A 72,089-nucleotide genomic window follows, 5' to 3' on the forward strand; every position below is an offset into this window, starting at 1 on the left:
ACAAACCATCATTCCATGGCCGCCATCTTAGATTATGGTCCGTCATCTTGGATTTCAAATTGACGTCAAATATCTATTTTTAACATCTTCTCGTCAAGCCTGATCAATAGATACACATTAGGGCAGTTCAGACTTTATACATGTCAAAAATTCAAAGCTCCCATATGTTCATTACAATCCTTGGTGCTAAACTAGAGTCCTGTCAAATTTTTAGCCATTTCGGTGGTGATTTAATGGTGGCCCAAAAGCAAAGTAGGTTTATATGGGAATTACTATGAAGAATTTCCGAAAAAATTTCTCCTCGCTCTGTAGAGCATTACCACACGGATGAAGTCATAGGGTCAAAGTTAAATTGAATTCTTCATACCTGAACGATGAATGTTGCCGAAGACCGCAACTCGTTTCGACTCACGAAACAAAAGTTATTAATCAATATTCATCCATGCATGCTTGAACAGCAGACCACAGCTCGATCGACACGCTTGACACGCAATCATAGTATGCGTGTTACCTTCTTGCACGCCGTGTACAAAGATGCGCATGCGAGTGAGAATTTTTAAAATAACTTTTTACCCGATTGTTGAAATAAGTTTCGGTCTTCGGCCACATTCATCATTGAGATCTGAAGAATTCAATTCGGCGTTGACCCTATCACTATGGGCCAGAAATCAAAATTTCGCGACAAAATTCAAAAAAGTTGTTTTTCTAAGATCAATCAATTTTCATATTTGTATGGTTGTTTGGGCTATGTTTGATTGTATACCGACTGATTTTTTCGATTTGTAACAAAATTGTATCGTTTTTTGTATGGAGAAACTTCTTATAAGCGAAAATTCTCGATTTTAACCAATATTAATAAAAATGTTATTTGTGGTGAAAAATGTGCCCAACAAATATAACGCATACGTTTCCTAAAAGTAAATTTAGTATATTTTGCATATTTGGTGCACAAATTGCGATGCTTTTAAGATTAAAAATAAATTTTACAATATTTACTCAAATATTACGGTTTATTTGACAATGTGTTCAAAAAGTAGGAATATTCGACCGTATTCGACATGCAACCGGTCTAGGATGCTAGTTTAGACTCTGCTTTTTCGAATGCTTCCGGACTTTTTTGCGGGAATTTGCGGGAAACTAAGTTAGAGTGATTTTAGTGCTTGCTTTAATTTACCAATATTTCACGCTGTGCTCCAATAATTATCCACTCTTGCCATTACGACGCAATGACTTTATGGCTTGCGAACCAATGTACATAGCAACAAACAACTATCATTCTCGAAGATTTTGTTTCACATATAAATGCGATTATAAGCTTTTAAATCAAGACCACACACATACTCAAAGTGCAAAGTTTCGAAATATCAATCCGTGTGATCAATTAGAATTTTAAATAAACTTAACGTACATACATATGTACAGATGGATACATTTTATTAATGAAATTAGGAACAAATCCACAGCTCAAGTGAGATCTCAACTCACGACTCTTATATGCTACACAAGTGCTTTACCGACTTAGCTACCGAGCTAATCAATGACACGGCATTTTAAATATTACAAGGAAAATCAAATATTTCCATTTATCGCAAATATATCCATCGCACTCCTACATATGTACGAAGAGCGAGCGTAATTTATTTATTGTTCAAATACCGGCTCCGAGTCATTTGGCCATTTGGTCATTTGGGTGATTGCCGCTTGGCCGAACGCCATTTGGCCGAAAGGGTCATTTGGCCGAACGCCATTTGGCTGAATGCCTTTTGGCTGAAGAAGAAACGTTCGTGCCACTGTTTCCACGTCAAAGTAACTTAAAATAATCGCCTATGATTAAAAGGAGGAAAATTCTCTGATAAAATATTGACAGTTTCAACGCCAACTTACCTCTGAATTGTAAAACTAGAAAGAATAGTCAATGATTGGAGGAAGGAAAAAGGAACAATTAATGATGATCAAATTGGCAGCTAGAATGTGAAAAAAGGTCTCTGAATTATTTTAAACATAATTCGGCCAAACGACATTCGGCCAAATGCCGGACTCTGAAACACCTGAGCAGCGGTTTTTTTTTTTATCAAAAACTTATCCCTGTATACATAAATTGAGCTTGTTAAAAATCATAAATTCGTGTGGTCAATTGAAGTACCGAAACTTTACACTTTGAGTAAGTGTGTGGTATTGATTTAAACGCCTACAATCACAGTCTTACCTGAAACGAAACCTATGTTGCGTATTGTTTCGCAAGCCATAAAGAGATTGCATCGTAATGGCAAAAGTGGATCTTAGTGTGGATGGTTATTGAGGCACAGCGTAAAACATAGTTTTGTAAAATTAACGCATGCACTAAAATCACTCTATCTTGGTTCCCGCAAAAAAAAAAGTCCAGTAGCATCCAAAAAAGAAGAGTGTCAACTAGCTTCCTAGACCAGTTGCATAACTAGCTTCTTAGACATGGCAAATAAACCGAAAAATTTGAGTAAATATTGAAAAAAAAAATAATTTAAACTTAAAGATATCGCAATTTGTGCATCAAATATGCAAAATATACTAAATTTATTGGAAATCTTTTTCTTTTTCTATATGGCTCGACGTCCCCATTGGGACTTGGCCTGCCTCGCTTCAACTTAGTGTTCTTTGAGCACTTCCACAGTTATTAATTGAAGGGCTTTCTTTGTCTGCCATTGCATGAATTTGTATATTGTGAGGCAAGGACAATGATACACTATGCCTAGGGGTTCGAGAAAATATTCCCGATCGGAACCGGATATCAAACCCGCCGACTTCAGATTGGCGATTCATAGCCCTAGCCACTAGGCTTACTGGAGACCCGCTGTTAGGAAATGTAGGCGTTATATTTGTTGGGCACATTGTTCACCACAAATTACATTTTTCTTAATATTGGTTAAAATTGAGAATTTTCGCTTACAAGAAGTTTCTCCATACAAAAAACGATACAACTTTGTTACAAATCAGAAAAATCAGTCGGCATACAATCAAATATAGCCCAAACAATCATACATATATAAAAATAGATTTATCTAAAAAAAACAACTTTTTTGAATTTTGTCGCGAAATTTTGATTTCTGGCCCATAGTGCCATGTGGTAATGCTCTACAGTGAGGAGAACCTTTTTCGAATATTCTCCATAGTAATTCCCATATAAACCTATTTTGCTTTTGGGCCACCATCAAATCACCACCGAAATGACTGAAAATTTGACAGGACTCTAGTTTTGCTCCAAGGATTGTATTGAACATATGGGAGCTTTGAATTTTTGACATGTTTAAAGACTGAACTGCCCTAATACACATATTGCATGGTATCATAGTTCAAACCACCATTCCATGGCCGTAATCTTGGATTATGGTTCGCCATCTTAGATTTCAAAATGGCGTCAAATGACGATTTTTTACTTCTACGCATCCAGCCCAATCGATTGATATCCATATTGCATGATATCATAGCTCATGGCTGCCATCTTGGATTATGGTCCACCATCTTGAATTTATAGTTCGCCATCTTGAATTTTAAAATGGCGTCATATATCGATTTTTGATTTCTACCATCAAGCCCGATCGATGGATACCCATACTGTATGGTATAATAGCTCAAACCACCATTCCATGGCCGCCATATTGGATTATGGTCCGCCATCTTCGATTTATAGTCCGCCATATTGGATTTCAAAATGGCGTCGGATATTCATTTTTCACTTCTACTCATCAAGCCTGATCGATGGATACCCATATTGCATGATATCATAGCTCAAACCACCATTCCATGGCTGCCATCTTGGATTATAGTCCGACATCTTGGATTTCAAAACAGCGTCAAATATCTATTTCTGACTTCTACTCATCAAGACCGATCGATAGATACCCATATTGCATGGTATCATAGCTTAAAACCACCATTCCATGGCCGCCATCTTGGATTATGGTCCGCCATCTTGGATTCCAAAATGGCGTCAAGTATCTATTTTTGACTTCTACTCGTCAAGCCCGATTGATAGATACCCATATTGCATGGTATCATAGCTCAAACCACCATTCCATGGCCGCCATCTTGGATTATGGTCCGCCATCTTGGATTCCAAAATGGCGTCAAATATCTATTTTTGACTTCTACTCGTCAAGCCCGATTGATAGATACCCATTACCCATATTGCATGGTATCATAGCTCAAACCACCATTCCATGGCCGCCATCTTGGATTATTGTCCGCCATCTTGGACTCCAAAATGGCGAAAGATACCCACATTGCATGGTATTATAGCTCAAACCACCATTCCATGGCCGCCATCTTGCATGGTATCGTAGTTCAAACTACCATTCCATGGCCGCCATCGTGGATTATGGTCCGCCATGTTGGATTTATAGTCCGCCATATTGGATTTCAAAATTGGGTCGGATATTGTTTGGCCCATATAGCCGAGGCGGTAAACGCACGGGTATTCAGCATGACCATGCTGAGGGTGACGGGTTCGATTCCCGGTCGGTCCAGGATCTTTTCGTAAAGGAAATTTCCTTGACTTCCTTGGGCACAGAGTATCTTCGTGCCTGCCACACGATATACACATGCAAAATGGTCATTGGCAGAGGAAGCTCTCAGTTAAAAACTGTGGAAGTGCTCATTGAACACTAAGCTGAGAAGCAGGCTTTGTCCCAGTGAGGACGTTACGCCAAGAAGAGGAGAGGATTGTTTTTTGACTTCTACTCATCAAGCCCGATCGATAGATACCCATATTGCATGGTATCATAGATCAAACCACCATTCCATGGCCGCCATCTTGGATTATAGTCCGCCATATTGGATTCCGAAATAGTGTCAAATACTAGGGGCGGGACAGCTTCTAATACCGACTCTAATACTGTATAATAAATATTAATGCCCTAATCTTCACCATCCACCGACACATTTTTCGGGCAGTATGTCATGACTTTTCACGCAACAACCAACTGTCACGAAGACGCGAAGTGGAAGTACGGTTTGTCCGTAATTTTTATACAATTTGTTCGACTGAATACTCAAATTACTATTGATTATTTTAGATGTGAAAATATGCTGTTATGGTGTGACCTCGGTAGCGATGTATCAGTTCAGCAAATCAGACGGTCAGGACACGTAGATCGCAGATAAACTTTGGCGTACCTACTAGACATGCAGACGGGTACTACCACTGATTGGGTTGGTGATCGTGCAGGCCCCTGACACGGCCTATATCAATGCATTGGAATCATGGTAGACAGGATATCCTGGGCGCTAGTAAATAGCGCCCACTGTCAAATGTGAAAACATCAACATTTTTTTGTTTAACGTTTATTTTGGTTTGTTGATCAGTTTTTGGAATAATTTTTTCCACCGCTTATGATCACAAAACATTTAAAACTCGCTTTAATATTAATGTACGGTAAAAGGAGCATGCGATAAGTTGAATAAAGCAAACCAACAAACACGCATTGTGAATGTGATTTCGTGAGTGGCTCACAACATCAAACAAAAGCTGCGTTTGTTGATTACACGCTCGTTTAAATTTGCACGAATATGAGTATAAGGCAGTTAGATGTTGGCTACGATAAATTTCATTGATGCCAGGTGCCGTGATCGTGCATGCCGGAGTTGATTCTATTGATACGAGAAGCACGATATAGGAACGAGCGTTATTTGCTAAAACCCTACCCTAATTGTACCTAATGCCACATACAGCTGATCAATAAATAGGATCTGCTCTACCTCTGACATGGCAAGATGGCAAACAAAATCTTTTTGCCTTTCTCGTACACTACGTGTACTGGAAAGGCTATATGTTCACTCCAAAAACGACTTTTTGATAGAAAGCTCGGAGGGTCGAATCACATATACCAATCGACTCAGCTCGACAAATTGAGGTGATGTCTGTGTCACGGCGTGTGTATGGGAAAAGTTTATAACAAAAAAATAGGCATCGTCAAATTTTTCCATATTCAAAAATAGAGGCTTTCAGCTTTCATTTGCAGGGTCCCTCAAAAAAATCCACCGAGGGATCCCGAACAACTTTTTCAGAATACTGTTTTTCCCCATACAAAATGCACAATTCCAAATTAATCCCTATTTCTACTTAACAAACATACCCAATTTTTGTATGAAAAAGTTCCCCCGATGGAATATTTCGATGTTGGGCTTGAATGAAAGCTGGTAGCGTCAACTTTCACGTAGCGTAAAAATTAGCGATGCCCATTTTTTTGTAATAAATTTGTTCTACCAGACACACCGTGTGTGTGTGTATGTGTGTATGTGTGTGCGTATGTGTGTGTGTGGACAAAAAAACTCACATCACTTTTTGGCAGTAAACCTCAACCGATTTTAATGATCGACGGTTCATTCGACGCGGAATCTGGTCCCATTGTTTCCTATTGAAAATGGTTCGGATCGGTCCAGCCGTTCCGGAGATATGGCCATTTAGGTGTTCCGGAACGGTACCCCAGGAAGGGCCCAGATATGAAAACGCTACAAACCCATCCATGTGACACATCAAACTACGGCATTTTCGATAACTTGATGAACAGTAAGCAGAAAAATAGTCTAGGCCATATCTGAACCGGTAGTGTCCCGGAACCGGTTCCGGGTGTCTAGCCGGAAGTGGCCAAACATAAAAGTGGACTAAACCCATGCATGCGACATATCAAACTGCGGCTTTTTCGATAACCTGATGAACAGTAAACAGGAAAACATTCTCAGACCATATTGGAACCGGTAGTGTTCCGGAACCGGTTGCAGATGTCCCGCCGGAGGTGGCCAAGAATAAAAGTTAACCAAACCCATGCATGCGACATATCAAATAGTGACTTTTTTGATATCCTGATGAACAGTAAGAAGGAAAATATTCTCATACCATATCTGAACTGGTTGTGTTTCGGAACCGGTTCCAGGTGTCCGCCGGAAGCGGCCAAATATAAAATTAAATCAAAATAATGCATGCGACATATCAAACTGCGGCTTTTCAGATAATCTGTTGAACAGTGAACAGGAAAGCATTTTTAAACCATATCGGAACCGGTAGTGCTCCGGAACCGGTTCCAGATGTCCCTTCGGAAGTGGCCAAGTATAAAAATTAACCAAACCCATGCATGCGACATATCAAATAGTGGCATTTTTGTTATTTTGATGAACAGAAGCAGGAAAATATTCTCAAAACATATCTGAACCGGTAGTGTCCGGAACCGGTTCTGGATGCCCCGCTTGACATGGAACTCTGGGAGATGGCTCAGCAGTCTTGGAGGAAATTGAAAACTAGTTGTTTAAATCTTTCCCGAACCCTTGAAAAAGATCCCAAACGGATCGAAACGTCGGGAAAGATTTAAACAACTAGTTTTCAATTTCCTCCAAGACTGCTAAGCCATCTCTCAAAGTTCTATATCAAAACAGTCGAAACCCGATAAGCAGAAAACCGCTTGACATGGCCAAATATAAAAGTGAACCAAACCCATGCATGCAACATATCAAATCGCGGATTTTTAGGAATCTCGATTTGTCAAAAATAAAAAATTTCCGGCCATATTTGGGACAACCGATAGTGCTCCGCTACCGATTGCCGGAATCCGGAACCAGTTTCGAGTGTCTCGCGAAATGCACAAATGAACCACACCCATGCATGCAGTATATCAATTCACGACTTTTTAGGAAAACTGACTAACCATTTGCATGAAACTAGTCTTTGACCACATCACGGACAATCGGTAAGTGGTAAAATGTGAACCGAAAGCGGTAAAATGTGAAATTGAACCAAACCCATGCGTGTGGTACCATAAAACCGCGCTAATTCGACAATGATTGCTGTCAAATCACCTAGGTAAAATTTTAAGTCGATAAACTAACTATATTTTAGCTTTTGGTTAGATTGTAGGATTTGTTGATTGACCGGCCGCAGTTGCTACTCCAGCATCGCCAGATCAGCTACACTCATACAAGGAACCTTGGGAGATAGCTGCTTGGGACTAACAGGTATCTTCAGTGTGTGAGCGTTGGTGGTCTTGTATTTTTAGGCCACAATGGCGCCTGCTGCGTCAGGTTGCAGGTCAATGGGGAAGGTGAGGAAGTGATTATTGCAATCGCTTGCCCACATCAGGCCGTTGAATCCTCTGCGCCTGCACAAGGTCATGCGGATGTTGGTGTGTTGGTGGGAAATGTTTATTTTTGGCCCATGGATCATGCATTTGTGCAAGGATGCCAGGCGTAAAGCGATAGCTGAAGATTACTGTGAAGCGGCACAGTCCGCTTGGTTGCATAACTTGTAGGCGTTATATGATAGATTGACACTGTGCTGTGATGAAAGTTGGAAGGAAGGGAAACGGCTTTTTTTTAATCCGTTTCTGGTTCTAGCGATCGCTACGAACATAAGAATATACATGAGATGTATATGTAGGAGAGAGAGAGTGAGAGAGACAGTAGATAGAGAGATACGAAGTAGGAGGAAAGGGACGAGCCAGAGATTGAACCCAGGAACTTCTGCATATGAATCAGAAGCGGTAGCCACAAGACCACCAAGCTCGTCAATTTGACGTAATTCTAACATTATGCTGGAATAACGTCAAATAAACTTCTATACAATTAAAACTTGCGCTGTCGTAACTTTTATATAACATATGTGTTGCTTGAGTTACTACCTATCATTCTTGTTTTCAACGGTCAATATAATATAGCCTAAAATGTGCAGAATAAACTTTGTCGAAGACCGCAAAGTGATCTGTGATTGTGTAAAAAGTTATATCTTAGCTTGTTAGTATCGTCTTGATATTGATCAGCCTCCAGTGTTGGTAAAGGTGCTCAAGCAGTCAACTGAGAAGTCTGATATTACTCAGCTCGCTTATACGTTAAACATAACGCCGGACTATGTGCCATCAATAAGTTTTAAGTCAATTCAATGAAGGCTTTGGTAAAATGCTAGCTTTTCTTAAAAAAATATCAGGATTCAGGAACACTTTGACTTACGTCGACGGAAAGATCGCGAGAACATATTCGACGAGAAAGGCACTATCACCACTAGGTGGATTAATTTGGGTTTTTTTATTCCGTCTAGTTCACAATCACACAACGTAGGCAATAGTATCTTTGCCGGTGGGTCAACGGGCATTCCGGTTTCCTAGGCCTGATTTATACATTTATAACAATAAATATCAAATCGATGAAAGCATAAGGATCATTTCTGGATTTTGACATTCCAAATCAATTCAGTTCAATCGGCATGGCTTACTATGTTCGATTTCGGTATTGCTCAGGTATTAATATTTTCTAATATTGCTAATCAATATTAGAGCTGTCCCGCCCCTAGGTCAAATATCTATTTTTGACTTCTACTCATCAAGCCCGATCGATAGATACCCATATTGCATGGTATCATAGCTCAAACCACCATTCCATGGCCGCCATCTTGGATTAGGGGCCGCCATCTTGGATTCCAAAATGGCGTCAGATATTAATTTTTGACTTCTACTCATTAAGCCCGATCGATAGATACCCATACTGCATGGTATCATAGCTCAAACCACCATTCCATGGCCGCCATCTTGGATTTTTGTCTGCCATCTTGGATTCCAAAAATGGCGTCGGATATTTATTTTTGACTTCTATCCATCAAGCCCGATCGATAGATACCCATATTGCATGGTATCATAGCTCAAACCACCATTCCATGGCCGCCATCTTGGATTTTTGTCCGCCATCTTGGATTTGGGTCCGCCATCTTAGATTCCAAAATGGCTTCGAATATCTATTTTTGACTTCTACTTATCAAGCCCGATCGATAGATACCCATATTGCATAGTATTCGTAACAGATTTACCGTTAAATAGCATGCCTTCTGACGTTTTGGCCGCCATCTTGGAACCCAAGCCGCCATCTTGAATTCTAAAACCCTTATAACCACCCCCCTTTTTTTTTCCTTCTAAACCATAGGGGGATAAATCTGCTCATCAGACACCCTAACAGGAAGGTTAGGGTAGTGTGGGGTTGAGGCCGTCTTCTACAATGCCGGTAGAAGCCAGGACTACTCTCTCCTCGACCCACTAAAACACATTCCTATGGCCGCCAAACCCTACGTCTCTCCGGAACCACCAAGAAGGTATTGCTTCAGAGAGGGGCTAGTGCATATCGCACCCTCAAGGTTAGCTGCCGGGCTCAGATCCAACCCAGTAGACTGACGCCACGACAGCACCGCTACCGGGACTTCCTCTCCGCGGCCACTTAATCGCTGTAAGGGTCGATCTCGACCGCACCGGGCACCGGTATGACCTACGAAGCCGACTTCGAACCCCTGGACCACCTCTTGTATTGCATCTGGACTAGCCATTCTCCGAGTCCACGCGCCACCTCCTTTGTAGCTCCCAGACGATATGGGTGACAGCCGTTGAAACGGCATTCCAGCTAATCTCATCCCTACACATTCTCTGGACCAAGTTGTCCGGAGTTGTGTCCTCCCGGCATGTGGCAAGCATGCGGTCACGCATTGTGCGAAAACGCGGGCACACGAATAAAACGTGTTCCGCCGTTTCCTCTAAACCATTGCACACTGGGCATTCGGGAGAATCCGCAAACGGTGTAGATACTGTCGGAAGCAACCATGACCTGTAAGGACCTGTGTCAGGTGGAATGAAACTTCCCCATGGCGCCTATTAATCCAACTATCTACCCTCGGTATCAACCTATGGGTCCACCTTCCTTTGGTGGAACTGTCCCAAGCGCGCTGCCATTTGACCATAGAGGCCATCCTGACAGTCTTGCGTATGCCTCTTGTGCCGCGCATTTCGAAGCACTCCATATCCTCACTGATAAGAATGCTGATGGGCACCATACCCGATCAGAAAGGCGTAACAAAATTATAACCGATTGAGTTATTTATTTCAAAAAATTTTCATATCAGAATGAGTTATAAAATTCGCCGGTTAGGTGTTAAAATAACAAAAATTATAACAAAAATTGCTCTAGCCATAACATAATTATAACAGGTCTTGATACAATTTTAACAAATTTATAACAACGTGAGATATAATAAATCTTGGAATGATCGAAAAATTATAACACATGTTGTTATAAATTAGATATAAATATATTGGGTAAAAATTGAGTTGGGTAAATTTTAACTCATTTTTTGGATAATTTTTATTAAGAGTGTTATTTATTTTTAGCGAAAAGTTTTTTGTATAAAAAATTTGCCCCACTTAGTATGTAAAAAACCCACACCCAGACGGGAATCGAACCAAGGACGCCAGCCTTCAACTACAATCCGGCGCCTTTATCCATGAGGCCATTGCAGCACTTGAAGTGAGGGGAGGTTTAAGATCAAGTGGTTCTTCGTTTTGGTGGCTGGTCTATAAATAGACTTGTTTGTCCAACGCACAGGCGAGGGAAACTATGACGTCACATAAAAGTATTCTTGATACAATTGATCGCAATTACGTCATCTTAGGATATAATAACAAAAGTGGATATAATTTAGTTACAATTGTAACTCAAGAATGTGCTCTGCATTTTAGCATGTTTTGTCTCGTGATTCAGACCAGAAATAAATGTCGTATCTTCTTTAAAGTGGTAAAGATAGTCAATGGCTCTCAAGACATTGAAAAGAGTGGTACAGTAATGTTCCGATTTTATCACCCCCTTTCCATAAATGTTTTCAAACACTGTAAAAATCTATATGCGTTTTCAATATTTTGAACGTTGGAAAGCACGCATACAAACTTCATCCTGAAGAAGAGGGAGGAGATTTTCCCTAAAATGTAACAGGGCATTAATAAAAAATGAAGGTCTGACGCGTGGAGGGGGTGATAAAGTCGGAACATAACTGTATACAATTTCACCTTTTCTTGGCGCTAGCGAGATAATTATCTAATGTTTCTCACCATAAAGGAAGTTCCTGCCTAGCAAAGATATGCAGTAGTCTTGTGATTGGAAATTACATCACTTCGTGGCGTTAGTATGCATTCCTGGAGATTGTCAGATTTAGGTGGCTTGTGAAATAAAAAAATAAGTGTTTAAAGCCCAATTTAAACATTATATGGTACAAGAATTGACATACTAAAGCAACTTTGTGAGTTTTGCTTTGCCTCGTGATCTCATATAATGTTTTTATTTTCAGCAAAAATACTCACAACAAGCAATTTCCTCAAGTATTCCAAGCTACTAGGTACTTCACTAAATACTAAGTATTCCAACTTCGAACTTCGGTATTTGCCTTGGCATTTGCTCAATATGCATGACGATGTCCATCAACATATCGATAATATTCTGCTATTGATTGGTTTTTCAAAAGCTTTTAACAGGGTTTCTCATTTTGAACTGCTGCAGAGATTATCACATCTATTTGATTTCCGTTGAGATTCTGTGTCACTGAGTAAATCCTATTTGAATAACCGCTTTCAAATAGAGGAAGTTAAAGCAAATCATTCTAGCCCGATCGGTATTCCATCGGGAGTGCTACAAGGATCGGTTTCAGAACCATTGCTGTTAGCCTTATGTGCCAACGGCCTTCCATCATCTTTGAAAGTATGTAATATCTATATTAGCTCAAAAAATCGTTTTTGCTCCACACCTAGTGATGTCGCAAATTAATCGATTATCCCAACTAATCGATTAATCGTTCAACTAATCGATTAAATTTTAATCGAGTAGCGCCTTACTCGATTATTCTGATAATCGATTATTTGTTTCGATTATTTCATCGATTATTAAAAAAAAAACGTGATACAGAGAAACAGTCATCATACTCTGCTCGCTTCCCATCGATCAACTTTTCAAACTAGTTTGTGTTATGGGTTAAAAAAAGAACAGGGGTTTGGGACCCTAGAAGTGCCATAGTGAAGGAATTTTTGAAAAATATTGGAACGGGGCTTCACAGTTTATGACCAACGTTTGCTTGGGAAACTTGGGGTGTTAAATTGTTATGTTGATTAGAACGTGCATATATTTAGGCGCTTTCGAATGCTCACAGCTTTTTAAAATAACATTTGTAGGGTTTTCTTACAAATCTAAATGTTGTCTGCATCAAGCAGAGCCAAAGTTTTGATTATGTCTTTTCCAATGCATTGCCACTTGTTCTTGGTAAATCAATCATAATAGAATCTAAATCTGGTTTTGAACCTCTTAACAAAGCGTAGTTTGACGAAATGGAATCAATTCTGTAAATTGGAACAGGATTACACCAATAAACGCCTAAACGTATGTAATTCCATTGCAGAAACATGCCCCGTAAACAATCTGCTCTACATCAACGTTCTGACTATTTTTTCAATAAATGACCACTTATTTTCGGTAAATCGATCATAGTCGATTCCAAATCTGGCCTTGAATCTCTTAATGAAGCGTGTTTTTATGAATTGGAATCATTTTTGTAAATCTCCATACACCGATAAACGCCTTAAAGTAAGCAATGCGCATGTAATTTCAAATAGATAGAAAGATAGAACTGTTGTGTTCAAAATTTGTATAAAAAACTTCTAAAACAACTTAAATAAAGGAAACTTATTAGGCGTAGTATATAATCATATGTTAATGTACCGTAAAAATATATATTATTTTTTCATAAATACCGTAATCCGGGATAACATTGATCAAAATTTACGATCTTTCTTTAGAAGTTCTCTTGTAGAAGCAAACGTTACATGTTTTATACTTTTAAAAGCAGTACTGGCAATCTTGGTTTGTGTTAGACTACTTTTAAAAGTATGTTCAAACTTTAAAACATTTTTAAACAAGCTTTTTAATCAAATTTTTGATTTTGTTGATATGGGGTAACATTGATCATGTCAGTAAACAATGTTCGTTTGTGTTGAAAACACCCTTATTAACTAAATTCGGGGTCCCTGATTTAGAATATGTCGTCCAAATTCTTACAGATTACCTACTTTTTAAGTTATTTTAGGATTAAAATCCTATAAACCAAGAATAACGCCTAAAGGTAGGCAATTACTTAGAAAGACTAATCTTATAAGGACAAACGTCTTGACATCCCGCTTCAACAGTGCATCAAAACTTCAAACGCACTAATTTCAAGAAGCAAACTTTACACAACAAAGCATTTTATTATTCTGTTCTTGCTCACTTGTAATAAGCTTGAAATAAGAAGATCAGGTGCGCTGGTTTTGTTTACGAAGAGATTTGTGCCCTCAAAATCGTGAGTAGGTGCCAAAGTCGGCTATTGTGGCGGAAATTTTGGGATTCTAACAAGTCTATCCTTAATAAATCGTCAATTAAATTGAAAAGGAGCACTTTCATAAAAGTTTTGTTGATGAAATTTAACTCTGACATGTCATGTTTAGTTAATACAATGATTTCGAACCTCAAATGTATCTAGATTTCATGACAGAACATGAATGCTTCAGAATGTATCTCAATGCGTTGCGAAACACAACTCTTCCGATTCTATACAAAACGAGATTCAGGTAAATTTCATGAATTCTAGACGAACATTTGAAAAGGGCCTATCTGCTTTGTGTAAACAAACATGTTTTTGTCTCTGTAGGGCCCATCTGCATCCACCCACGCACAACAACACCCTCATGAGAAAGAGTGGTCTTCAAGCTATCTGATAAGGGTGTTGATGTGCGTGGGTGGATGCAGATGGGCCCTGCAGAAACAGAAACATGTTTGTTTACAAAAAGCAGATAGGCCCTTTTCAAATGTTCGTCTAGAATTATAGAAAACGAAGGTGGGTTTTGGGTTGTGTTGGGGTAAGAAGGACCGCCTAGAGCGTGGGTAGGACGGACAGTGTTGGATTTAGTTAGCGCCATGAGAACCCCACTAAACCCACACATTATTCACAAATTGAAATCTAAGGAGTACAAAAATGATTGGATAAGCCGTGTTAAGCACATCATATTGATTTTTTGTATAGTTTATTGCATTGCTAACTGGACTGCGACAGAGTGCGGAATCTTAAATAAAAGTGCGATATTGCATCGAATCGTTCCGGTGTCTTCACCGCACTTTTTCATCATGAGCTAATGAATAAGTGCGGTGAAGACACCGAAACGATCTGACACCAAATCGCACTTTTATTAGTGATTCCGCACTTCCTCGTCGCACTTTTAACTGCGCAATGCGCAATATAATAGTTCATTATATTGAAATTTTCACAAAATTGTAACAGCTTGAAATTAAATACCAGAGCATTGCATACTGTTAGGCGTTTATCAGGGTACGGAGGTTCCTGTTCTGTTCCAATTTGCAAAACTGAATTCAATTTGTAAAAAAAATGTTTCGTTAAGAGATTCAAAACCAAATTTGGATTCTATTATGATTGATCTACCGAAAACAAACGGTAATAATCATCGTTTAACACAATTAATGGCTTATTAGCTAATTTTCCAAACGTGTCCGTCTTACCCACTCTACCGGTCCGTTTCAACCGCACATAACGTTTCAAAACATAACTTTGGAGATCACTTTTTAATTACCCTAAAAGTCACGGAAAATCAAATTTAATTGTAAAATCGGTTTGCACACTGTAAAGTAGGGAATCGCGCCACTTGGGCGGTGACTTCTATTTTCGTCTGTTTCCTGCTATAACTCAGTCAAATTTGAACCAATTGACACAATTTTTGTAATGCAGTGAGATAGGTATAGTATCTACCCGTGTACAACATTTCAAGTCAATTGGTTCAAAATTGACTGAGTTATAGTGGAAAACAGACGAATATAGAAGCCATCGCCCAAGTGGCGCGATACCCTACCTTAGTTTAAGTAAATTTTATGGGAATAAAATTTAAATTACCGCATTGTTAAACTGTCAAAATTGAGTGTTTCCTAAGCATAAAAAATAAGCTATAAAATACAAACAGAACAGCAGATTATTGCAGTCACCACGTTGCGAAACAATATCATTCACAAATGTTATCATAGCATATTCACGTTGTTCCTTAAAGTTTGTTGATTATCATACAACGCGATTCATAAGAAGGCAGTGGAAAAGTTGTCCATCTCAGTTTTCGTAGAGCAAATAGCAAGAATTTCTTTTGCACCGATTCTATGCGTTCTTCATCAGTTTTCATAAATGGGGACCAAACAATACTACAATATTCAAGAACCGATCTCACATAAGAAATGTATAATGTTTTGATAGTGTATGGATCGTGAAAGTTTATACCTACTGCTAAATCGCTTTATAAACCCCACACGGAGAAACTGACAAACTCAAAATTAGGTACTTTTAAACTCAATTTTGAGTTCTTTTTCATCTCCCTTTTCATGCGCTCTTTCTGTTGTTGTCAGAGAGTGAAGAGAGAAACAGCCCAACTTTTGCAGTTCCGTGCGTCAAGCCAAAACTGAGTTTCTAGCACAGTACTCAAATTTGAGTGAATACAACCTAGTCAAAATTTCGGTTGAGTGGAAAAAACTTAAAATTAGGTATGTTTTTCACATGGAAGCAAGCGGGAACAACCCAACAAAAACATCGATTCCATCAACTCAAAATTGGCTTGACGCACGCAACCCCGAAGTTGGGTGGAAAGAACTCACTTTTGGGTAGTTTCGTCTCTCCGTGCAGCATGTTGGTTGCTTTAATGCAGCCAAAACATAGCGGATCGCTGTACAAGCGATAAACCGTGCAAATGTTTAAGAAAATACTATAATAAAAATAATCGATTACCAGGAATAATCGATTAATTATAGTCGTTTAATCGAATCGGTAATCGCCATGGCAAAACATAATCGATTACCTACTAATCGATTATTTGACATTTTGCGACATCACTATCCACACCGCTTACTGGGGGAACAGGGTCGTTGAAATATGATGAAATTGGAGTCACGTAAAAATCACCAGTTGCGACGCCCTGATTGAACTATTTGATGGGCATCACTGCAATTAGCAGTGAAACATAGTAGCCATGATTTCTGTGTTCTATCTTTGGACCCATATACAGCAGCAATGTTGCCTGCTGGGAAGCTGGAGGATCACTGTTAAAGTTTCTCCAGTTCGATGAAAATCGATAACTAATTAATTAGCCGTCCGATTTCAAAGCGGTCTTCGGCAAAGTTGTAGCTAATAAAGTTGCCTATGAGTATCAGGTTTCAATTAATCATCTTAGACAGTTGGGAAAATGTTACGGTCGATTGAATGAAAAACGTCGTTTTCCCGTAGTAATTCCCATATAAACTTTGAAGGGCTTGTGCAGTCTAAATTTTCAACCAAATTAGCTCAAATTTTGGGAGGAGACATAGATTCTGGTTACAAATCGAATAAGCGGTGTGGAGCAAAAACGATTTTTTGAACCACGCTAATCTACATGTTTGCAGATGATCAGCAGCTGTATTTCTACTGAATTATTATGAACGTTAATTGTATGGCATATATTTAAGTCATGTTATTTTACAACGAACATTCACGATAAAATAATAGCATGAAACCAGCTCACCTATTTATGCGAATATGGCTTTGCTGCTGCCGAACCACCGCACACTACTCTATCAAAGTTTCTAATGGTAAACGATTGCAAAAATTATTACATCAGCTTGATTTCAGTAGAGATTTTGTATCATTGCTTTAATCCTATTTGAATACCGCTCTCAAATTGTAAGTGGATGTTAAACGAAATCATTCAAACATGATCAGTGGAGGATTGTGACACTTAAAACTTATTACAGGAATGTTGACAGTTTCGATGAAAATCATCCTTTTCAAATCCCTTTTGATGCCTCACTTATCATATAGATTGGAATTAATATTAAACGCTTCTGTAGCTGCATATAATTGTTTGAGATGTGTCTAGATACTCTAGTACTACTAGTAGCACTCGTGTCCTGAATAAAGGTAGCCAATATCAGTGGAGCACACTTAATTTTTTTAGCACTAATATATGTGTAACCCTAATAGACCAAATCCGTGGCGCTCAACGAGTGACTAAGACTTACATAGATCGAAAATCAGCTCGAGCAACCACTTACGCGAATATTTTGCAATAATTTCGGCATGGGAACCACGTTTGGTTTACAAATCACCTTGGAATACCAAAACATGTTGGTATTTGACAAAAATTGACGACAAACATGCCTAAAGGTCCAATCTGCAAAAGAGAGGCTCTCTTTGTTCTGATTCTCATTAAATTATCACGATGTCACATTTTTACAATTTGTTATGTGTAGATCAAAAAAGGGTTGCTTTACCTTCTGACATGAGAAAAATCCAAATTCATAAATACAAGTACGTTGTAATCAAAATAGAGGAGACTTGAAGAGAGTCTCTCATCTGCAGATAACCCCTATAGGCATGTTTGTCGTCAAATGGGAGCGTACGAGTAATTTTGAAATTTGTATAAATGTTAATCGTTCAATGAATGCCATGCAAAAGTGTAAACATTGGTTCTCCGTGAGGAGTAGTGGCTGGCCCATATAGCCACAGCTGTAAGGGCGTGGGTAGGGTATCCAGCAAGACCACGCTGGGTGTGAAGAGTTCGATTTCCGGTGGGTCCAGGAACTTTGCATAAAGGAAATTTTCTTGCCTTCCTTGGGCATAGAGTATCTTCGTGCCTGCTGCACGATGCACACATGCAAAATGGTCATTGGCAGCGGCAGCTCTCAGTTAATAACTTAAGCTGAGAAGCTGGATTTGACCCAGTGGGGACGTTACGTCAAGACGAAGAATTAGTATGGGAGTGAAGAGTAATTGCGCACCAAACACCACCTGTAACATATTCATTTGACATACACTTCATTTTCAATACTATAACTGAGTTTGTTATAATGTTGATATAAAGATGATCAACATGAATTTATTTTGATTATAACTGATCTTGTTATAATTCTGATATAATTATATCAGGTTTTCAGATCAATTCTGTCAAATATATCTAAATATAACAAACGTTGATATATATATCAACCGTTGATATAATTTTGTTACATTTTAGTTATGCCTTTCTGATCGGGTACCAGTAATGACACAGAGAGCGTCGTGTGACACGGTACGGTACGCGCTTGCAACCCTCAGACACATAAGCCTGTAAGTACTTTCCAGCTTCCGTCGGTAGCATTCAGTACTTAGCGCGGTACCCCACGCCGGGCCGCCATACCTGAGTATGGACGTTGCAACACTAGCCAGAAGCTTGCGCTTGCTGGCGTACACCGCTGAGCTATTGGACATCATTCGTGACAGTGCCGCAATAGCTGTGGAGGCTCTTTTACAGGCATAATCGACGTGGCTACCGAAGGTAAGCTTGTCGTCGATCATCACGCCCAAGTGCTTGACAGAGCGCTTCGACAGGATAGTGCACTCTCCTACACTGATCTCCGTCTGCTGCGCCGACTGCATGTTGTTAACAACCGTCACCTCTGTCTTGTGGTGAGCCAGCTCCAGTTTTCTGGACCGCATCCACGCCTCCACAACCTTGATCGAGTGGTCGGTAGTCAACTTCACCTCCTCGATCGTTTCACCGTAGACTTCGAGCGTAATATAGTCGGCAAATCCAACGATCACCACTCCCACTGGGTACTCTAACCTCAACACCTCGTCGTACATGACATTCTATAACACCGGACCCAGGATGGAACCTTGCGGGACTCCTGAGGTTATGTGAAAGCACTTCCGACCCACCTCCGTGTCGTAAACTAGTACGCGATTCTGGAAGTAGCTTCCGAGAATCTTGTACAAGTACTCCGGTATCCCCAGACGCAGGAGCGCATTGGCAATAGCGACTCCGTCCGGACCTGGGGCCTTACCTACGCTAAGGGACTTAGCTATCCCCGCAAGTTCCACATCGGTGACCCTTCCCTCATCGCCAGCCCCAGTCCCCGGCTGTCCTACGAAAGGAGGCCAAGGACTAGGATCATGACGCGGAAAAAGTCCTCCAATGATCCCCTCCAACATCTCTGGAGATTGCTCTGTAGGAGCCATCACACCTCTCGTCTTGGCCATAACGATCCTGTAGGCATCACCCCACGGGTTCGTATTGGCACTCTGACAGAGACCCTCAAAGCAGGCCTTTTTGCTTGCTCTTATCTCGGTCTTGAGCGCGGCTTTTGCAGCGGCGAACACCACCCGCCGTTCGTTTCGCTCTTCCTCTGATCGTGCTCGCTGCATCCGCCGCCTAGCCCGAAGGCAGGCGCGGCGCAGGTCCGCAATCGCGTCGGTCCACCAGTAAGCCGGTGGCCTCCCATTTCTAGGGTGGACTCTCCTAGGCATGGTCGCATCACACGCACGTGAGAGCACCGCTACCAGCTCGTCGCCGTCTAAACCGAGTAAGTTTCGCTCACGGCGGAGCGCTTCCCTAAATACCCCTTCGTCGAAGTATGATGTCTTCCACCTACGAGGGCTTGGCCTTGGCCTAGCCGCCTCTTTTTCTATCCGCTGTCTGCTGTTGTTGTAGTCGATACTGTAGCGAACCGCCAGGTGGTCGCTGTGAGTGTAGCCATCATCTACTCTCCAGTTCGAACTACTTGTTGGGCCAGGACTACAAAAGGTCACGTCAATAATTGACTCCGCTCCGTTTCGACTATAGGTACTCTTGGTACCGACGTTAGCCAAGTCGACATCTAAGATGGCCAGTGTTTCTAGCAGGATCTGACCCCGCTGGTTCGTGAAACGGCTTCCCCATTCCACAGCCCAGGCATTAAAGTCACCCGCTATTACCACCGGCCTTCGCCCTGTTAGCACGGTCGTTAAGCGGTCCAGCATTTGCGTGAACCGCTCGATCGGCCACCGCGGAGGCGCATAACAGCTACAGAAGAAGACCCTGTTTGCTTTGGCGACCACGAAGCCCTCATAGGTAGTAGACACCAACTCCTGCACGGGGTATTTACCCGTCGTCCATATCGCCGCCATTTACCTGGTCTCATCCGAGGCCCAGTTGCCGTTGCCGGCGGGTACTCGGTATGGGTCCGAAATGATGGCGATATCCGTCTCCCACTCAGAAACCGCCTGACAAAGCAGTTGCTGAGCCGCATCACAGTGGTTCAGGTTCAGCTGCGTTACCTGCACTGTGATTTGTTGTTCACTGCGGCTTTCTTAAAGGCCGGGCACCCTGGACCACCCATCGCATGTCTGTTTTTCGAGGTTTTCCCGGTACAGATCATGCAGATGGGCGGACTCGTGCAGCTTTGGGCCTTATGACCTTCAGCGCCGCATCGCCTACACAGTTTGCGCCTGTCGGGGCCTTTGCAGTCCCACGACTTGTGTCCTGGTTCCAGACACCTGAAGCAAACCTCTGGTGGCTCGTGGAATGTCAGGTGACATACACACCAGCCCACCTTTATCCGCCCTACTTTAACGGATTTTTTAACGTCCGCCACAGGTAGCTGAACCAGAGCTATCTGTGTCCGTGCTGGCCCCTTCCGCAGCCTGACGGCTGTGGCGGCCACCTGAACATCGCACTGTTGCCGCAGTGCCGTGACGAGCTCTTCCGCTTCGGTGATCTCGTCTAGGTCTTTGACCTTCAGAGTCGCCTCATGCGTAAGAGCCCTCACCTCCACTCCATCACCAAGGACCTCTTCTGCCAGCCTCTTGTAGGCGGTGCCCTTGTGATCCTTCTCGCGCTTAAGCTCCAGGATCATTTCGCCCGTACGAGTACGTCTAATACTGCGTACGTCGGCTCCAAGACCCTCAAGCTTGGCGTCGCACCTCATCGCCTTCAAGACGTCCGAGTATTTCGACTGTTCGGTCTTGATGACGATGGCGTCACCTTTTTCGCGCCTGGCACCTGCCTTCCTACGCCTTGGCTTGGCGATCTGCACTTCTGCCTGCGGATTCACCTTCTTCTTCCTCTTCCGCTCTACCTTTGTCCAAGGAGGGTCCTCTCCTTGGATCGCCCTGCTCTGTGGCTGCTGAGGGCCCACCATTGGTCGCAACCCCTTGATCCCATCATTCCGGGACGGGCCGGCCTTTTCAGGCCCACCCTTCCCAGCTTTCCGGGAACCCTGGCTAGGGTCCGACTTTCCGGCATAACCACCGGCTTTCGGGGTTATTATACGCCTGGCCTTGCGGGCACCGCCAGACAGCTCCTCACCTGACGGCTGCCTCGCCCGCTTCTGCGAATGCTTGTCACGTTTGTCACGAGCATTCGCTTCCACACTCTTCGGACTACCCGCGAAAGAGAAGGCCTCCGTTTGCGTAAGCTTAGACGCTTTCTCCTTTGCGGGTTCCGCCGCTGCCGCAGCCAGCAACGCGACCGCGTGCTCCTGCTTGGCCTCATCGACTGACGCTCTAAGCCGAAGCAAGGCCGTTTTCAGGTCCTTACTTATATTCGACTTAGTTGTCGCGAAGTCAATAATTTTGCCAAGCTGCTGCTCAGCTACCTCCAATGCGGGCCGTCCTTTTCCTGCTACTTGGCTGATGGCCCTCAGCAACCATGCTCCGTCCATAACCTCCGCCGGCTGGCTTGCCGTGGAGTGGACAGGAGCTCCCACGCTTGAGCTGCGTAAGCAGCTTCCAGCACCTGACTCCTCGCTTCTCCTTGTTGGAGACCGCATCAACCCGCTTCTTGCGAAGGGGTTGATCGCACCACTACTACCTGTTACACTTGATTTCGAAATTTGTTTACTCATATTTGATTCCCACGAGTCGCACGAGAAAGAATGTCCACCACGCCAGAGCTCTGCATTAACGCGGTAAGGGACAGCTTACTGTGGGGGGTGCCCAGGTGCCCCACAGGCTCCGTTAAAGATCGAGCATCTTTTTCACCCCCTCGATCACTCATTCCTCGGCACGGGTCGCTTGACACCTTGAATTGGGGTTAGTAGTCCTATTCTTAGCCGGCAACTACGCGGCTGACTCGCAAGCGGGGGGGTGCGTCAGGCCCCAGGACATCCGTCCCTGCTGCCCCACCCCCTTAATTTAACAAATGTGTATACCAAATTTGGTTGAAATTGATTGAGGCATTCCGGAGTTATGCTGGAACATACATACATACATACAAACAAATATACAAACATACAAACATACAAACTTACATACATTGACTTTTATATATATAGATAGAAGATAGATTATTAATTTATTTACTGAATTATTCAACGGACAAGATCTTAGTCTTATTGAATATCTTATATCTAATGGCAACACCCTTGGCAACAACATTTGTAACTGCCAGCGACGTCCATACGCCTGGGAAGTGGACGTCTTTACGTTCTGGGCCAGCTCGCCGTTGTTTTCTCAGGGTCCACAATGTTCCTGCTCGAGTTGACTCCATGGGCGAAACTACGGATTTTTGCCAGGGGGTGCACTACAAACAAATATTCATTAGTTCATCCATTCATTATTCATCGCCCCATATTTCACAGCAATGTTTTACAATTCTAGGGGGTGCCTGGTACCCCCAGTAGTTTCGCACTCACAATCTGTGAATTTTCAATAGAAATGTCTTTCAAAACTAGGGGTCTCTAGTTAGGCTAGTGGTTAAGGCTATGGATCGCCAATCCGGAAACGGCGGGTTCGATTCCCGTTCCAGTAGGGGAAATTTTCTCGGCTCCCTGGGCATAGTGTATCATTGTACTTGCCTCACAATATACAAATTCATGCAATGGCAGGCAAAGAAAGCCCTTCAATTAAAAACTGTGGAAATGCTCAAGGAACGCTAAGTTGAAGTGAGGCAGGCCTAGTCCCAGTGGGGACGTAGAGTCATAAAGAAGAAGAAGTCTTACAAAACTGTACTTTTCTTTTTGGTTTTCTACAGGTAAATCGTGGTTTACACACTTAGAAAATTTGACGGATTACGGTAAAATTTTACCGTAATCTCAACAGCTGAACGTACGGTAAAAAGTTCGGTGAATTTATAAATCACCGTACGTCCCGCGAATATCAGGAAAGCACATCTGTCAAAACTACCGAAGCGTTCGGTAATTTTTTCACAGATGAGCCGTAAACATCACCGAACGTTCGGTGATTTTTTACAAATGAATCATAGATATCACCGTACATACGGTAACTTTTCGCCAACGTACCGGTAATTTTTCACGGACATACGGCAACTTTTATTTATTTTACCGTAAGTACGGTATTTTTTACATTATTTCGGTAATTTTGGGAGGTTTCGATTTCTTTTTTTTTTTTGGTGTCAATAAATGTAAACAAATACGTCCATCTTCAAGAACAAAAAAGTTTATTTTAGAATTTCATCGATTTTACAGCGAAACGTAAAGCGCAATCTCTTGCAAAAACTAAATTATCCAGTGCACTGTGCCTTTTTAGTCAGCGGTTCAGCGGTAACTCACTCAAATTAGGCGATGGCATCAAATTTACGTCACCGCACGCAAGAAGCTCGATCCTGTCGTAGTCATTCTTTCGACGCCCATGACTGCACCACAAATGAACAAAAAAAAATGCTTGTCGCACGGTGCTGCTGAGACACCAAAAACGTAGAACGCCTTGACCAGAACTCCGAAGCTTGATTTGACGTCCACTGACAGAGGTATTACTATGGAGCCCATCCTAGTGGAGCCCCAAACAATCGCGCATTCGTTCGAATCTTCAAACAACGGACCTCTCACGTACAAAACCGGGCCACATCGTTGATCTCCATTAAGCGCTGTTTGCAGATCAGAAGGAATTTCTCAGCCTATCTTGATGCATGAGAAATTCCTTGCCTGAATCGCTCAAGAAACCGGTTTTTCTTCGATCGCAGTACGCAGTAGCGAAGAAATGACAGTTCAAACGGCAGTCACCGAAGAAAGTTTCTGTCAGGAATCACTCAAGAAGTTTCTTGAGCGATTCCTTTCGAACTTGAAACTGCGCTTTAGAAGGAAAATCGTCTTCAGCCTGAAAAAAGAACGCAAATGAATTCATAATGCTGTAGAACAAACGTAAAGGATTACTCACATTGATCCACTGCACAATTCCGTTCAAGGGATTCTGGCGACTGGCTTCCTCTTCTCGAGCTCTTTTAGATCCACGTGTTGGATGCTTCAATCGAATAATTGCGAGAGATTATACGAAATCTAGTAGCCATGGGATAAATATAGCGATGCGTCGTTGTGTATTTTAAATGCGCAGTTTTGAGTTCAAAGGAATTGCTCAAGAAACTTCTTGAGCGATTCCTGGCAGAAACTTTCTACGGTGACTGCCATTTGAATTGTCATTTCTTCGCAACTGCGTACTGCGATGGAAGAAAAACCGGTTTCTTGGGCAATTCAGGCAAGGAATTTCCCATGCATCAAGATAGGCTGAGAAATTCCTTCTGATCTGCAAACAGCGCTAAATAATAGATTCTGTGACATAACAACTTGCTTACCATTTTTCAGATCCTTGTAGATTTCGCGATGATTTGCAATGACCTTTTCCGCCATGGAGTTCCAGTTTTCCAAGAACGGTTTTGCTGAGGGTTTCATTTGATCGAAGTCGGTTGTGATCTGGAAAGTTGTAATATTTGTCTAGCCGAAATATTGTTTTTAAAATAGTACTATTGACTACCAATTCTCTATCGTAGGCGGATATGACTGGGCAGCCTTGTGCAAACTCATAGAATGTTCTCTCGGCACGATACTTCTGCCGCAGCTCAAAAGTGGCTTTCCACACTTCAACCACACGTGATTTCGTTTGTGGTGTTGGTACTATGAATCGCAGCTCGTTTTCCTAAACATATATTTGAACAATAAACTGGTTTTGTATTGATTTAATTATAATATATTCTAGGATACTCACCGTCTCATCAAGATTAACCGGAGAATGGTTCAGTTCGATGACGTTTACTGGTTGGGGATCCGGAATATCACGGCGTGGTGTTCTTACTCGTTGGTCGCTTTGCCTAGCCAAGTACTCCATCCTGTAATGGATCCGACCTGCGTGGCGGTTAATACCGTGGGCATGAGGATGATACCAAAGAGCCTGTTTGCAAGAGATATATAGAAATGGACATCAAAAACCTCTAAATAGCATTCAATCTTGATTGCAACTAACCTGCGGCATCTCAGATGAGTCAGCTGCCAAAGCATGATATGACCGTACCAGTGATAATGCAATCTGATTCTTATGGAAATTACTCGGGCGACTGAAAGGAAAAACGTGTTCTTTAATTTTGGATGATTGAAGGCAAATTGGGAATTGTAACGGTAAATTCAAAATACCACTATAGGCAGGATTGGTTCCTCGTAAAATTTCCAACAGAAATCATTCATCGATTTATTTTTAGGGGTTAAGGGGCAACTTGTGGCGATTTTTCTTTGAAAAAGTGATTTTCCCCATACTAAATCGTATGAAAACTTAAAACGGCTGGCGCTAAAATATAGTTTCTCCGATCGATCTGAAATTTTGCACAGTTGATATGGGACCAAAATGGAACTCAAAAAGTGTACAGGAGTAAAATGTCCTTTTGTGTCCCACGCTAATACTTAGTCTGACAGTCATAAAGTGACCAACAGGAGAACACGGCATGAGTGAAGCATAACTCAGAGCTTACTAATTCGTTGATATCTAACTTTTCTACTTCGTAAGCTTCGTAGAAATCGTTGTACGAAACCGTATTCATCAACGCCAACAGGAAATGCATTTTCTCATCAATAACAAGAATTTCTTTAATAACTCCATACGACGGAAACAAATTGTCAGTGCCTTGCTTAATGCCTATTACAGCATTGACTCTGAACTCAATATCATTTAATATTGCAGTTTTTGGTATGAATACTTGTTGAATCGTTGGATCCAGAAGCTCGGAGCTGAGACAGTCATTTCGCTCGACAAGTGTTCCGGATGAAAAACTTAATTTATCGCAGAAAGGGTTGTCCAATATGTTCAATATCATTCTTGTGCATTGCTTTTTAGCCAAGCTATGACAAATATTTTTGGAATTCCTGCATGTATTGGCTTGATTTTTGGCAACCTTGTTCGTTTGCTTGATCTGCAGGCAATTGAACTGCTTCATTGAACCACTTTTTTGTATGCAGATGGCGTAGTGCTTGAGGTGATGTAGCTTGTTAATTCGGCGACTGAATGATGAATATAATGCTTGCTCAAAATAGTACAAGTGCTCTTGTAATTGGAAAATCAGGTGTTGCGAAATGACTGGGGACATTATTCTCACGATATTGATCAAATTACCGATCATAGCCATCAGTTTGCAGTTCGGTGGCACTTTGTGTCCAAATAGAAATGGAAAAACTCTCAATAATAGCAATGCTTGCGTTGATGTTTGCTTCAATTTGTGTTTGCTTGGATTCATTAGCATTTCTCGTGTCAAATTAGCAGAAGGCTTATTGTGACGATCACAATAGCCATAGTTGAAAGTGTTGATGCGATTGTTAATGAACTGCACATCCATTTTTAAATCCTTTTGCTTGATAAAATGACAACACCAGTTGCACAGTTAGGGAAACAATACCTTCTGCTAGGTCGTGCATGCCGTCTAGATTGAAGTTGTTAGTAATGTGGTAGTTTTGGAGTTCATTCAAAATACACCCTGTAGGTTTCAACCCACAATCTTTGGGGCTGATCGAGCCACCTTGTACATGCTCAAATTTCTCTTCATACCATTCTCTAGTACGCAGGTCGTAATCACTGGAAGGGTCACTATGGAATTCATCCCTAGATATTTTGCAGATTCGACAGAAATATTTGGCACTCGGTCCTAGAAGGCCAAATACGTCATGCACCGCCAGAGTGTCTCCACAAAACATTGTGACGACGGCTTTCAGGATAAATTTCTCATTTCCATAGTAGACGGCTATGCCTTCTTCAAGTTTTTTGAGATCTTCTACTAAAGGTCGAAGGATTTTTTGAAAACCTTGTTTTTTAACATCTATGGCATTACGAAAAAGGAGTGGGAACACCGTTTTCGGTGAACTGTTCCATTTTTCCGGAAAATTCTGCATTTTGAAGTTGAAGTTGCAAACTTTGTTGATGCCTGCTCGTGAACTAAAGGCATTGCCTAGTTCGACATCGTCCTGGTACAAGCTCAGCCGAACGCAATGAGGATTCTCCCGAAAGAATTCACTTTTCTTGAACAGCTCGCCTGACTTGTACGAGCTAAATTCGGTAACACATGGGGTATCCGCTGCACCTGATTCATCCAGAAGTTTCCTATTGCAAGGGTCTCGGAACAAAAACTTGAGCGTATCTATGCTGCTTATGTTAGCAGCCGTCTCATTAACCAGTACTTTTTTAGGGACTGAATTAAAATGTCGAACATCTTGCCGGCGATTCATCAATATATCGCGTGGAGTTGGAGCTGATACACTCAAATTTTTCAGGAACGTAGTTTGTTCCTGGAAAGTGTTGATATCGGAGAACAAGTCGAGCTGGAAATGGTTCCTTAGTTCGACTAAATCTTTGTCCGGAACACGGACACTTTGCATTTTCAAAAAGTCGAGTACTTCTCCCTCTAAATATTTAGCTACGTTGTGAACACCTGTTTCGCAAAATTGTATTACTTCTGAAATTTTGGACTGGGGTAAACCAACGTCGCTAGACAATCGGCAAATTCTCATGCCAATTAGCTTTCGGATTCCTTCCAAATCTATTTTGTGAGATGGTTTGGAAGAATTGTCTGGCTGCGTCTCCAAATTGTCTTGGTGATTTTGCTCAGAATCGCAAGTATCTGCTGTATCCTGCCAAGTTTTTGAAGGATGCTTTTGTAATATATGCCTTTTGAGGGTGTAAAATTTCGTATATCGAGCAGTACATTTAGTAAACGTGCAATCGTAGAATATTTCCCCGGATCGGAAATGGTTTTGCCTTATATGGTCGTTTATGTGACGATGCAACTCTGTTACATAGCCCGGTACTATAGCCCGACAGAAAAAACAGGAAATCGACTATAAAAACAAAAAGAAACGGGCTCAATAAATATATTTGTGATATTTACAGAAAACACCGACCAGCCTGTTGTCCTGCTTTTCAAGTTGCTCCTACTTTGTTTACGAGTGCACTTCACAACTATTTGTTTTGACAGGCGCCTGCTCGGTTTCCAATATGGCGTAAAGCTGTGTTTACAGTGTAACGTTTTGACGTTTTTATTCTGTTTAAGTAATATAAAACTTGAATTGAGTTCGATGAACTTGGATAAATATGTTTTTTGACGTTGAATAACGTCCTTCGGCAACATATAGGGGTGTAACTTCAGAAAAACCAAAAATCGGCCGCGTCACGAAAAGTGGTCAGCTTTTGAACGCTAATATCTCAGTCATTTATGAACGAATTTTAAAAATTTTAGCACCGATCAGACGCAAATATTTCCAGCAATTATGTCAATTAATAACAACTATTGATTTTCAACCAGGGATAGGGTGCGACTCAAAACTCTTTGCGTGCCGCACACTCTGCTACGAGACAGCACAACAAACTAGAAGGAGACGAGTACGTGCAATCGGTTGTGTGTTGCTCGCTTACTTTGCCGCGCGCTGGAGCTCTCCTGTCTCTCACGCTCTGTCGTATGCACTCTCTCGGTGCTTGTCTCCGTGCTTGGCGCTTGGCTTGATACTACGCACGATTGGAAAAATTTCGAATCAAACGACCCATCACTTGTCAACCCTTGACAAGCTTAACAACTTTGCCGAAAACACAAACTCTTCAATTAATTTATTAATTGATTTTTTCTGTTTGGAGACAAGCGCAGTCCCAAGCACCGTGCATTACTCCCTACGCCGTAGAGCTAGTGCTGCGATTGTCTCTCGCACAATTATGAAAGCTCTCACTCATACGTCTCTTGTCTCTCGGCAAAACGGGAGACGAGCACTTGCGATTGTGTGAAGCACACGCTTTTTTCGCACCGCACGGTGCATGCCGCCAATCCCTGTTTTCAACAGCGAACTATTGAAAATTTAGGAAAAGTGAACCCATGTTTTATCCAGCCAATCACGTTCGAGCGCCAGTTTGTGGTTTCCCTCCGAGCACCGAGCAGTATAAAAGCTATTTCTTCTTCCCCTCTTCCTTCATTCGTTCCCGACCCATCGAAGGGAACGCATCGAAGGAGAGCTAGTCAGTTTGCTCCGTTTGCGTTTTCCTTCAGTATTCGTTAGCCAGCCGTGTGCGATGGTTGTCGGCGGTTCGCGCCGTCGTGCGTGGCGCCGTCGGAGCCGCTAAAGGCTGGCTCGCTCGGGCCTGTTCATCGCAACGCCACCAACACCACCCTTGCAAGTTCCCGGCTCCTACAAACGGACCTTTTCAGGGCCACCGAAATCGTTCCACGGAAGAGTTAACACGAATATTTTAGATTTAGATTGTCGGACAGAATTTGCCTCATGTAAACGGCGGTAAATGTAGACGACGGAACAGTCAGCTTTATTACGTCAATGTCAATGTCGGCGTGGAAGTGTGTTTAGATTATGCTAAATTATTACCAATCGAATCCGACCACATCGCGGCCTATCTTGATGCATGCCTGAATCGCCCGAGAAATTCGTTTTCTTTTGATCGCAGTACGCAGTTGCGAGAAATGACAGTTCAAGTGGCACTGTTAGGAAGTTTCTGGCAGGAATCGGTCAAGAAATTTCTTAAGCGATGGGAATGCACTTCAAACGGCTCGGAATCGCTCAAGTAATTTTCGTGCAGTGCAGAAATTTAACACAGCAAGCCCCATTTGATTTGACGTTTCGTTTCAGCTCCGTACCAGGATCCGGAATAAAGCGACGCTTTATTATTTCTTGCCTGAATTTTCCACGCATCGAGATAGGCCAAGAAATTTCTCTCGATCGCCGTACTACCACCCATAATCACGAAACTGGGCTTTAGCAGCCAAACGATACTCAGCAAAACTATCCGACAGAATGTTGTCACGAACTCCTCTATCGAACAATGTGTGGGCTAACTACCCAACCCACACGAACGAACGAACAAAACATGTCTCGAAACAACTCTCCAGCGGGGCGAATGGGATGTGGTCGTCCTGAAAAGGACGGTTTTGTTTTGGTCGACACGCGAGGACGCGAGCGGAATGCTGCCAGCCTATGCCGTCGTCTTCTTCTCGGTCTTCTTGGGCAGCAGAACGGCCTGAATGTTCGGCAGGACACCGCCCTGGGCGATGGTCACGCCGGACAGCAGTTTGTTCAGCTCTTCGTCGTTGCGGATGGCCAACTGCAGATGACGAGGGATGATTCTGGTTTTCTTGTTGTCACGGGCAGCGTTTCCCGCCAACTCGAGCACCTCCGCAGCCAGGTACTCCATGACGGCTGCCATGTAGACTGGGGCCCCGGCACCGACCCGCTCGGAATAGTTGCCCTTCCGGAGCAGACGGTGGATGCGACCGACCGGGAACTGCAATCCGGCACGACTGGAGCGGGACTTTGCCTTCACTTTCGCTTTGCCTCCTTTGCCGCGGCCAGACATTGTGTGCGTGCGTGTATCGTCCGTCGGGTACTAGTTCTGCCTCTATACTGATGGCAGGGCCACGGTGGCAAGCGCTTTTGTACTGGCGTAGCGCTGCGCTGCACCAATACTGGGACGGCACGAACGAGACGGACTGGTACGACGTGCGAGCCAAAGGGGCGGAGCTTCGCTTGCTACTCGATCGGCACAAAAGCGGAGCCCCTGCCGGCTGGTGGGTATCACTTTGCCCGCGCATCCCAGCCGAAGCAGTCGAAGCTCGAAACATGGCACCACCGAAAGCAAGCGGAAAGGCCACCAAGAAGTCGCCCGCCGCCGGCAAGGCCCAGAAGAACATCGTCAAGGGCGAAAAGAAGAAGAAGAAGCCACGCCGAAAGGAAAGCTACGCTATCTACATCTACAAGGTGCTGAAACAAGTCCACCCGGACACCGGTGTCTCGTCGAAGGCTATGAGCATCATGAACAGCTTCGTCAACGACATCTTCGAGCGGATCGCCGCCGAAGCCTCCCGGTTGGCGCACTACAACAAGCGATCGACGATCACTTCCCGGGAGATTCAAACCGCCGTCCGGGTGCTGCTCCCCGGCGAGTTGGCCAAGCATACCGTTTCCGAGGGGACCAAGGCCGTCACCAAGTACACAAGCTCGAAGTAGACGAGGCATCGATCCCCGCACCCCGAAAAAGGCCCTTTTCAGGGCCACTGCAACCCTCCCGCGTAAGAGTTGATTCCGAAATATAAATCATCCAATAAGTGGGGGCAAACTTTCCCATCGTTTTGGCTGTTGTGTGCCTTTGCGGCCACGAACGCGGTGGCAAACGGTTTCATCCCTTCATCTCTGGTACGCAACCGGATACTTTAGGCTAGGCAAGTTTGATCACGCGTTCAGAGGACTGGCACTATCGACCAATGGATTGCTGCACGAATTTATACTGGCCTGCTTAATCTCACACGAAATTTGACGTTTGAGCGGTGTCGGCACAGCTCAAACGTGAACATTACTGTGAGAGTAAGCCGGCTAGCAAAATTGAATGCAATGTAATGAAATTTTGCATGACTCGTAACACAGCGCTAGACCCCCTCCCACCCCTTTAGCGATACTTAAAATTTGAACGAACCCTCACACCAGCCACATGTGCCGTCAGAAGCAGTGCGCGAAAATTTAACCGCGTCTTCTCGAAACGAAGTTCAAGCTCCTCAAGTGCTGCGATTCTGACGGCTGCTCTTCTACATTGCGCCCTGCTGCCCTCATACACTCCGGTGCGGTAAAATTTCAAAAATTTACTGCAATCGCCTTGTTTCTTAGAAAATCACCAGTAAACAAAACGGTAAAGATTTGTAAATAGTCTTGGCCACTTGTTCGATTTGATAAATAACATACACGCCATTTACCATTTATCACAAATTGCTTTAGGTGCACTAATATGCGGTTGGGTTTTACGCACTACCCTCTAGAGTTGATTTTTGTATGAAAACCCCCAAAATGTTTGATATGGGTCGTAACGCTAACTCTCCTCCTTCCTCAATAGCGTTACGCAATGTCTGTACAATGCCTTGTGAAAGAGGCCTTCATTGACTAATTTATTTATTTACGATGACTGAGTATGAAGAAAGTGTTGAATGAAATGATGCTTTCCCTATCACGGACATCAACCAGCAAGTGGACGGCATATAAATTTACCCCAAATTCCATTCAGTGCAAGTAGTGTTTGATTACGTTTGGTAGAATCCCTACTACATTATAGTGGAATATTTTTATTGAGAAAGTGAAAGTGAATTTTCAGTGCCATGTCACAGCATTTGGTTGCGCAGTACAAGCGAAATTCTCGCAAGCGTATCAAGGAGCAGTGTACAGAAGAGCAACCAGCGAAAACACCGAAGACCGATGCAGAGCGAGCACGGTGCTACCGAGCCAACAAGAAAGCGGCCAGAGTTGAGGCGTCACCGACCGTCGGTTGGGACGCCGGAGAAGGTCCTTCTACAAGAGGTAGGAAATTTCCAACAATATGTTTACATGATACGTTTCATATTATGAATTTGATAATCATAATAGATTTATGTTATTGAAATATTTTTAAAAATTGATATTTAATTAGTTTCATAAATAATTGAATGATTGATCGCTTGTGATAATTTCTACATGACATTCGATCTGGTCTCAAAATTATTACAGCAAACGAAATTTCAATGGTTCTGTCATATTTTGGCTGACCATATACCAGTGCACAATGACAAGAATATGAACGGCACGAATATTCCAAAGAAAGCGAAAGTAACGAACCAGCCAATTCCCTTCTCCTTGTATATTAAGTGTGACTTTATATTATTAAGTGTGGCGGAGAGGTTGGAACAGGAAGAAAATAGCCGATTTTGGGTGACATAATTTATGAATCAAAATTTTGGGTTTCAACAGAGAATCAATGTATCGATGTGAACATCTCCACGCACGCGATGCATGATCTCCGAGATCCTCAAGGATAGGCATCAAAACGACAATCAAATAAATACTATTGAGCATGTTTTGTGTATGCGATCGACAAGCCTTTTGATGCCCATCACATAAAATATTCGATTTTTGTATGGAGCGAATCAATGTGGGTGACCCGGCTTGGACTCGGTGAAAATCTTGATGAATATTATTGATAGTACACATATTATTATCAATGCTATCATAGTCTGGGGACTGCTTTGCGCGTTATGAAACTTGCTGATGAATTCCAAATGCAGATTGCAATATTCTAATGTTGTAGCACAAACATCAAGATTTTCTTCTTCATATAAGGGGGATATCATACCTGTCAATAGTGTCTGTGTGTCGTAATTGTGTTCCAAAACCGTTGGCTAATCACGATTTCTTTGAGAAGTGTTCAATACCACCCGTACTGCACCGGTATCAATCCCATTGTCGAATGATCGAGGCGAATCAGTCGTCGATGATGCATCTCGAGGTGTTATCGTCCCGTCACCGTACCCACAAGACGAAGAAAGCGATGAAGCCGTATCGGATGGGGCGGCTTCCGATGACGATGCCGACATTCGCATGTCCCCCGCTACTCAAGAACCCAACTTTGATCGTGCCGACCGGGAGTTCAGGAAACGGTTCTTGGAAAACGAGTTTGGCCATTCCTGTGATGTATGCGCGCGAATTTGGTTCACGAATGATTTGAAACCGATAAGTGGTGCCGATGCTGACCTTCTATTGGCGACAAATTATTTCGAATCTGTGGAAGGATTCTCAGCGTGTCTGACTTGTCGAAGCAACCTCAAGCGTGGAAGGAATCATCCTTCGTTGTCGCAATCGAATGGATTTACATATCCTCGCTTCCCGGCAAATTTACCCCCGCTGGATCCCTTGACAGTTAGGTTGGTTTCGCCAAGAATCAACTTCATGCAACTGCGTCGTTTGCGCTATGCAGCAGGTTTGTAGTTCAACATATAGTTGGTTTTGTGTTTATTATCCTATTTATTGTTGTTAAACAGGAAGCTTGTCAATTATCGGGCAAGTTATCAATGTTCCGGTGGATGTGGCCCAGATGGTCAGCGAACTTCCTCGCCAACTGGATGACGACCATGCCTTCAATGTGTGCATCAAGAGGCACATGATCCACAAGTCCAGTTACTTGTCCGGATACGTGAAGAAGGGTACGGTCAAGGCCTGGTTGAACTACCTCGTAACCACACCGCTGTACAGACGATACGGCATAGTCTTCAACGAAGATAACCTGGCAGCCATCGTACCACCCCAGCAACCCGGAACAAGTGCGAGCCCATCGATTGATCTCGAGGTCATTGACGCGTCGAACGATACAGAGCTGCTTATTGACCAGCAGCACACGCTCCTATGGGATGAGGACAAGTGCCTCGAAATCGCTCCGGGTCAAAATCGGACACCGCTATCCATCATTTATGATGAATTTGCGGAAGAGCTGTCGTTCCCGGATATATATCTCGGCCATCCACGCACCTTCAAACCCGAAGTTCGGGTTACGCCTTTCATGATGGCAACTAGCGAGATAAGGCGCCGAGACCGCCGTGGCGCAAGACCGGAACATATTTTGTTCATGGCGATGAAGATCATGCGGCTACGCGTTTCTGAAGGGTTGAAGAATACGTTCAAATGTATGGGAACGGCTAATATAACACGAGCCCAACTACAAGACCGTAACTTCCTCGAGAGCTGCATCGACCGCAATCTGTCCTTCCTAAAATCCATTCCGAACTCGGTTCAATACTGGCAGCAGAGGAAACGAGACGTGTTTGCGATGATCCGTCAGTTGGGAAAGCCGACTATGTTCTTGACGGTGAGTGCCAATGAAATCAGGTGGCCACATTTGTTAGAAATTCTGCAGAAGCTGGCGAATGGATGCAACGAACCCGCAGCGGCCAACATCAGAGCACAGTTGACTGCACTGCAACGGGCCACGCTTGTTTCCGAAGATCCAGTAACGTGTTGCGCGTATTTCAACAAATTGGTTAACGTGCTGATGCAGCTGCTGTCGTCGTCAAGATATAGCCCGTTCGGGAAATTCTATGTCGTGGATTACTTCAAACGGATTGAATTCCAACACCGTGGAAGTCCACATGCACATATTCTGCTATGGTTGGCCAACGATCCTCGCGAAGCTGTGTCGGAAAACATGCCTGCTACCGTTGAGCTGATCGATGCTCTCTGCTCCGTTAGTGTCGATGACCTGCCTGAAACGTATGGAAATCAGGTACATTCAAATTTCTTTGTTATACAAACGCTAAGATGCTAATGAAATTGGATATTTCCAGGTACACAAGCATACGTTTACGTGCTTCAAGCGTAACGACAAACGGTGCAGGTTTAATATTCCGTACTGGCCGATGGATCAGACCAGGATATTGATTCCAATCACGGCGGGCGATGGTCGACTCGACGATTTGCGAAGACGTGCCGTCCAACTGCGAGATGCTCTCGAAACTAAAAGTTTCGACTCCCTGGAAGCCTTCCTTGTCGACTCCAACTGCACATACGAGTACTATCTCGATGTGATTCGTGCTTCGATTCGCCGACCGACGGTTTGCTTGCGACGGTCCATGACGGAGCTCTGGACCAATTCGTTCAACCCCTGGATTGCGAAGATCCTCAAATCCAACATGGATTTACAGTTCGTTTTGGAGGAGTTTTCGTGTGCTGCCTATGTCGTTGAGTACGTAAACAAAACCAACAGAGGCATAAGTAGTTTACACCGGGAGCTGGTCAAACTCCAAGAAGAACATCCGGAAAGCGACTACAACGATCTTCTCAAGAAAGTCAGCATTAAAATGCTCAACGCCGTCGAAATGTCTGCTCAGGAAGCCGCGTGGTACTTGCTTCGGCAACCGATGTCGGAAGCTAGCCGAAAGGTACTACTTTGTCTGTCCAGATTGAATCAATTTATTATAACATATATGCTCCTTATCTTTCAGGTGGAGTTTATCCCGACCATGTGGCCGCACGAGCGAATCAAGTCGCGGAAAAGGACGAAGCAGATGGACGAGGAAGAGCTAGAAGATGACTCGACCGATGTTTGGACCCTCAATATCATCCAGAAATACGAGTCGAGAACAGGAATGGATGACATTTGCCTGGCGGATTTTGTGGCCTGCTACACGGAGGAAAAGAACGCAAAGAATTCGTTCAAATTGCGAAGCTTTCCCCGTGTGATACGCTGGTGCGCATACAATATGTCCGAGCTGGTTGAGTACAAACGCGAGATGGTGCTGCTATTTCTGCCGTTTCGAAACGAAGTCTGCGATATACTGGACCGAAATAAATTTCTGCAGTTGTATGAGGTCAATGAGGCTACCATCCTTGCCAAGTTGAAGGAGTACGACTGCGAAATTAATTTGGACCAGGTCGTGGATGAGTATATCCGGCTGTCCGACGAGGATGACGAACAGCAAGCAGCAGCTGGTCAAAAGCGCGATGAGTTTGTCCGAACCATCACCATGGAACCGAACGATGACGATATTCAGTACTTGCCGACAGGACCCATGGCAGCTGTTGTTAAACAGCGTTCCAATGTTCTGTCGAAACAGGAGTACTGCAAGATGGTTCGTGCGACGAATGCGGAGCAGCGTGATTTGATCCTGCAAGTAATCGACAACTTGCACAGCTTTAGCGACGACAGCAAACCAGTACAGATTTTCTTCACCGGTCCGGCAGGCTGTGGAAAGACGTTCACTTTGAGAATCCTGATGGAGACGGTCAATCGCTTCAGCCAGGCGCATAACTCGCAAAGTAATGCCTACGTAGCTTGCGCATCCACAGGGAAGGCAGCCGTTGCCATCGGTGGTACCACAGTCCATTCCGCGTTCCGGATTACGATGTCCCGTAGACAAAGCTCAAAGCTGAGTTTTGAAGCGCGGCAGCTGTACCGTAATGCCTTTGCAAATGTAAAGGTCATTATTGTTGATGAAACCAGCATGCTTGGAGCTGATGTTCTCAACACGGTACACGCTCGGCTGCAAGAAATTACGGGCAACTATGACGATCCGTTCGGCGGTATGTCGATTGTGTTTTGCGGCGATCTACGACAGCTACCCCCTGTCAATGCACGACCAGTGTTCAAACCCTCTGCCAATTCGATGCACGGTGCGGTGTTGTGGCAGTCTCTGGAGTTTTACCCACTGGTTCAAGTCATGCGTCAGGCAAACGAAGAGTTTTCCTCTATCCTGACCAAAATCGGTAACGGAGAACAGTTGTCCCCGGAAGAAATTCGCCTGATCGAGAGCCGTTTTCGTACAACGGAATGGTGTCAGCAGCATGTACCGCAGGCAATACGGCTATTCCATCGAAACGCCGACGTGGAGCGATACAATACCGTAGCATTGATGGATCGCGACGCAGCTGAAAGTACGGCGGATGATGTGTACTCCGGGTACAAAGACAACTCCCAGCTGGTTGGAGCGCGCACGAAAGTGCACAAGATGGGCGTTGTGGAGGCTGGCGGTCTGCCGTATTTACTACGACTGGTGGTGGGTACCCCGTACATGATCACCACAAACATCGACGTTGAAGATGGTTTGGTGAACGGTGCTATCGGTGAGCTTATGTTCGTCGAGCACAGCGAAGATGATCCGCAGCAGCAAATCGTCAAGCTGTGGTTCAACTTCGAGAACAGCTCTATCGGCAAGGCGTTGCGGGTGAAGGCCCGCCCGCTGGTGTACTCGAAACCAGGAGTTTTGAATCCGGAGTGGACCCCAATCGCCAAGCGCTCCGCGAACATCAACCTCAACGGTGGCGTCAAGTGCAGGAGAATACAGTTTCCGGTGGTGAGCGCATGTGCCCTTACGGTGCACAAGTCTCAGGGCGGCACCTTTTCGGAGGTAGTGTTCAGCTACGAGAGAGGCCAAGAACAGCAACTGGTGTACGTTGGATTTTCCAGGGTGACTTCACTCGAGGGATTATTCCTCACCAACCCTACCAACAGCTTCCGGTTTCACCACGGCAAAGGCGCAATCACGCCAAGAATCTGCGATCTCCGCACAGAGCTGGAGAGGTTGAACAACCACCGCCTGCGCACCATCGGCGAAGACGTCATGGAGGTGATATCATCGAACCGATCTGCTTGTACGATGATGAGCTTAAATGTGCAAAGTTTAAATGCACACTCATCGGACATTGCAACAGATCGTGTTCTCTGTGCCGTCGACTTGCTCGCTCTCAGTGAGACTTGGGTGGACAACAGCTCGCGCGCAACCGTGGCTGGGTTCCACTGTATCGCCCAAGAGAAGCGCACCGGAGCAAGAGCTGGAGGAGTTGCCATCTTGCAGAGCACGCAATCATCGACCATGGCTGTTGCTCACGAGATTAACAAGCTCGATGCCAGCTACGATCCGATGATGGCGGTGGCGGACGAGTACGGTGACATCTGCGCCATTGAATTGCCGGTTATGGGCACCCGTACGCTCCTGTTTTCGTTGTATCTGTCACCGGGTAGGAAACTAATCTATTTCAAAATTTATATAGTTCTCAATTAATATTTTCATTGTTTATCAGGTACTACGTTGAAGGAGAAGAAGCTCTTCCTGGCCCGCAATCTGATCCACTATTTTAGTGTTGATACGCCCGTCGTTGTAACCGGCGACTTCAATATCGATGTATCGAAACCGGATAATTTCGAGTTCATCGACTTCATGCGGATCTATCTGCGCCATGAACTAGCTTCGGATCGATCGCTTGCGACCACTCTCGGCGGTTCATGTCTCGACCTGACCTTCATGCGGAACATGCGGGTAGCATGTACGAGGTACTGTGCGTACTTCTCCTACCACAGGCCAATCCTGTCAGTGCTGGAGCTGCCTTGCGGTAAGTTTAATGATATTCAGTGAAGCATTTCTTACCTTGTCTATTTCACATATCTCGTTTCAGAAGCACCGATATGTTCCTCCCATGAAGAAAGCTCGTAGATTCCATCCCGCTTATCAACCCCCGACATTGCATCAACCACACCGTACAACATCGCAATCCCGTCGCATATCAACCTCTCGAAATTGCATATCAACCCCGTTGCATATCAACCCCCTCGACATTGTCTCGACCACGTCGTACACATCGCTATCCTGTCGCACATCAACCCCACCGACATTGCATCAACCACGCCGTACATTCTCGTTATCTCGCCGCGTATCAACCTCTCGAAATTGCATCAACCACGTCGTACACCATCGCTATCCGGATCGATCATCCGCCCGCGTACCACGAGTTGCGAGAGGCTTCCATCGCGATCGTCGTACTCTGAGTACACCGCAAAACTGACTCAACCAATAAGTAAATAAAGCAAATAGAAGTCTCCAACAACAATTCAAATAATATATTTTATCTTCTATATAAATTCTTTGCAGTTCCCAGCTATGAACAAAACGACCAGAAAACCCTGCCGTCAACAGCTTGTCTGTTCGCCCGTCTTGACCTTCACGGTGCGATTACAAGAACGTCCTGGGACCAACGAGATTTCCCGGAAAACAACACTACCATCTTCTTTATTTTCAAAGGCCCTTTTCAGGGCCACCATTGGTTTATTCCACAAAGAGTCGGTTTCGAAGTAATCTTCCATTTTGAATATCACAATCCACACATATCAACCCTGGAGCCAATAGCCACAGCTGTAAAGGCGTGACCATGCTTAGGGTGACGGGTTCGAATTCTGGTCGGTCCAGGAACTTTTAGTAATGAACATTACCTTGGCTTCTTTGGGCCTAGATTATCTCGTGCCTGCCACACGATAATATACACATGTAAAATGGTCATTGGTAGAGGAAGTTGTCAGATACTAACTGTGGGAGTACTCATAGAAGCTGAGAAGCAGACTTTGTCCCAGTGAGGACGTTACGTCAAAAAGAAGAAGAAGAATCAACCCTTTTGAAGAGTTCATATTCCAGGCACCACTTAAACACACAGCGATTGGTCCAAATGCGTTACTTAGAACCACCTGCGTATCATTCTGAAGTTTGGGAATTTACGCTCGGAAATGTTGTATCTGCCCATGCATCCCTAACACAGACATCAAATTAGTATTGCACAAGCATATTATGACGATGTTTCTATCCCGTTTCGTCTATTCCACTGTGTCAGTTGTGTTGTACTGTGACCATACTGTGTGCTTGTGAAAACTAGTGTAATGATGAACCCGACGAACAATTTGGATGTAGACGATGAATTTTTCACTCGAGGTATGATCTACATACACTGTGGTGCATAATTGATCGGACAAACGCCGATTTTCATACAAAATGGCCAAGTTTGAGATGCTGTAACTAAGGTTTGCTTTGGTGGATTGAGCTCAATTTTTGACACGGAACTACGAATATGCTGAATTTTGTGTATACAAAATATAAAATGTTTTCGTTCACAGGTCTGGGCGTGGCAAGGCGTTGAAAATATTGCAAAAGTGATCGGACAGCGGCACGCGTGTAAATCAAAGGGGTACCGCTGTCCGATCACTTTTGCAATATTTTCAACGCCTTGCCACGCCCAGACCTGTGAACGAAAACATTTTATATTTTGTATACACAAAATTCAGCATATTCGTAGTTCCGTGTCAAAAATTGAGCTCAATCCACCAAAGCAAACTACAGTTACAGCATCTCAAACTTGGCCATTTTGTATGAAAATCGGCGTTTGTCCGATCAATTATGCACCACAGTATATTCAATTCTTCCTTCATTTATAATGTGTTTTAAATGTTTTAACATTCTATCGAATATTTGTTTGAAAAGATGTAATAGATGCGGTTGAAGAGATTGAGACTATATTTAGTCGAGGTAGGATATTTATATTATTCATAACTGTTTAGTACATTTGATCTGTATTTATTACATGATTGTATACTATTTCACAAAACATCCCATTATTTTGTTAATAAAGAGGTGCTTGACATGGTTGATGCAGTCGAGACAATTGCCATTGGCGAATCTGCATGCAAATTAATCAACTTGAACGTTCAGAGCTTTTCTGCACACAAATCAGCTATTGAATCCGATACTGTGCTTAATATGGCTGATGTACTGGCTCTCACTGAGACTTGTGAGGAGGAGGAAGCTACTACGGAAGTACATGATTTCATCTGTATCGCAAAATCCAAACGGCCAAATCTAAGTGCAGGTGGAGTAGCAATTCACCAGAAGAGAACTACAATCATGGCGATTCCGTATTCAGTGCGTAAACTTTGCGCTAGCTATGATCCAGAACTGGATCTTGCAGATGAGTACGGCGACATTTGCGCAGTTGAAATAAATATTCAAGGGAGTCCTGCGTTGCTGATTTGTATTTTCATTTCGAAAGGTATATAGCCAACATGATCATTCCGTTATTTTCCTCATATGTAATACATTTTGCTTCTTTAACTAGAAACCACAATCAAGCAGAAGAAGCTGTTTTTGGCACGAAACTTGATTCTTCTTTTCAATGACGAGGTGCCTATGGTCGTCACCGGTAACTTTGGGATCGACATATCCATGGAGGAAAACTTGGAATTCGTGGATTTCATGAAGAAGTATCTTCGGTTTGATCTGGCGTCAGTCCCTGCTCAAGCAACAACTGAAAGGGGATCATGGGAGGATCTGACATTTACGCGAAATGTGAAGTGTGAGACTAAGAGATGCTATTCGTACTTCCTCCACCACCGACCGATGCTGACACTATTTGAGTGTTAAACAGGTAGTTTACCGGATAAACTCTGATTAGCCAGTAATAATGATTTCACATTCCTCCAAACAGCCACACCAACCGACTTCAACCAACTTTCAGAGCATGTTCCATCAACATTCATCGGCATCAAGATCCATGACATGACGATAAATCATTCTGCATGAACATCAAAATGTATAAATCATCATCTTCAATCCAACAAACGGCCCTTTTCAGGGCCACAGAAAATTCCACTCAAGAGTTGATTTTCGAGTTCGTATGGCATCCTTCACTACACTAACATCAAGGTCTATCAATAAACATCTACAATCAAACCAAAGGACCCCAAAACTTCAGAGTCTATATCAACTTCAAAACAGCATTCAATAGTCGAAACTAATGCATAAACGGACGTTATTCAACGTCAGACTTGCGGTCGTATCTAGTATACAACCCCTCCAACTTTTTTTTTCAATATTTAAGATTTCTAATTCAAAGTTCGTTTCTTTAAAATATTACATACTATTTTAGATAATTTGTAGTTTTTGGCGTTTTTTTCTTTTTTAAGTAAAATCTTATTTAAATTGGATTCGTTGAATTTGTCTTTGAGTTTGAACCGTTCCATTTAGTAGAGATTATCCGTTTCATGTAAGGTTTGTTTCTAGGCTAAGCTAATGAATATTCATGTTACATATCTTATAGGACTTTTTCGATGGCGCAAAATAGTTTTACGGCCATGTGCGATTTAAATTTGGCGCACTTGTATATAATAGTTTGTAAATTGAATAGACGACTGCTTCAATAGCAGGAAATTTACTTGACTAGAGATTTCGACTGACTCCATCACTTGATAGTTGAGTCGGCTGGAGAACAGAAGCGAGCTTCGGCGACCTTCTGCCAGTTTTAAGTTTTTGTTAAGGTGTGTAGTGTTTTATAGTATTGTAAATTTGTTAGGTAGGGTAATTCATGTATTTTGGACAGGCTGAGGACAACGTTGAAAAAATCGTCCTCTCAATTTCTTAGAAAGCAATTGATTATTTTGCAAAGTTACCGAAATGCTTATAATATAATTGTGCTTTGCGTTCCTGGTGACAAAAACCTTAACGAAAGCATTTTAAGCTGAGAAAATCGCAATTTCCGATAGCCTGTTAGAATTGCATTTTGGACACCGAATATATGTTTTGGACACCCTCAGGTATACATATATAATTTGGACAGGGCTATTATCTCAATGTTTAGCCATGAATACTGCTAAATCATGGAAGTAGCATAAATTAACAAATATTTTCTTACAAAAAATCAAATTTCTCCGCTTAACAGGCATCTATTTTGATAACTATTACAGTTTTTGTAAAATCGAGGAAATATCGTCAGACCCACAGAATACGCCTCCAAGTATGCAATCGCAGTGCATCCCCATGTAGTTCGTCAGGTGACCAAAATATATTTACAGTAGAAAACTTGTAATGTATTTTGGACACCACCTATTTTAAGCGTTCTAGATGAATGTTAAGAGATTGTCTGCCTAATGCTTCTTTATTGAACATGTTTCAATGCAATAAGGCTTTTAAATTTCTTAAAATTATTAATTCAACGATTTTGAGGTGAATATTGTATGTGACTGTGAAGTGTATGTCGTCTTGCATACCTGTGCATTTGAGGGGTTTTAGTGAAATAATTTACATTTTCGATAATTTTGAAGTAAATTCTTAATTGTTAAGCGTATTTTCAACGCAAGTCATCAGAATAGGGTCTATTTGATCCAATAATCGATATTGAGAAGTATCTACTTTTATTAGCTCTCCGGAACAAGGCATACATCGCCGTGCATGTCCAAATTATATACATGTCCAAATTATATTTTTTACCCTAGTGCCGTTTCAAGTAAATTTAACATTAATTGTCTTTGATTTTCGTTCTGTAGTGGCTTAAATTTTGGTTTTTGTCGCCAGGGGCAGACGCTCTGTTCCCTGTGCGTTTAATTGTTGTTAAAAAGGTAATTAATAAAATTGAATTCGTTTTAGTGTATGTTGTTTTAATTTTGTGTTCGTCTTTGGACCCTAGCGTCCAAAAGACGCTTTTTATTTTGGGCTCTAAGCCTAGTGCTCGTCCTCGCCCGCCAGTTACTGGTAGTCAAACGGACTCAAGGGGAATACTTCCGGCCTACCTGCGTGAAGTTTAGGCACGACCAGGCAGAGTACCGGGTCGCCGACACCCCTCCGCACCTATAATCCGGCGAACATTTGGGACAGCAAACCTACGTCGACGATTGGCCAGGAGAAACCACCGTCGACGAACAAATCCTGCGCAGGTACGTCAATCACACACACACACACACACACACTTGACGAGCATTTTTGTGAAAAGAATATAGATTAAAATGAATTCAATTGTTTATTGTTCTTGTTTTCGTTCTTTTGATTAGATAATTAATAAATTCATTTCAAACACTTTTAATTGTTCGGTTGTTGTAGTTTATGTAGTTCTTTAGTCTTTTTTTGAGTAAGTTTCCATTATTGTTTTAGTTTGTACGATGTGTGTATTAAGTTTAGTGCGTTTAGGGTTTGATTGAGTCAGCGGCCGTTCGAGGAAGCCCTTGAGAGCAGAGTCGTCGTATAGTCAGGCAAACCTTAAATTGAACCGATGGTCTCTCGTACGCGAGGGTGGCGCAAAAGCCACCGAGTTTAAAAATATCTCGAGCAAATTCGACGAACGGTTACAGCAGTAGTACGGTATAAATCGCAGTAATACTGTAAATTGATACACGTTTACCGATCGATCAGTATTTTTTCACAGATTAACGTTATTTTTCTTCCTTTACGGGATGTTCGGTATTTTGTTTTACAATTCTACTGTAAAAGTCTGCACTTTACAGGAATAACGGTAAATTTCGATTTTACAGATCTAGATCGGTATTTTATTTTACAGTAGTCTGTAATTTATTCTAAGTGTGTAAGCTTTTTATGAAGCGGCATCCTGATTTGAGCCTACGAACTCCTAAAGCAGTGACGGCAGCTAGCTCTAAAGTGACAGAAAAGATATTCGTCACTGGTTCCAAAATGTCTACAGCTATCTGTTGTACAATAATCTCACCGACATATTGCTTGATCCTGCCAGTGTTCTAAACGGAGATGAGACTTTATGTAGTCTCAATCCAGTCCCTAAACAAGTGATCGCGGAAAAGGGTAAAAAGGATATTTCTTTCGTCGAAACTACTAATAGCAAGCAAAACATAACAGTGATGTTTTCGTTTGCTGCCTTCTGCCTCCCGACGTCATCATTAATCAAAACCGACCAAGCCAAGAATTTTTAAGTGTCTTTCCTTGAATACCCCAAATTTTGCACTCTACGTTAGGAAAATCCTTTATTCGGCACTAAAGAGTGCAGGAACTACCTTTCCTGTGTTGTACTTTGTGGACGGTCATAGCTCACATACGGCGTTTGAAGCCGCCGATGCCTGTGAAGCTCTAGGGATAATCATGATTGCCCTCTTCCCTGATGCCACGCGCATATCTGCACCCAGCCGATGTGGCCATATTTAAGTCGCCTCAAAATAGTTGAGGAAAAGTTGTGGAGGCTTGGCGAGCGGATCACCTATCGGAAAAATTAACGCTAGTAACTTTCGGGCCTTTGTTGGAGGAAGCCATGAGTTCTGCATTTAAAGACAACACAATCAAAAATGGCTTTCGAGTTAGTGTAGATTGTACCCTTTTGACGCTAATGCGTTTGATTTCATAAAATGTCTGGGCAAGAGTGCAATAGATAATGATTTTGAAGATACACTCATTGCACAATTATGGGTCACTCAAGGAACAATCATTTCATAATATGAATAGTTTTTTATACAAAAATAACACTTTCATTATTTTTATTTTATTCTCTTCATTGAAACTCCTTTTTATCGTTTTATATAAAAATCTGCTTGTAAAATTCATTTTAGGCGGTGAAAATTACTAAAATGTTGGCGAATAATGAAAACCACAATAATGGGTCAAAATTGGCTGTGTAACAATTATGGGTCAATTTGTTGCCTATTATGGGTCACTCAAGAGGAATCGGCTCAACAATAATGTTTTGTCTATTTTTTCAATGAATGATCACTTATTCTCGATAGATCAACTATAATATAATCTAAAACTGGTCTCAGACCACTTAACGAAGCGTGTTTTCACGTTTTGGAATCAATTTTTCAAAATTGGGACAAAATCTCCAACACAACCACCGATAAACGCCTAAAAGTATGCAATAACCGTGCACGCAGAACACTCAATATTATGCTGCACAAAACAGTGACCCATAATTGTGTGATTTTCGGTGTTCCTTGGCACAATAGTGAGTCACTTAAATTTTGTCTGAAATAAGCTTTAATTAGCTGCAGTCACATGAATTTCTACATTTAGAACGTAAATTATACCTTTGTTCTGATGGCGATACCATTTCGCACTTGAAAATCCCTATAGCTCGCTTTTACAGAGCTTACAAAGGCAGGGCACGCACTTTCCGATATTCACAATCGAAGCGTTACTTTGACAGATGGTTTTGCGCCGAACAAAAAAATATTGAAAATATGGGTGTTTGACGTTTAAGCCTGTGTGCGATACGTATAGTGACACAAAACAAATCAACTTATGTACGAAAAATGATTATGGCTAACAAAAGCTTGCAATTAATTAGTACCGTAATCCGGGGTATCATTGATCAGCGGGGTAACATTGATCGGCTTGACCCACCTCATGAAATGTTCAAACAAGCATTTTACATTGAATCAGTTTCTGCCATGGAATGATATATCGTAATCTGCTATCATTTAGCTATTAAATGATATACAATTTACGAAAATTGAATTTCATAAACATTGGATTAAAACGATTTTTCCATAACTGTGTTTCTTAACGCAATGAGATACATTGTCAAACATTCATGCTTGGCGTGAATACTAGATACAATATGAGGTTCGAAGTCACTGTATTACTTCAATATGATATCCTAGAATTGGATTTAATAAACGAAACTTTTATGAAAATGCTATTTTTCAGTAAAATATACGATTTATTAAAAGTAGGCTATTAATTCCTTAAGCCATTGCCTACCTTTAGGCGTTAGTCGTGGTTTAGAGGATTTTAATCCTAAAATAACTTAAAAAGTACATAATTTGTAAGAATTTGGACAACATATTCGAAATCAGCGACCCCGAATTTAGTAAGTAAGGGTATTTCCAAAACAAATGAACATTGATCACTGACATGATCAATGTTACCCCAAATCAACATAATCAAAAATTAGATTAAAAAACCTATTTAAACATGTTTTAAAGTTTTACAATACTTTTTCGAGTAGCTTAACACATACTCAGAGGGCCAGTACTTGTTATAAAAATATAAAACATGTAACGTTTGCTTTAACAAGAGAATTATTCAAGAAAGATAGAAAATTCTGATCAATGTTACCCCGAATTACGGTATTTATCTATTAAAGTGGAAAGTGACTAATAATTGTGTGTGACCCATAATTGTGCAATGAGTGTACAACTGCGGCGAAGGATTTCTCGACCAATTCAACGAACGACGAATTGACCCTTGAAACTGGACGTTGCATTTCAGTACCAAAAAGCGCAATGGAAATGGCAATCGAAATGATTGGCCCGTTGAAAATCAATTTGTACCGCTTGGGAGATTCAGGTAGCTGGTCTCCATTGTGGACAATGGACACCGATCGCGATCGAATGACGGTGAACAGGTCACGGGGCGTTTAAGGGCGCTTCTTGTTGTTTCTGTTCTAATTTTATTTATATGACTCTTGATCTAGGAGTTCTTCTGGACCCGTAATTCGGAACAGGATTGCTTCGCATTTGAAATGGATACTCGACATGAAAGGGCGGCCGGGAAATTTTGCACTGGCAAACATTGTTGATGCAGATATTGATCGCCTGGAGCTGAGCGGTGGAGCTGAGAAGCGTAGAACATTTGAAAATTTCAGAAGTTTCACTTTTCGATGGCCGACGAAAAAGTTATTTCGGCGATAGCAAAGGCGATTGGCAAAAACGGAATGCAAAAATATATCTAAAAAACAGCTCCTCAGCCCTCTTAAACAAACCCGGAAGTCAGTAGCGAAGCAGAAGCCGAAGTCATAATTGATCGTTTGAAATGGTACTACTCAAACAGGTGAGATATTTCTGTTTCATTTAAGCTGAGTCTGTAATGGTAGATGGTAGATGGCAAATCTAATACGGCTTGAAAATGTACCTCCAAGTACAGCACTGAAAGCGCATTTCAAGCTTTGCCAGGAAGATCCTTTTGCAAGAACATTATTCATCCCGAAATACCACGATATTACACATTGAACGATTCGAACAAGACTTTACAAAGGAGAAAAGTTGGACATCCTGTTCCCGCAGACCATCATGTGTAAGAGAATAATGCCTTGGGCCGAGTATACACGGTGTATCTTAACCACGCTGAATGCTTTTTACCGAGGTGCTTTTTATGTCAAAGGCTCCACACGATCTGGGCCCAAGATCCTTCGTGGAGTTGAGTATTGTGAATCAAATCATGTGCCAAACGTTTCCAGAGACCTGCCAGAAGTGGAGCGGATCTGGTGTGATGGTTAGAACACTTGACTATCACGCCGAGGACCTGGGATCGAATCCTACTCCCGACAAACTCCCAAAAAGTGAGTTCTTCCTTCGGAAGGGAAGTAAAGCGTGGGTCCCGAGATGGACTAGCCTAGGGCTAAAAATCTCGTTAATACAGACGAAAAAAAACCTGCCAGAAGTTAGGATGGTTGGAAGGAGATCAGCATTGGAATGATGCTTAGCGAAAAGCAGCGCAGTTGTGCCTCCGAAATTTAGAACTCTGCTATTATTTCAGCCACAGACAATCTCTAATAGCAACGGTAGTTAATTACCTAACTCTCGTTACCATCCCCGGTTGACTTAAAGGACGTGGTCAATAACGGATTATAAACTATGAAGTGTATGGTCACTAATGCCCGCCCAAGCTCATGTCGACTATCACAATTGTGTTGCACCAAGCTCCATGCCGTGTACTGATCGAAGTATCCAAGCAATAAGTCTGAGCAGAATTACAGCATGCTGGTCATTGCCTACTCAGTTGTCACATAGCAGGTATCCATTATAAATACTTTCCTAGCATTATACTGAGTAATTTGTAGGTACATATATGACTGCTGTGATTCCTATTACCTATATAACTTCGTATAAAATGTGCACTGTTCAGTGGTTAGGCCATCCCTCCTCTCGGCGCAACAACTCATTCTGTTGCAAGAAACATAGTGTTTATATTTCCAAATAATCACTGTTCGTGGTAGGTACCAATCTAACAGAACGCTCTCATAGACCAAGCCGTTAAATGGTTGACGTGTGGCGTGAAAATGACTCTTTCTCGTTTTTAACGCTTACCGATCATCATCATCATCGCAATGAATTGGGAATCATAAATCACCGTTTGATCCACTACACGTACTGTTCAATGTTTTCAATTACCCCAGAAAAGCCGAGTGACGAAGAAGGGGTTCTTCAAAGGAATATTTTCCTGTTTAGATGAGTTAACAGTTTGCTGCTGCTCTTGTAAAATACTAGGAGCCGGTGAACCCCATATTAGTTCCAAAGCTATTACCCAATTGCATATCGTTAGCAGCTCCGTTCGTTTTTTTTTCCGTGTCGAAACAAACACAAACAGTGTTTTCCTCTTGTTATTCCGCGTGGAAAAGTAAACTACGAGACTCCATAAAAAAGAGACACGTTTTCTTCTCGTTGCCGAGGATTCTTTTATTGGATTGAATGTTAGTATCGGCCACCGCCGGCTGGCAAGAAGGAAAGTAAAAGTCGTCTACTGTTGGTAAATCAAGCAAGTTCATAGGCGTATGGTGGATTTTTCTCGGTTGGATCTGATGATTGGTTCATTTCAAAATTGAAAAATATAAAGGGTGCCTGTACCAGTTATCGCACTACCTAAACAAAACTATCCCTACAATAATAAGAAAAAGACGGACGAATGTCATCGATATGTCTAATGATAGATTAGTTTTCATACTTTACAAGAAAAATATAGAAACCGAGCCAAAACTACTTTTAGTTTTTATTACGGCATGTGCCTACACTGCAAAACATTTTTGCTGGTAATCAGCAAACTTTGCTGATTTTTGGCGTGCTGATTGCATTCAGCAATACAAATGACTGAGTATCAGCAATTATTTTTCAACTTGCTGAACCATCCAGCAATTTTGACAGTTGATCAGCAAAGTTGTGCTGAAATTCAGCAAAAATGTTGCTGAAATTCAGCAATTTCTTTTGCTGATTTTTGGCGTGCTGGAAGCATTTCAAAAATTTTGGTGTGTATGATAGGAATGCCCTGTCAAGCTGATCTCGTGTTCCTAGATTTAAAATTATAGGGGGATTAGGGGCATAATGGACACCCGGGGCGAAATGGACACCCCTGTTTTTTGCCGAAACCGTTGACTTTTATGTAAAACGTTTATGGCATAAGTGTAAAGGAACAAGTCATTGTTCTATTTTTCAAAAGTACCATTTATATTTCTTCAAAATAACCAAAATATCATTGAAATTGAAGTACGTTTTTCATATGGTGGAATTCTTATAATTTCAAAGCAACAGCAAATTGAGTGTGTCCACCATACAAACAAGTGAATTGTTAGCTTATCTACATGTATACGCAGATTTAGTCATGGATGAAGTATTATATTTTTGATCAGAACTTACTGAAAATAGCTATTTCAATGTTGTACTCGATTCGGGGCGAAATGAACACTGGCAATTATGAATGGATGTACGCGCGTTGCATACTGTTAGGCGTTTTAGCGAGTTTGGAAAAAATCAATCCGATTATTTTAGCCTAAAATTTATTTTATTAACTATGAAGTTATGTAAACTCGTCTAAGATGGAGTATTATATCTGTGGTATTGATCTCCGTTGGCAAATCACTTGACTGGTCGATATTCTCAAAGATACAGCATAAAATATGCAGGGGTGTCCATTATGCCCCGATGGGTGTCCATTTCGCCCCGTACCTTTGCTGCCAGCCCCAAAAAACACACGGTTTTCAATTCATTATTTCTTCACAATAATGACATTTTCCTAGCTGTAAATGATTGAAATATGTAGGAAACAAGTTAAAGTTGTAAGCCAGCTGATAATGTGTTAAGTTTTTGTCTGTTATACAGGCCTAACATACTCATTCGCTTAGGGTGTCCATTATGCCCCTAATACCCCTACGTCTAAATTTCTACAAACACTTTGCAGTTATTTAATAATTACAATAAATCTTCTGTACTAAAAACGCCTAAAAGTAGGCAATTTTTAGCAATTACTTAGAGAACATCGACCGGCTTGAGGACGGACCAGCACAATTGTTCTGGTCCTAATTTGACCCAAAAAAGTGCATAGGTGGATAAAGTAGCCGAAGTAAAGAAAGTTTTATTCTAGAAGACGTTAAGTTTATAAGAGAAAATTTGAGATAATTATTCTTTTATGGTCCGTCACGAAAGGGATAAACCAATGTCAACGTAAGAATCGAAGTTAATGTCCGGGCACCAAGTGCTTTCGAAATACCCCTCCTTCCTGAACCGGAGTTACCATGTCCGTATTCTAGACTTACGAAACAACACCGCCGCAAGAACCAACGGAATCCGCCCGGAACTCATTCGCTACGGTAGCATGGAGCTGTTCCGAGAGATTCATTTTCTGTGGGTAATCTGGGGTAATAACCAATTCCTTCTGGGAATGATCGAAACATTACAGATACCCTTACCAAAGATTCCGCGTCCAGTAACCTCCGATGAATATCGTGTAATAACATCCTGTCAATCCATTTACAAGGTGTACTCCCGGTACTTGTTGGAGCAGCTGGAATCGTTCCTCGGAAATGTGTATACCGCCAACGCCGCACGCACGACTGAGCATCAGATCTTTACAGTCAAGCAAGTATTACTCGAGTAAAGGTCGGGTGACCTACATTGTGTAACTAGATATATGGAAAGCGTTCGACACGGTTATCCTGCTCAGGGTCCCACAGATGCTGTCTGAGCTAGAAGTACCACATTACTTCATATCGCATAATATCAGCTTGTCCAACGAAACAGTTCTCACTGCAGTGGTTTGGACAGAGGACAATCTCAACCGAGTAAAATTAACACGGTCTCCTAACGGAGTGGCATTTTGGCCGCGTAGGTTATCTCCGGACTGTTGACTACTCTGTGTACAGACACCTCATCATGCAAAGCTAAATGGGTTTTGCCTCATTTAACGTTGCTCTTAAAATTTCACCTCCTACATGATAGGCCGATGGAGCTAAACATTGCTGATTCTTATCGATCCTGCTTATATCCCTCAACTATTGATGTCATGTTTCAATTCAATATTCATGCACCAGCAATACCTGTGCGAGGTATAATCTGTGTGAACATCAATGCTTGTTCCTTATTTGTAAATATTGTGCTCATTGTTTTTATTTTCACAGCTTTTACAACTACATACGCTACTACATGTAGGTACGTAGAGTATTGTTCCGAGCATATACACTGCGATTTGGTATTACCCTCCAATGACCAAAAAATGTCCATTTTTCGATGTTGTATGAAAACGTCAACAAGAGGGTACCTACTTTTATTTATTTGTTTTTCAATAACTTATTTGTTTTTATTAACTGAGAGCTTCCTCTGCCAATGACCATTTTGCATGCGTATATTGTGTGGCAGGCACGAAGATACTCTATGCCCAAGGAAGTCAAGGAAATTTCCTTTACGAAAAGATCCTGGACCGACCGGGAATCGAACCCGTCACCCTCAGCATGGTCATGCTGAATACCCGTGCGTTTACCGCCTCGGCTATATGGGCCCTTGTCACACGTCACGTGTCACACGCATTACAGGAGGAGGACTCTCTGGTCCAGGAAACTGTGATGAAGGTTGCCACCGTCGCATCGCGTCGCTTCGGAAACTGGAGGTATCAAGTGGCCCACGAATTCCCCCTCAAACAGTGATGACAAACGGTAACGTATGACTCTTCGGAATACATTGAAGGTTATGATGCTGCAATTAAAATTTATAAAACTATTAATTCTGAATAATTGATTGAACATATTTGTGTATCATTGAATAAAATTTGATGTCCGGGCGAGTGAAGTTAATCACTAAGGGCCGATTTCTTAACCCTGGCTTAAGCGTTAAACCAGGTTTAACTATATGGGTAAGCCTGGCTTATTGGTTAAGCCGAGATGAAGAAATCGACCATAAGTGGTCCCATCCACTGAGGGTACTACAATTCTGTTTCAATGCAATGGATGAACTTCTGACGCATAGCATATATTCTATATTATGGGCAATTTGATAGTAGGGTATTCGTTCACAGCCCGTAATGGTTTCTTGCAGTTTTGGTCAAATAAAGGTGGGTTTGCCCTATTTTTTAGTGCAATGTAGATATTCATACGTCTATAACTTTGGATTCCGTTGACGCTCCGGCTGATGAGCCCATGAATCAAATGTTATATTATTTATATGTATGTGCATTGACGTTGTTGAAATAAATAGTTCAGGTTTTATTGCACTTACATATCATTCTCATCATCTAATTCGCATTCGGATTCTTCCGAATCACTTGAGTTGATATCATCCAATTCATTATTAGGAATGTATTGAGATAAGAGTAAATCAAATTCTGGATCTTTCGACGGCTTCTTTTTGTTGATACTTCGCTTCAGTAAGGGGCTGTCCATAAACCACGTGGTCATATTTTTGGGACTTTTCAAACCCCCCCCCCCCCCCCGCGTGGTCATTAGTCCATACAAAAATTTTTATTTGTCCATACAAAATGGTCATTGGCCGACCCCCCCCCCCCCCCTCATGACCACGTGGTTTATGGACAGCCCCTAAACACTCAGCAACAAAGGGATCACTCCAGAATAGTGCGGCCACAATAGAGTTAATAAACTATAGAGGACGAATGTCGCTGGTGTTCCCTTTGTTCTCGCTCGGGAAGATGTCGGGTATCTATCTGTCAAACTGCATACTTTTTCGCTTTGACACTTATATCCCTGCCTATCTCCGCCAGCAAGAGATGTTGCGGCGGCGACGCCAGCGACATTCTTCCTCTATAGTTTATTAGCTCTATTGCGGCCACCCACACACATGTCCCGCAAGTTGGCCTCTGGACTCACTTTCCTGGATGCGTACAATCTGTTCATTTTGTGTCGGCGGTGCGAAGATTCTCCTGCTTCTTATTGAGTAAACACAGAAAAAGATTACCAATGTCTGGTTATGTTCTTCCAAATGTTTGTACTTTTCAATACAAGGCGGAATGTCTTTTGTTTTAAAATCTTTTCGAAGCGCTTCCACGGTTTTTTCGCATAGTTTTTTTTAGTTTTATTTGAATCAATTTAGCTTGAAGAAGTTCTCAAGACACTCAACAATCTGAGGCTTCGATGGCATGTGAACTATCGAGTTCTAGACACTAAGCAAAATGTGCTGGTCCAGACAGTAACTTCTTTGACATATTTCCAGTGTTGGTATTGCCGAATCCAGCTCGGTTGACCTGAACTCCGAATTCATGTTCAAACACTCTCGAAAAGTTCTTGATCTTATTCACTACCGCTTTTGCCCGGTGCTTACTCAGCCAGTCAACCGTGTTTATCATCGAGTGCATATACGATGGGCCAATCGGTTCTGAATGTCCACAGCATAGCGGGCATTTATGGGTATTTCCTATTACCCATAATTGCATTGACCGCTTTTCCGTCGATTAGCGTATAGATCGGCTTTACTTTAATTTATTACAGAAACAGGACCATTTTCAAGTGTAACTGGAGTACAGTTTCTTACCGATTTTGGCAACACGAGTTGAATTTTATGTTGCCAAATTAGGGTGTTGCCAAAATCGGTAATTTTTTTTTGTTGATTATTTTCAACTTTTATGCTTCAATTTGGCTTATATTTAAAATATGGACTATTCACAAGCTATAAAATGATCCCTGTAGGTGACGTTCATAAATTAAATAGTTGATTTTGGAAAATTTAATGAATTTTGATTTTTTGAAGAATAGTAAGGCTAAAATATAAATACATTTACAAATACAAACGATTTTTCGGTAAAAATTTTTGGTCAAAATTATTTGTTGCCAAAATCGGGTGTTGCCAAAATCAGTAAGAAATTGTTGCCAAGATCGGGAAGGAAATGTTGCCAAAAACGGTTGTTGCCAAAAATCGGGAGTAGACAAAAATGTGTTGGTTCGATGTAGTTTCGGATCCGCCTTTTAAAAAGCCAGTTTTGCCTTTTTCAAGCTGAAAATTGTATTTCATTAGTTTTATTAATTATACAGAGAAATTCAGACTTACGTTAAGGTATCCAACTGCAACTGTAATTCGAACAATCCAACAAAGTTTAACAATATTTATTTAATTTAAAGAAAAAAACGTGTAATTAACTTTAGTTCATAAATTGTGCTGACAGCTGAGCTCTATTCAGTGTTGTTTGACAATCGCTGTCAGGCTCGTAGAGCCTGCAGTAGCTGATGATGAACAAGGGGCATTCGAGCCAGTGCTGTCAGTGTCCGCAACAAATGGGTGTTGCCAAAATCGGTAAGAAACTGTATTGTTCATTCCCCTTACTTCAGCCATAAACTCTTGATAGGTAGACAAAGTAACTGCTGCAGTTTCTTTGGCCACGCCATCATCAAAGGGCGCACCTTCGAATTTGAACGTGGACGTGGATTCCGCCATAATTCTCTTCCGTCTTTGCTTTGGAATGATAGAAGCATGAAATTTGATATTGCGACATTTGCACCCGTTTAGACTCGGCCCGAATTCATTATTATCACAGTCGAATTTCGCTCACGACTTCGCAGCGGCTAGCACAGTAGGGGGATTAGGGGCATAATGGACACCTTAAGCAAATGAGTATGTTAGGCCTGTATAACAGACAAAAACTTAACATATTATCAGTTGGCTTACAACTTTAACTTGTTTCCTACGTATTTCAATCATTTACAGCAGGTAGAATGTCATTATTGCGAAGAAATAATGAATTGAAAACTGTGTGTTTTTGGGGGCTGGCAGGAAAGGTACGGGGCGAAATGGACACCCATCGGGGCATAATGGACACCCCTGCATATTTGATGCTGTATCTTTGATAATATCGACCAGTTGAGTAATTTGCCTACGGAGATCAATACCACAGATATAATACTCCATCTTAGACGAGTTTACATAAAATTAAAGTAAATTAAATAAATTTTAGGCTAAAATAATTGGATTGGCTTTTTTCCACACTCTCTAAAACGCCTAACAGTATGCAACGCGCATACATCCATTCATAATTTCCAGTGTTCATTTCGCCCCGAATCGACTACAAAATTGAAATTGCTATTTTGAGTAAGTTCTGATAAAAAATATAATACTTCAACCATTGCTAAATCTGCGTGTACATGTAGATAAGCTAACAATTCACTAGTTTATATGGTGGACACACTCAATCACTCGTAATACCTTATTTGCTACTGCTTCGAAATTAGAAGAAATCCACCATATGAAACACACACTCCAATTTCAATGATATTTTGGTTATTTTGAAGGAATATAAATGATACTTTTGATAAATAGAACAATGACTTGTTCCTTTACACTTGTGCATTAAAAGTTTTACATAAAAGTCAACGGTTTCGACAAAAACAGGGGTGTCCATTTCGCCCCGGGTGTCCATTATGCCCCTAATCCCCCTACATAAGTTTGGTTGAGTTCATGACAAGGGCGCCGGATACACAACAGGTACACAAACTAAGTTTGATTAATGTGAAATGTCGCTGGAAAATTATGATTCAGAGGATTTTCAAATTATCACAGTAGTCTAAATATGCATGAAAACCCCAATACCAACAACGAAATGTCTTCACCAAGCGATCTACCATGGTTATACTGGGAGAACCCAGTTGTCGAGTCGATTCCTCCCGTGATCAGTAAAACGATGTCAGCTTGATTGTTACTATTTTTCAAAGAAGAAACTTTCTGCGAGATGGTAGGTTAGCACTAAAATAATCGGGTTATATGCATTGAAATCATGTCTCTCAATGTTGTTTTAACTGCCAGGAATCCAAGAGATCTATCGGAGGGAGAATTTTGAATCACTAAGTCACGATATTCTGTAATTTTTCTACCATGGCTGTAGCACAACAAATCCACAATCTGTTTTAAGATATCTGGATATAGTTGAGTATTTGCTCTTTCTCAAACTATGTTCGTTATTGAGCTCAAGGGAACTTTCAACTGATAAAGTCTGTTTTGTAGTCTTCAGGAGAGATGCTGCCTGCTCCTCGCTACAATTGATCAAGCTTTTGATCACTTTCGCGGTTTCAATTCTGCAGCAGGCTCTTGCTGATTTTTCCGCAGCTATTAGGAGGGCATCCAAATCGTATCTTTCAGAAATATCACGAGCTTTATCCTGTTTGGTTCTCGGGTTTAAGGAACTGAATTCCTTTGATTTGCGATCAGGTTGTTTGGATGTTTCATCAGGAGTATTCTGGAGACGTTTCTGTATAGATTTCGAGCATGAACTTGGTCGCTTTGAAATGACAGTACCAGCAGTACAGGAATTTGGCAGCTGTTTGGGAATAATGTTTGAAAAACCCTGCCAATGTTAACATTTGTGTTTGTATTACCATTTTTGCTAAAACTAGGGCATCAGCTTGAATGAGATTTGAATGAAAATGAATGAAAACAGAAGATTGTTTTCGCTCTTACACGGATACACAGAATTATCAGTAAATCCAAGCAGAAGGGAATATATCTTACACATACCATGCAAAGAGCAACTTGAGATCTAATATCTAAAATTGGTATTGCTATGTGATTCTATGAAATTTTGAGACAATATCACAATAACAATTGGAGGTATTTTAGCAGAGCGTGGTATTGATTTACAATTGTTGGTTTAGTCAGTAAAAATAATTCAATAACAAGTTTTGTTGTTTCATCATGGAGCTAACGTAGTTTCCAACAGCTACATTGTACTAAAAAAAAGGGTAAAATCCCCTTTATTTGACCAAATCTGCAAGAAAGACTTGCGGGCTGAGAACGAAACCCCTACCATCAAACTGCCCAGATATATCTTCATTTCTACGAAAAAAGATTATAGTTATCTCAACGCAAAACTGCAAGAAATCATCACGAGCTGTGAACGAAACCTCTACCTACCATCGAACAAAGATTGAAGTTATTTATCTCAACGGAATCCAAAGTTATAAAAGTATGAATATCTACATTGCACTAAAATAGGGTAAAACCACCTTTATTTGACCAAAACTGCAAGAAATAATCACGGGCTGTGAACGAATAATATTCCATCAAATTGCCCATAATATATTTTCATTTCGACGAAAAAAAAAAAAGATTCCGTGCCGGACGATCCTGTGTGGACCATATTGTCACGCTCCGTATCATCCTGGAGCAAATCAATGAATTCCAAGAAACTCTCTACCTGGTTTTCATTGATTACGAAAAAGCTTTCGACCGCCTCAATCACGGAAACATGTGGGAAGCCTTCAGGCGCAAGGGTCTCCCTGAGAAAATCATCGGCGTCATTGAAGCACAGTACAAGGCATTTTCGTGCAGAGTACTGCACAACGGTGTTTTGCCCGATCCCATCCGTGCTGGAGTGAGGCAAGGATGTATACTATCACCGCTACTGTTTCTCATCGTAATCGACGAGATCCCGGTAGGTGCGATTGACCGTGAACCAAATCGTGGATTGTTGTGGCAGCCCATTACCATGGACCACCTAAATTACTTCGAACTAGCTGATGACGTTGCTCTCCTAGCTCAACGGCACTCTGGTATGCAGAGCAAGCTCGATGATCTTGCCAATCGCTCCTCAGCGGCAGGTCTTACCATCAACGTCAACAAGACCAAATCGTTGGCTGTAAACACGGTCAACCCTTCCAGCTTCACGGTAGCTGGGCAATCAGTGGATAATGTTGAAAGCTTCCAATATCTTGGTTGCATTCAAGGATCGGTATATTCGCCTCACTCCATTCATATTCACTCCTCTTTGCTGAAGCGATCGAGAAAGATGCAGCAAACGGATAGTCATGATCAAACATGCAACCCCATCACCAGTGGGAAGCGATGCCCAAATTGTTTGACATGGATATTCGTTGCCGTTCGTCGCAGTTTGGATCGCACGCGAATGAATGAATGGCGAATGGTGACGAATGCTGATGAGCGATCGAAACGGCTAATATCATAACTAGAAGAGAATTTCTGCATGTAATGCATACATTTTTAGTGTATTGTTGTTGAAATGCTAGATTAGCAAAGAAAATAATAAACATTCTTTGGAAACATCAAAAATTCGTATGCACAATGTCACTCACGAATCGCATCACCGCTCGATCGCTTGCGATGCGAATGTGGACGAATGAGTAATTTCCAAGTGTGGCTTCCCACCGTTCGCCGGAGTTTGCTGTCGTCGCTGATAGAGGTTCCAATCCCGGGATATCCCGGGACAAAAAATCCCGGGATCTTGAAAAATTCGGGATTTCCCGAAACCCAGGATAAAATTTTTCACCGTCCCGAACATCCCGGGATTCCCGGGACACACATTTCCTACATATTTTTTTTTTGCTTTGATTAAGATTTGGAGAGTCTTTAAAATGTATTCGAAGAGTTGTGAAAATTTTTCGAAAATTGCCTTCAAGTAAAAAAACACGAAAATGTTACATAAACCACTTCAACTGTGTGTGGACGTCAAAACTCATTGAAATTCAACTGAAACGATGCTGGAGTACTTCATTCGATGTTTTGATTGTATTCGATCATGCTGTAGAAGCCAGCCATAGCGGAGATTCTCTGGTTTTGAACGACTGTAGGCGTACTTTCAGGTTATGTTTAGTTGGCGATTCAGTCATCAAATTGATTGAAAACGATGATTAAATTTTCATCCAACGTTTCGCTTCGTATGGAAGCTTCTTCAGGGACTCTAAAAGTGTAGTTTATTTACTGTTTGTTTGTCATTAGTGCTTAATTTCTTACCAGTTTGTATCGTTTTTTTGTCTAGTCGGATTTGTTAAACGTTGAAATGTCAATATTGCTAGAGTCTGTTGTGGATATTTTACAAAGATTATGGTGTGATTTGTGTGAAATATTTTTAAAGTGTACTTACAATTTGTTTTGGGGGTGGTAGCATTACGGAAAGCACTAATTTAGCAGGGTCAACTTTGGATGAACTATCTAGTTTGGAAGTGTGTCAATAATATTATGGTCTATGGTCTGTTTGTGTTAGGTCTATTGGTGTGATTTGTTTTGGTTCTATTTTGAGCATTCTTAAATGTGTGTAGTATTCCTGCATAGGTTGCGTGTAGATTTTCTGTGTCCGATCGTTTGTTTACTGTTTTCTCAGTGTTGTATATGTGACAACTCTCTAGGAATTGGAGGTTGGTTGATTTGTGTGTCTTGTCTACTATTACTACTTCGTCTAACTTAAACGAGTGTTCCATTGCTGCTGCGTGGTTAACTAATGCTGTCTTCTCTCTGATTTCTGCTATTGCTCCGTCCCTGTTTGTGTGTCCCTCCTCTCTCAGCTTTTGCAGCTTCCTCACGTTTGATCGATGGCCAGAGAGCCTGCTCTTTAGTTTTGTTGTTGTCATCCCAATATAACATGCATCACAGTCTGCGCAGTCTATCCTGTACACTACATTGCTCTTTTCCCCTTGGCTGATTCTGTCTTTCACCATGGGTAGAATCGAGCCAACTGTTTTTGCCTGCTTGTGTGCTATGTGTATATTGGGATATTCTTTTCGTATGGTTTTAGTTATTTGCTCTGTTAGGCCGTCGATATTGGTGAGTGAGCGGAAACATTTTTCTCCAGTGTCCTCTACGCTCACTTCCATAGCTGTATTTGGTGTTACTCTTCTGTTTATTCGGGTTATGATTCGACTGGTTATTTGTTTTGGATAGTCGTTCTGCTTCAAACGGTCGTGTATGATGCTGTTAATTGCTGATGACTCCAAGTTTGTCGAAAGTTGGAAGACTCTCTTAGCAAAATTCACCGCAACATTCATCTTTGTGTGCATCGGATGACATGAATAATAATTCAATATTCTTCCGGAAGCCACGGGTTTTGCGTACCATTCGGTGACGACAGTGTGATCCTCTTTCCTAATTAGCATCATGTCTAGAAAGGGTAACCGTCCATCTGTTTCTGTTTCGACCGTGAATTTTATACTGGTGTGTTGTTGATTGAATATCTCTCTCACTTCGTCTATCTTGCTCGGTGGTAGCACTAAGAACAAGTCATCAACGTATTTTTTTATGTATGGGATCGGAAATCCAGTGTTTTCCACTGCGTCGTTCAGTATGTCTTCCATGACGAGATCCGCAATTACAGGTGATAGGGGATTCCCCATTGCCGTTCCAAACACCTGTTTGTAGTATTCTCCCTCAAATACGAAGTAACTACAGTCGATGCATAGCTCTACTGCTTCCCAAAATAGATCTAGACATATAGTTGTGTTCTGGGTGATGTTGACCCAGTTCTTGAAGATGCTCCTTCGGACGAGTTCTTTTGGGATGCAGGTAAAGAGGGACACGACATCAAACGAGACCATTATGTGGCCTTCTGGAATCTGCACATTGTTGATGAAAGCGCAGAATTCGAATGAATCTTTGATGTTGTATTTACTGGTAATGGATGATTGGATAATGTTACCAATAAATTTGGATAAGTGGTACGTCGGGGCTGTCATGCATGGAACCACTGGCCGGAGAGGCATATTAGGTTCGTCATCGGGCAACAAGATTACTATGAGCGTAACATCCGAAGCATGTGCGAAACAACCAACAACAAACTCCGAAGGCTAACCGAGCGAGCAGCATCAGGCCTACAGAGAGAGAATCCAACTACAAACGCCGAAGCTCTACTCAATGCAACTCGTGTCTCAATTCCCCCCGAGGTTTCACTACTACTGAGCCTAGGACCGAAATTCGCACTCCCCTTCACGAGCGTGGGCGAAACACCAATATATCATCTAATAGCAGACATAGAAGGAATCCTCAAAACGAATCCAGATGCGGATGTCCAGGAGAGAACCAGGTGTTTGATAGCGAACAACATTCAAAACTTCCTCCATCGCTCAAGAAAGGGACCACACAGCTCAACCACCAACAAGCAGTTGGAACAAGCGGAGCGTCGTACGAGAGTTTTCCTCCGACAAAATCCCACTCTGTTGGTGTTGAAGGCGGACAAGGGGAATAAGACTGTGATCATGGAGAGAGAGGACTACACCGAGCGAATGAAGGCTATGCTCACCGACGAAACAACCTACGAAAAAATCAAACGAGACCCGACATCCACGTTTCAAGCGAGAAACAACAACCTGGTACGACGCTTGCAAAACCTGGACTTGATTGATCGATCGACAGCAACACAGTTGATCACGTACAAGGCGGTCTGTCCTAGAATCTACGGACAACCCAAACCCCACAAACCTAATATGCCTCTCCGGCCAGTGGTTCCATGCATGACAGCCCCGACGTACCACTTATCCAAATTTATTGGTAACATTATCCAATCATCCATTACCAGTAAATACAACATCAAAGATTCATTCGAATTCTGCGCTTTCATCAACAATGTGCAGATTCCAGAAGGCCACATAATGGTCTCGTTTGATGTCGTGTCCCTCTTTACCTGCATCCCAAAAGAACTCGTCCGAAGGAGCATCTTCAAGAACTGGGTCAACATCACCCAGAACACAACTATATGTCTAGATCTATTTTGGGAAGCAGTAGAGCTATGCATCGACTGTAGTTACTTCGTATTTGAGGGAGAATACTACAAACAGGTGTTTGGAACGGCAATGGGGAATCCCCTATCACCTGTAATTGCGGATCTCGTCATGGAAGACATACTGAACGACGCAGTGGAAAACACTGGATTTCCGATCCCATACATAAAAAAATACGTTGATGACTTGTTCTTAGTGCTACCACCGAGCAAGATAGACGAAGTGAGAGAGATATTCAATCAACAACACACCAGTATAAAATTCACGGTCGAAACAGAAACAGATGGACGGTTACCCTTTCTAGACATGATGCTAATTAGGAAAGAGGATCACACTGTCGTCACCGAATGGTACGCAAAACCCGTGGCTTCCGGAAGAATATTGAATTATTATTCATGTCATCCGATGCACACAAAGATGAATGTTGCGGTGAATTTTGCTAAGAGAGTCTTCCAACTTTCGACAAACTTGGAGTCATCAGCAATTAACAGCATCATACACGACCGTTTGAAGCAGAACGACTATCCAAAACAAATAACCAGTCGAATCATAACCCGAATAAACAGAAGAGTAACACCAAATACAGCTATGGAAGTGAGCGTAGAGGACACTGGAGAAAAATGTTTCCGCTCACTCACCAATATCGACGGCCTAACAGAGCAAATAACTAAAACCATACGAAAAGAATATCCCAATATACACATAGCACACAAGCAGGCAAAAACAGTTGGCTCGATTCTACCCATGGTGAAAGACAGAATCAGCCAAGGGGAAAAGAGCAATGTAGTGTACAGGATAGACTGCGCAGACTGTGATGCATGTTATATTGGGATGACAACAACAAAACTAAAGAGCAGGCTCTCTGGCCATCGATCAAACGTGAGGAAGCTGCAAAAGCTGAGAGAGGAGGGACACACAAACAGGGACGGAGCAATAGCAGAAATCAGAGAGAAGACAGCATTAGTTAACCACGCAGCAGCAATGGAACACTCGTTTAAGTTAGACGAAGTAGTAATAGTAGACAAGACACACAAATCAACCAACCTCCAATTCCTAGAGAGTTGTCACATATACAACACTGAGAAAACAGTAAACAAACGATCGGACACAGAAAATCTACACGCAACCTATGCAGGAATACTACACACATTTAAGAATGCTCAAAATAGAACCAAAACAAATCACACCAATAGACCTAACACAAACAGACCATAGACCATAATATTATTGACACACTTCCAAACTAGATAGTTCATCCAAAGTTGACCCTGCTAAATTAGTGCTTTCCGTAATGCTACCACCCCCAAAACAAATTGTAAGTACACTTTAAAAATATTTCACACAAATCACACCATAATCTTTGTAAAATATCCACAACAGACTCTAGCAATATTGACATTTCAACGTTTAACAAATCCGACTAGACAAAAAAACGATACAAACTGGTAAGAAATTAAGCACTAATGACAAACAAACAGTAAATAAACTACACTTTTAGAGTCCCTGAAGAAGCTTCCATACGAAGCGAAACGTTGGATGAAAATTTAATCATCGTTTTCAATCAATTTGATGACTGAATCGCCAACTAAACATAACCTGAAAGTACGCCTACAGTCGTTTAAAACCAGAGAGTTTTGATTGTATCAAAGAGACACTTCCGAAATAGGCCATTCTGGTCTTATGTTGGAGTGATTTCGAGGTTGGAATAAACCTTCAGGAAGCTCTTCAGTCAATCAGACTCGCTTAGGAAGCATTAGGAAGCCGAGATGCTACATTATTGTCTGCGGAAGGCAGCTTGAGTTTCTTGTATTCGAAGCTTAAGAAAAGTAACTCCAAGGTTGGAAACGATCTCTTCGATGCAATCACGAAGAGAATCAACGAACGGCGACAAAAAGAAATAATAACAGCGCAAAAGTTCCTTCATGGTCTTCCGCTGTCAACACAAGTGCCAGCAGAACTCGAAAGCTTATCAAAAACGCAAATGATTAAGTTCATCAAGGAACTAATAGTAAAATTGTTGCAAGACTGCCAAAGACAGATCGATAATGATGCTGCCGAGTTGAATTGAATACTGGATTGTCCTGTATGCATGACACCATCGAGCATGCGTGAATAACTGAAATCGGCTATAAAGGAATATGCCAACCCGTCCCAGACTGATCCGGCATGATTGATTTTTCAAAAGTTATTGCGAAAAAGCTGTCAGTTTTTGAGCTACATGATTAATTAAACCAACGTCAACTTATAGCGAGCGCATCTTTTCGAACTTTGGATACATCTGTTCAAAAAAGCAAACCTCACTGTCCGATGAAATCATTATTAACATTTACTTCTTCAGAGAACGAATTCAAATTGATAAGAACAGTTACTTGATTTTTTTTATTGATGAATAAAAAATATTCCTAACCTCAAAATTGCGTTTTTCAGCACATTGAAAAATTTCCCGGGATCCCGGGATATCCCGGGACAAACAAAAAATTTTATCCCGAATCCCGGGACAAGCAAATTGGTCGGGAAATGGAACCTCTAGTCGCTGACAAGCAAGCACACAAACTAAAGCGACAACCGTTCGCTGCTGACTGTCTTCGCATGTGGAAGAAGATGAAAAGTGGCAATCAGGAACCCTGGTTGCATTTGTGAGTTTAAGACATGTATGGAAGTCGACGCACTAAAATCCAAATTTTTCGAACGGGAAATCTGTGCTGCTATACGCCAGTGAAACCTGGTGTGTATCAGTGGAGAACACTCAACGGCTGCAGGTCTTCATCAATAGATGCCTGCAGTATATAATTCGTGCACGGTGGCCTCACAATTGGATCTTCAAAATGGAGCTCCATCGTCGATGTCATCAAAAGCCGATTGCGACAGAAATTCGGGAGCGGAAGTGGAGGTGGGTCGGCCACACTTAACGCAGGGGCGGAAACGGAATCTGCAAACATGCGTTAGACTGGAACCCAGCAGGACATCGCAGCAGAGGCAGACCCAGAGGCTCTTGGCGGTGCAGCCTCAACAACAACATCAAGCAAATCGACAGAAATTTGACCTGGCCACAGGTCAAGGCGGCCCTATGCACCACCGTGGGTGCCCAGGACTGAGAGTAAGTTGAAACGAAGTTTTGGAATCCATGCACTGATCAAACCGACGATAGACGGTGTAAAAAACTGTGTAAGGGTTACGGACCACGGGCTGCAAAACGGTGAGTCGATAAGGAGAGCATCCAATATAGCTCTGATCCTCACAAGTTCCTACCTCATGCTTCCACGGGTCAAGCGATGACAAAGACCGCCAGCTAAGAGTTGTGTGCTTAGCTGGTAGTGCAGCCTGGGCACTGTTGTCCTTCTGACTTCAGCTAGATTGAGGAGGTACGATCCGAGTGTCTGTTCACCAAGGAGGTGCGGCTCAAACAGCGTCTGTCCTGGCATCCAGCGGCTGAGTAAGAAACGCTGCACCACGCCCAGCTAGATCCAAGGTGGTAGCCCCATCAGCGTGGTCGTCCCAGTGTTGGTTGGGACGTTAAACAGAACTGGCACGATGGCCCTCCGGCGAGACAGGAGTGTTGGCGTAGGCCCAATAAGCCACCCGTAAAAATCCCCATTGCGAATAACATAGGAGAAAATACGACTCGATACAATCGGCAAAAACCCACGCGACGAAATAAGGACTACGATTGGAAACTTGGAACATGGAATTGCAAGTCACTAGGTTTCGCAGGATGTGACAGGATAATCTACGACGAACTACATCCCCGCAACTTCGACATCGTGGCGTTGCAGGAACTTTGTTGGACTGGACAGAAAGTGTGGAAAAGCGGGCATCGAGCGGCTACCTTCTACCAAAGCTGTGGCACCACCAATGAACTGGGAACAGGATTTATAGTGTTGGGCAAGATGCGACAACGTGTGATCGGGTGGCAGCCGATCAACGCAAGGATGTGCATGGTGAGAGTTAAGGGCCGTTTCTTCAACTACAGCATCATCAACGTCCACTGCCCACACGAAGGGAGACCCGATGACGAGAAAGAAGCGTTCTACGCGCAGTTAGAGTAAACATACGATGGTTGCTCGCCGCGTGACGTGAAAATCGTTGTCGGCGACATGAACGCGCAGGTAGGAAGGGAGGAAATGTACAGACCGGTAATCGGGCGAAACAGCCTGCACGCCGTATCGAATGATAACGGCCAGCGATGCGTAAACTTTGCAGCCTCCCCAAGCAACCAAAAGTTCGGATTCCACTTGAAGAACGAACTCAGAAGTTCAAGTTTGGTTCAATTCCGGCTTCGTTGAACTTAATTCTCCAAAAAGTTTCTCATGAATTGTTTATGAACTTGGAAGTACATGTGCAAGCTTTAGACTTCTCTTCAAAGCAACATTAAAGTAGAAAAAAGGTCCAGAAAAAACTTACTTTGAACTTTTGAGCAGAGTTCAATTAAAATTTAACCGAACTCATGTTGAACTTTTGCGTGGCTCTAAAGCACAAATAAAGTTCAGTTGGACATATTCCAACAACTTCAAAAGCTCCGTTCCGAACTTGTTTCGTATTTGTTTTGAACTTACTACTCAAAGTTCAGATAAATATTAACCGTACCAAAAGTGAACTTCAATTGAACTTCGGCGGCAGCGGAGCTCGGGGGAAATTCTCATTCAATTAAATCACTCGGAAATCGGACTCAGCAGCAACAGCTTGTGTTAATTTCACAAGTACACTTTGTTTCACTATAATATTTTAACGTACTTACTTGTTATCAACGCAAACGCAAAGCAACGGATGCTATTGTGTGGCTCAAGGGCTGCCCCCGCAGCGGAAAACTGTTCCACCTCGTTCCGCCGGAGTTTTCTTGGCTCTGCATATTTTTTTTCCAGCTATGCTGGATGTTTCCTACCCCGTCTCACTTGTCGCTGCAGCGCGACGGTAATCGACGCGATCGTAGTCACTGTAAACCAAGCTGGAAACTTATAATCTTTTCTGGAAGTCGATACACTGGCCCTAATTTCTTGCTTTGCACTGCGAACCACAACAAACTGAAAATGTCAAACTGTGCAAGTTCACAAGAAGTTCCACGTGAACTTCTTTCGAACTTTCGACTTCGAACAGTATTCCAAGTTCAGAAAAAGTTCACACGCGAACCTGATTGAGCTCTACTAAATGATATCAGCACATTGAGTAAAATCCCACAGTGCCTAACAACACATACATGGAGTAGTGGTTAGGCACCGGCTTTCAACGAGGAGAACCCGAGTTCAAATCTCAGTAAGTAAAAAACATCAAAAATTATTTCAAGGTATTAGTCAATTTGGATTCCACATGAACTAATGTCTCTTAATAATAAATTACTTTTGAGGACTAAACACATTTTTTTTCATTTTTTGAAGCTTATTTTTAAGCTGAATAGCGTTCCTTTCAGCGACACAAGTGTGCTTTTTGTGAACTCAAGTTCGGTTAATTACTTAAAAAGTGGGCTGAATAGAATGCTATTCATCTTCCTTAGAATAGCTGATTAAGCCCAAACATGCAATTTTAACCGAACTTTTGGTTGCTTGGGTCCCGTGGTATGGTAGTCCGAAGCACCTTCTTCCCCCGCAAAGATATCCACAAAGCCACCTGGAGATCACCCGACCAACAAACAGAAAACCAAATCGACCACGTTCTAATCGACGGTAAATTCTTCTCGGATATAATCATGCGGACAACATACCGCAGTGCGAATATAGATTCGGATCACTACTTAGTCGCTGTATGCATGCGCTCAAAACTTTCGACAGTTATCACCACGCGTCGAAGTCGAACGCCGCGACTCAACATCGAGCAGCTGCGTAACGTAGAAGTGGCTCAAGACTACGCGCAGCAGTTAGCAGTGGCCCTACCAACGGAAGAGCAGCTTGGCGCAGCTACACTTGAAGATGGCTGGAGGGACATCCGATCCGCCATAGGTAGTACCTCGGCTACAGCACTAGGCTTCGCGACTCCGAATCACAGAAACGACTGGTACGACGGCGAATATGAACAGTTGAAAAACGAGAAGAATGCAGCATGGGCGAGAATGCTGCAACACCGTACGAGAGCGAATGAGGCACGTTACAAACAGGCGCGGAACAGGCAGAACTCAGTCTTCCGGATGAAGAAGCGCCAGCAGGAAGAACGAGATCGCGAAGCGATGGAAGAGCTGTACCGCGCTAAGGACACACGAAAGTTCTACGAGAAGCTGAACCGCTCGCGCAGAGGCTTTGTGCCACAAGCCGACATGTGCCGAGATAATCACGGGAATATTCTCACGAGCGAGCGTGAGGTGGTCGAGAGGTGGCGGCAGCATTACGATGAGCACCTCAATGGCGACATTGCAAGTACCGGAGGTGGCGTGGTAACAGATCTAGGAGTATGTGCACAGGACGAAAGACTTCCGGCCCCTGACCTTCAAGAGATTGAGGAGGAGGTTGGCCGGTTGAAAAACAACAAAGCCGCTGGAGCAGATCAACTACCAAGCGAGCTTCTAAAATACGGTGGAGAAGCACTGGTGAGAGCACTACACTGGGTCATTACCAAGATTTGGGAGGAGGAAGTATTACCGGAGGAATGGATGGAAGGTATCGTGTGTCCCATCTACAAAAAGGGCGACAAGTTGGATTGCGGGAACTACCGCGCGATCACACTACTGAGCGCTGCCTGCAAGATACTCTCTCAAATTTTATGCCGCCGTCTATCACCGATTGCAAGAGAGTTCGTGGGGCAATATCAGGCAGGATTTATGGGTGAACGCGCTACAACGGACCAGATGTTCGCCATCCGCCAGGTGTTGCAGAAATGCCGCGAATACAACGTGCCCACACATCACTTGTTCATCGATTTCAAAGCGGCGTATGATACATTCGATCGAGAACAGCTATGGCAGATTATGCACGAATACGGATTCCCGGATAAACTGATACGGTTGATCAAGGCGACGATGGATCGAGTGATGTGCGTAGTTCGAGTATCAGGGACACTCTCGAGTCCCTTCGAATCTCGCAGAGGGTTACGGCAAGGTGATGGTCTTTCGTGCTTGCTGTTCAACATTGCTTTAGAGGGTGTAATAAGAAGAGCGGGGATAAACACGAGTGGGACGATTTTCACGAAGTCCGTTCAGCTGCTTGGTTTCGCCGATGATATTGATATTATTGCTCGTAAATTTGAGACGATGGCGGAAACGTACATCCGACTAAAGAGTGAAGCCAGGCGAATCGGATTAGTCATTAATGTGTCGAAGACAAAGTACATGATGGCAAAGGGCTCCAGGGAGGAATCACCGCGCCCGCCACCCCGAATTCATATCGACGGTGATGAAATCGAGGCGGTTGAAGAATTCGTGTACTTGGGCTCACTGGTGACCGACGACAACGACACCAGCAGAGAAATTCAGAGGCGCATTGTGGCAGGAAATCGTGCCTACTTTGGACTCCGCAGAACTCTACGATCGAATAAAGTTCGCCGTAACACGAAGTTAACTATCTACAAAACGTTGATTAGACCGGTCGTCCTCTATGGGCACGAAACATGGACCCTACGTGCAGAGGACCAACGCGCCCTTGGAGTTTTCGAACGGAAGGTGTTGCGTACCATCTACGGCGGAGTGCAGATGGAAGACGGGACTTGGAGAAGGCGAATGAACCACGAGCTGCATCAGCTGCTGGGAGAACCAACCATCGTCCATACCGCGAAAATCGGGAGGCTACGGTGGGCGGGTCACGTCATCAGGATGTCGGATAGCAACCCGACTAAAATGGTTCTCGAGAGTCATCCGACCGGTACAAGAAGACGTGGAGCGCAGCGAGCTAGGTGGGTCGACCAAGTGGAGGACGATCTGCGAACCCTACGCAGAGTGCGGAACTGGAGGCAAACAGCCATGGACCGAGTGGAATGGAGGCGGCTACTATGTACAGCAGAGGCCACCCCGGCCTTAGCCTGACCGGTAAGGTAAGGTAAGGTAAGTAAGGGTTACGGACCACGCAACGGACAAATTGTCTGTTTTGTATATAACATGGGTGTTATTTAGAACGTGAAGCAGCAAAGGTTGGATGGGGAACGCGTCCAAAACGGAGTACACCCACCCGAGTAGATGTTCTGAACCCCCTACACATTTCCCTACCTACTCCGATGAATCTACAATGAGCGGTATAGAGCTCCTAACCCCGGTACTTGTTTAGATTAGTGAGCGTCCAATATGAATGTGAAAATGATCATCAGTTATTTTTTCCGCTGAAACATAAGAGCCGTTGTTTATCCCAAGTGAGCGAACGATTTTCCTCTCGATAAACCAAATAGCACAAAAGGTACTATAATTTACAGTGTTGTGCTAGAGTTTTTTTTTTATCGACTCGGGAGCAACGAGTTTTCGTCTGCTTGTTGTTGGTAATGTCGTTTCTTATTTTTTGACGAACTGTGGAGGCGGCATCAGCGACAGCAGCAGCAACGGAGCACATGTTTCACTTGTTGGGCCATACTACTGCCTGAAGAGGAGGATTTTATGCGTCTAACCGCGGCTATTAGAGCACTATGTGTATTGGGTGGAGTGTAACTTCACCAGAAAAGAAACTAGTGGTGGGTGCGCGTGTCCATTTATCCTTAGACGAAAAAAAACTGAAGAATCGTTCAATTAAACAACGAGATTTTTATTGACTTGGAGGCGATGAGCTGCCGTTTGGTCCACCCTCTAACTCTGGGAAAAGAAAAAAAAACTTGGATTGTTTATCGGATTGCCGCCGAAATTGTTTGGATTTTGATTGCCTTGGGGCCACCACCGCCATTTCGAAATGGCCCAACAATAAAAGGATTTTCATTACGTGTTTCGCATCTGGGATTTATCTGGCAAGTGGAAAAAATGGAACGGAACGTAAGAGTTTATGTGGTTGGAGCGCAATCGTTGGCCAAAACTTCCTGCTTCTTGGAAATCTAGCGGACGTGGTTTGTTTTAGAGGGTTATG

The 72,089-nt window shown here is 42.5% G+C and overlaps 2 protein-coding genes, 1 long non-coding RNA gene and 1 pseudogene across 3 annotated transcripts; 1 reads left to right on the plus strand and 3 right to left on the minus strand.

Moving 5' to 3' along the window:
• Positions 1 to 11,629: 11,629 nt before the first annotated feature.
• Positions 11,630 to 18,620, minus strand: LOC134286399 (uncharacterized). The gene is made up of 2 exons (XR_009996890.1): positions 16,727 to 18,620; positions 11,630 to 12,559 (listed from the first exon to the last, which is right to left on the minus strand). It is a non-coding gene; the product is annotated as an uncharacterized LOC134286399 (long non-coding RNA).
• A 5,031-nt stretch (positions 18,621 to 23,651) lies between these two features.
• LOC115263803 (uncharacterized) lies at positions 23,652 to 26,435 on the minus strand (annotated as a pseudogene).
• Positions 26,436 to 30,615: 4,180 nt separating this feature from the next.
• On the minus strand, positions 30,616 to 31,346 carry LOC115263837 (histone H2A-like). The gene has a single exon (XM_029867206.2). It carries the CDS (start codon positions 31,202 to 31,204, stop codon positions 30,824 to 30,826), a length of 381 nt encoding a protein of 126 aa, XP_029723066.1. The 5' UTR covers positions 31,205 to 31,346; the 3' UTR covers positions 30,616 to 30,823.
• On the plus strand, positions 31,255 to 31,854 carry LOC115263804 (histone H2B-like). Its single transcript, XM_029867183.1, has one exon. It carries the CDS (start codon positions 31,255 to 31,257, stop codon positions 31,852 to 31,854), a length of 600 nt encoding a protein of 199 aa, XP_029723043.1.
• Positions 31,855 to 72,089: the final 40,235 nt, after the last annotated feature.

Source organism: Aedes albopictus, chromosome 1 (assembly GCF_035046485.1).
Source record: "Aedes albopictus strain Foshan chromosome 1, AalbF5, whole genome shotgun sequence".
In the NCBI taxonomy this organism is placed as follows: Eukaryota; Metazoa; Arthropoda; class Insecta; order Diptera; family Culicidae; genus Aedes; species Aedes albopictus.

Excerpts from the sequence above, each read along its gene's own strand:
- LOC115263837 (XM_029867206.2), bottom strand. The coding sequence starts at position 31,204 with ATGTCTGGCCGCGGCAAAGGAGGCAAAGCGAAAGTGAAGGCAAAGTCC.
- LOC115263804 (XM_029867183.1), top strand. The coding sequence starts at position 31,255 with ATGGCAGGGCCACGGTGGCAAGCGCTTTTGTACTGGCGTAGCGCTGCG.